General features: G+C 40.5%; 1 protein-coding gene across 2 annotated transcripts; it reads left to right on the top strand.

Moving 5' to 3' along the window:
- The first annotated feature begins 38,736 nt into the window (after window positions 1–38,736).
- CCDC198 (coiled-coil domain containing 198) lies at window positions 38,737–68,191 on the top strand. 2 transcript variants are annotated; one of them, XM_060293628.1, is made up of 6 exons: window positions 38,737–38,959; window positions 41,330–41,412; window positions 60,013–60,099; window positions 61,244–61,342; window positions 62,121–62,280; window positions 67,962–68,191. In XM_060293628.1, exons 1-6 carry the CDS (start codon window positions 38,737–38,739, stop codon window positions 68,189–68,191), a joined length of 882 nt encoding a protein of 293 aa, XP_060149611.1. The 2 variants fall into 2 exon arrangements, with proteins under 2 accessions (XP_060149611.1, XP_030710962.1); XM_030855102.2 differs by having other exon boundaries at window positions 61,241–61,342.
- Window positions 68,192–72,089: the final 3,898 nt, after the last annotated feature.

Genomic DNA, 72,089 nt, shown 5'->3' with positions numbered 1-72,089 from the left:
ATAAGCAACAAGGATTTACTGTGTAACACAAGGAATAATATTCAATATCTTGTAATACCTATAATGGAAAATTATATGTATATGTGTGTGCGTATATATACGTGTGTGTGTGTCTATATATATGTATCTGAATCACTTTGTGGTACACATGAAATTAACACAATACTATAAATTGACTAAAAATTTTTTTAAAGATTTATCCATTTATTAAGCAAATGCATTTTTTTAACATCTTTATTGGAGTATAATTGCTTTACAATGGTGTGTTAGTTTCTGGTTTATAACAAAGTGAATCAGCTATATGTATACATATATCCCCATATCCCCTCCCTCCTGCATCTCCCTCCCACCCTCCCTATCCCACCCCTCTAGGTTGTCACAAAGCACCGAGCTGATGTCCCCATGCTATGCGGTTGCTTCCCACCAGCTATCTCTTTTACATTTGGTAGTGTATATATGTCCATGCCACTCTCTCACTTTGTCCCAGTTTACCCTTCCCCCTCCCTGTGTCCTCAAGTCCATTCTCTATGTCTGCATCTTTATTCCTGTCCTGCCCCTAGGTTCTTCAGAACCTTTTTTTTTTCTTTTTAGATTCCATATATATATGTGTTAGCATACGGTATTTATTTCTCTCTTTCTGACTTACTTCACTCTGTATGACAGACTCTAGGTCCATCCACCTCACTACAAATAACTCAATTTCATTTCTTTTTATGGCTGAGTAATATTCCATTGTATATATGTGCCATATCTTCTTTATCCATTCATCTGTCGATGGACACTTAGGTTGCTTCCATGTCCTGGCTATTGTAAACAGAGCTGCAATGAACATTGTGGTACATGACTCTTTTTGAATTATGGTTTTTGCAGGGTATATGCCCAGAAGTGGGATTGCTGGGTCATATGGTAGCTCTAGTTTTAGTTTCTTAAGGAACCTCCATACTGTTCTCCATAGTGGCTGTACCAATTTACATTCCCACCAGCAGTGCAAGAGGGTTCCCTTTTCTCCACACCCTCTCCATAAGCAAGTACTTACTGATATATTTTTACAGTACTTGGGATTGCACCTCTTACTGAATTGGCAAGAATTAGTATCACTGTGAGGGAGAGAGATTAAGGATACTGGCTAAAAAAAATTTTTTTTTAAATGTCAATGGTCTTAACAATGTTCTGTTTTTCCTAAAGTGTATGGCTGAGGTGTAGCCCAGGCTGGCATGGAGGACAGAGGTGTTCTGGATCTCTTTACAGACACCCAACCTGGTTTTGTACTAGAGCCAGGGAGTTGTGAACAGCTCAGACCACAGACAAAATTCTGTTTCAGATATGACATTTTATTTAGCCTCTTCAGTAAGAGTTCTGACTAGAGGAATGAAAAGATGAGAAAGGAAAGAATCATTCATTTGGATGATAGAAAAGAGGTCTGGGCTCCTTATCGTAATTCAGATCAATGTCCAGAATCACAAAATCTCAGTTGGAAAACTCTTCATGGAACTTTCATTCCAGCCCTGTCCAATGCCCAAATGTCCTCTGTGCTGTCCCAAGCGAGTGGCCATCCAGCCTTCACCTGAGCACACAGGGGAAACAAGACTCTTGTTATTGTGGGAGTTCCTCCCTGTAAGGAGCTGACATGTGCCTTTCTGAAACTACCACCTGATGATTCTAACTCTGTTTCCCACTGCCACACAAGGAAGTCAAATTTCTCTTACACAGAGGCAGGTCATACTCCTCCTGGATTTTTCCTTTAAGCTAAATAGTCATATCCCTGAGGACACCCCACTTCAATTTATAAAAATCTTTTTTTTTTAGTTAATTAACACATCTATCACCTCACATATTTACTTTTTCGGTGAGAACATTTAAATTCTACGCTCATAGCAAATTTCAATTATACAATACAGTGTTATCAGTTACAGTCACCATGTTATACGTTAGATCCTCAGACCTTATTCATCTTATAACTAAAAGTTTATACACTTTTATCAACCTCTCCCTATTTCCCCCACTCCCAAGGCAACCACTTTTCTACTCTCTGTTTCTATGAGTTTCCCTTTTTTTTCTACATTCCACACATAAGTGATATCATGCAGTATTTTCTTTGTCTGCTCTATCTTACACCATACTAAAAAATCAAGCCAAATGGATTAAAGACATGAATATAAGACCTGAAACTGTAAACCTCTTAGAAGGAAATATAGGGGCCAAGCTCCTTGACATTGGTCTTGGCAGTGAGTTTTTGGATGTGACACCAAAGCAAAGGCAGCAAGAGCAGAACAAACATGTGAAACTATATCAAACTAAAAGGCTTCTGCTCAGCAAAAGAAACCATTAACAAAATTAAAAGACAACTTAGGGAACAGAAGAAAATATTTGCAAACCAAATATCTGATAAGAGGTCCCTATTTAAAATATATAAGGAATTTATGCAACTCAACAGCAAAAAAAAAAAAAAAAATAGCCCAATTTAAAAATGGGCAAAGGACCCGAATAGACATTTTTCGAAAGATGATATACAAATGGCCAACAGGTACATGAAAAGGTGCTCAACATCACTAATCATCAGGGAAATGAAAATCAACACTACAGTGAGATATCATCTTACACCTGTTAGAATGGCTATTCTCAAAAAGACAAGAGATAGCAAATGCCGCAGGGGATGTGGAGAAAAGTAAACCCTTGTACTCTGTCGGTGGGAATGTAAATTGGTACTGTTACTTTGGAAAACAGCATGGAAGCTCTTTAAAAACTTACAAATAGAAATACCATATGATCCAGAAATCCCACTTCTGAGTATTTACCCAAAGGAAATAAAACCATTATCTCGAAGAGATATCTGAACTCTATGCTCAATGCACAAGAGCCAAGGTATAGAAACAACCTAAGTGCCTGTCAATGGATGAATGAATCAAGAAAATGTTTTATTATATATTTACAATAATACAACACAAAAACATAGAAATTCTGTTGTTGCAACAACATGGGTATGCCTGGGTAGTGGTATGCTAAGTGATATAAAAATCCTTTTTAATGTGAGGTGCCCCAACCTGAACCTGATACTCATTTTATAGTTCACCAGCTTACAGTGTAGTGATAGTATCACTTCCCTTTTCATTGCCACTCTATTTCCCCTACTCTTTAATTTCATGTGTACTATTCACTTTCTTGTATTAATTACCCTCTCCAAGTCTCAATTTCCATACCTATACTATGAGAACAATAGTACCGATCCTCAAAGAATTGCCATGAGCATCGTCACATAATGCTTAGCACATAGGAAGTACTCAACAAAAGTAAGCTATTATTATTGGCATTAAAAGTTTAGGACAAGGGGCTTCCCTGGTGGCGCAGTGGTTGAGAGTCCACCTGCCGATGCAGGGGACACGGGTTCGTGCCCTGGTCTGGGAAGATCCCACATGCCGCGGAGCGGCTGGGCCCGTGAGCCATGGCCTCTGAGCCTGCGCGTCCGGAGCCTGTGCTCCACAATGGGAGAGGCCACAACAGTGAGAGGCCCGCGTACCGCAAAAAAAAAAAAAAAAGTTGTTAAAAAAAATGTTTAGGACAAAAATGGTGATGTTTCCCTTTCTAACAGAACCCCCAGCCTCCAAATATACCCAATTTGAAGAAGGAGACTGAAATCTCAGTAATGGTAATGCGAGAAGCTTCCAAGATAGAAGGTAACACCTTTGATGAGTATATTAGTTAACTAATGATGCATGATAGATTACTGCAAAATTTAATGGCTTAAAACAACACTCATTTATCACATCGTAGTCTTGGAGTGTTAGGAATTCAGGTGTGGCTTGTAGGGGAACTGCCACAAGCTCACTTGCCTAGTTGTTGGCAGGACTAAGTCCCTGCTGGTTGTTGGACAGAGATATCATCTCCTTGTCACAGACCTGATCCTCTCCTAGGGCAGCTCACAACATGGCAGTGGGCTTTTCCCAGAACAAGTGAGCAAAATGGAAGCCACAGCCTTTTTGTAACCTAATCTCAGAAAAGATAGCCCATCACTTCCGCTGTTTTCTATTTGTTAGAAATGAATTCATAAGTACAGCCCACACTCAAGGCAAGGGTTGGAGGGATTGCACAAAGGCATGAAAAGAAGGAGGCCAGGATCACCAGGGACCATCGTGGGCTGCCTACCACAGTGAGGTTATGCCATCTTGTAAAGAAGAGGCTGGAAAAGAGAAGCACATGCGCGCACACACATACACACTAGCTGTCTATTCCCAGACTCACAGCTTTGAGTGATGGGAGAGGGAGGGGCGTCATTGATCAGGCACTATAGAATGCAGAGAGAGAAAGGATCTTAGACCTTATCTAAGTCAGCCCCCTCACTGTATGCTCAAGAAGACCAAAACCCAGAGGAGAGAAGTAGCCTGCCCAAGATTGCATATTAACTTGTGGTAGATCTCTGGCTTGAACCCAGGCTGACTCCTGGTCCAATGCTCTTTTCACTAGACTTAACTTTCCATTTCATCCTGGGCAAGAGCATTAGTTTTCACAAAAGCAATAACGTTTGTTCTCTCTTCCCAAATCAGTGTATCCCATATGCCGCTGAATTTCAAGGCCAGTGCCTATAAAAAATGGCAAATTGGTAAGCAAATATCTTTGGATGTTTCCCCTCTAACCACTGTTTTTCTATTGTCTTTGTTCTTAGTTGGATGAGCAAGTAGAACAAGATTCTGCTTTTACAGATAAACCAGGAAAGTTTCATGTCCAGAATGTAAATAAAGCACCATTTCCCTCGAACAGCACACCACGTATAAAACTAAAATGCAGAAAATCTGAAAATTAGGCTAGAGCCCAGAACATCATTTTTAAAGTACCCATTTGCACAGTAGTAATTTATAAAAGCCTTGCAGTTTGTGAAATGAATGTTTTTCTTTGAGGTGAACGCCTTGATTCATGAAAACTTCCCATTTAATTTCATCATCAGCTATCTTTTAACCCAGGTGCATGGGTTAAAAACTTCCCATTTAATTTCATCATCAGCTATCTTTTATTTATTTAATAATTTAATAAATTTATTAAATTTATAAATTTAATTATTTAATTAATAAAAATTTAATTTATTTAATTTTATTTAATTTAATTAAATAAATAAATTTAATTTATTTATTAAGTTTCATCATCAGCTATCTTTTCACCCAGGTGCATGGTTAACTGAAGGATCAGTTATCAAATAATAGTTGACTGGCCAAAAAGTCGCTCTTAAATTTGGCTGATGAAGCATAACCGTTGCATTCTTTCCGCTGTGTGTCAAGTTCAACACAAATTAGCCATGATATTGCTGGATATCATGCAGCGGGTTTAATAAGTCATAAGAATGGCTGATATCCACGAATCCAACTTGCTGCAGTTGATGGTGGGGCTAGAAAGAAGCAAGATGACTTGATGTCAGAAGCAGTGATGAAATCGGAATCTTCTACATCTATGGATGTTTTTACTCTGACACACGACTTTTCTTTTTCTACTGTAACCTTGCCATCATGCTGTTTACTGTAAAGGGAGGGGTGGTTTAAATTAGAACAAAATAATCTTCCTGTCAGCCAGTAAAGCATGTACACACAGTTCAGCCAGTTTTTACTTCTGGTCCAGTGAAGAATTCCTAACCTTGTCAAGTCCATGAGTGACATCTCTCATCTGTTCAGTATGTCTCCAGGTACTCTTTCCTTCGTACTGGGTCTTGGTCCAATCTCTTGAGCAGAACCTCCCAGCAAACCTCCCACCAGAAGATTCCCTCATGAAAAATTAACATGAAAAATGGTCTGGAGCTGGTGAAAACCCACTTGGCCCCTGGTGAAACTTTACTATAGAGACCATCCAACAAGAGGATACTTCCGTGACCCAGATCACACAGGCCTCCCTAGAGAACAACTATCGCTGAAGTGAAGTTCATACACAAAAGTTACACACCACAGGAATAAGGAGGTATCAACTCAGCAAATGGGAGAATTTACAATTGAGAACTCAAAGTAAGGAAATCATTTTTGAAAGGCTCCCAAATCAAAATTTTCGAAATGTTCAGAGTGTAAATCAAGGAACAGAACAGAACCAGAAGGCGGGAACAGGACAAATTGAAAAAGTGCACTTTGGGGCTTCCCTGGTGGCGCAGTGGTTGAGGGTCCGCCTGCCGATGCAGGGGACACGGGTTCGTGCCCCAGTCCGGGAGGATCCCACATGCTGCAGAGCGGCTGGGCCCATGAGCCATGGCCGCTGAGCCTGCGCGTCCAGAGCCTGTGCTCCGCAACGGGAGAGGCCGCAACGCTGAGAGGCCCGCGTACCGCAAAAATTAAAAAAAAAAAAAGAGTGCACTTTGAAATCAGGAGACACGTTGAACAACAGGGCTCAGCCGAAGAAGTAGAACCAGCAGGAGATAATATATTCAGAGACTTATTACAAGGAATTGGCTTATATAATTGTAGGGGCTGGCTAAGCAAGTTCAACATCCATAGGAAGGGCAGTTAGGGTGGGAGTGAAACGGAGCAAGACCCTAAGGTTCTTCCCCACTGCCACCCCCATGCCCTGAGCCTGCCTTTTGTCTGTGGAAAAAATTTGGCCAAAGAATAGGTTTAATCAGAGAAGTGAGAAAATGCAGAAACAGAGGAAAACAGTCAAAGGAGACCAAATAATAATAGTTTAGTCATTAAGCACAGTCAAGGACCTTTAGTTCCTCCTTAAGGGCTATAGATAATACTCTGAGCCATATCCTGTGAGCTGTCTTATAGATACTGAAACCCAGGCTAAGTGGAAGAAGTTAACTACATGATGACCAGGCTGTAGCCATGACATAAGCTGCCACAATTCCAAGAACTGGACTCAAAGAAATGGAAACAAACAGACCCTGGAACTGAAGATTAACAGTACCTAAAACAATCGAGATGACAGTAGTCATACCACCGAGGACCGATTTCAAGATGAGTGTCAGAGCTGACTGTATTGTTTCTGCATGTAGCCCCCTCCCTCTGTCTATAAAAGCTCTTGCCCCCTGATTGTCAGTGGGGAGTCGGCTTTTGGACAGGCATCTGCCCTCCTCCCCCACTCCACCCCACCCCTCTGGTTGCCGGCATCCATAATAAAGCAAACTTTCCTTTCCGCCAACCTGGGCTCTTTATGGGCTTTTGAGCAGCGAGCAGCCAGACCTGGGTTCGGTAACAGCAAGATCAAGAGAAGACTGGAACCCATGGGCATAGGCCAAAGCGGTTGTCCACGGGTAGAATTTTCTCCCTCTCCCTCTTCCTACCTCTCTTTCTCCTTCCCCTTCCTCCCCTGCTCCCTTCACGCCCTCTCTCTCTGAAACCTCAGCCCCACTTTTAAGGCTTCCCAACCTTCTACCTCAATCCCACACTCTCAATATCCATTTCTACACATAGTCTCCAGATTTCTGTCCATATAAATTGGAAAAAATCATGCAGTTCTTTATGTGTGAATTGCATCTCTTCATCGGAGTAGGATGGAGATAATAATTAACTTCCACTTGTAAAATACGTACTAAAATGTTGGAACATTCAAGTGAGGGGCCCTGAACTTCAGCTTTGTTCACATCACAGAAAGTCAACCTCTCTATCTCAGGAAAAAATAACAAGATTATAAGAGTGGCTGCCTCTTTGGAGGGGAACACAGGACCAGGAATTAAATTTAAGGAGGGCAACCACTAAAAATATGAAAGTATGCATAACTTTCAAACCAGGAAGGAGAAAGGGAGAGAAAGAATGAAGAAAATGCAATCGATTCAATCCTGTTTAAGTAGAGAAGAGAATGACTCAGCATAGGTCACTCATTGATTCATGCATTTGCTCACTCAGCAGAAGTTTATTAAGTATCGGTTAGATGCCAGGCACTATGTCCCTGTTCACATTGAGAGCAGAATATTCAGGAAATGCCTTTAGCCCTAGTCCAGGAAAGCTTAGAAATAATTATCTCCTAGTTTATTTCTCTCGGTCTATTTTATAATCTGCTAAGTGAACAATATTTTCAATAGTTGAGCTATTCTATAAACTCACAGGCTCTTCTGACTCTCTCATTCCCCCAAACTTCCATTTGTTCCAAGATTTGGCTTTGTAACATAAAAATAGGCCACAGGGACCCACACTCAATAGCTACCATGAGGCAATACACTTCTTCAACTCAAGCAAGTATTTAGGGACTGAGCTGAGGGAGCGTCTAGATGATCCCATAGAATCCCAGGAACATGCTGGCCTAACGTGAAGAATAGCAAATACTCTTCCTTCCTTTTACTCCAGGCCAACAGCACATGCTGTATTGGAAAGTGTACTCGAAGGAAAACCAGTGGCCCAGGCTGTAGGCCTTTTTCTAACACCCAAAGTATTGATTACCCCATCTATGAACGCTACCATGGGATCGTTGATAAAAATGAAAAAAGATAATAAATTAGAAAGCAGAGGTTGGATGTTTTTTTGTTTTGCTTTGGTTAGAGAAATCAATCATCTCAATTCTTGGGCCTCGTTTCCCTTACTTGTAAATCAGGGGTGTTGGACTAGATCAAGGATGCCTCAGGGGCCTGGCAGGTAATAGAAACAAGTGAAAAGGGGGCAGCCTTGGTGTAAAACAGTAGACTTTGTTGGGGCACATGGCACAATTGGGGAATGCAAACCTATGCAAAGAACACAAATCAAAAACAAAAACACCCTGTGACAGTCGGAGTGTGGTCTCCAGATGGCACTCTCTCTAATAATCCATAAAAGGAACAGCCTTGAGTCTGTACATGCAACGTATTCAAGTTGCAAATGAAGAGGACTCTCCACTAAATACCTTCCCCCCCACCCTGAAAAGTCAAGTAGCTTAAGTATAAGCATTTGGAGACCAAATAAGAGCAGGGTAGAGGGTAAGAGGTGGGGAAAAGGTACAGGGAAGATGAGGAAATAAAGCGAGAATAAGGATGGTGACAGTTTAAAACAGACAACTGGTAACAATTAATCCATTCTACCAATGCACCCCTAGAGGCCCACAGTTTTGTTAGGAATTGACGTGTACTCTAAGGAGATCCCAGATCGATAGAACACACTCAGGGATCCTGAGTCTTCTGGTCTGATGCTATTTTCCTAGATCACCAGTTCTTCCATAGTTGGTTTCCTTCTCCTTTTGCAGATTATTTCCAAGGATGGCATGCTGTGTACTCTTTTGCAAAGGGGCTTTGCCACTACTCCCATCAAGAGGTGGAGAAGTCAGGTTCCCTTCTCCTTGAATCTGGAATGGGCCTGACTTGTGTTGACCAAAAGAATATGGCAGAAGTGATGCCATATGACTTCCAAGCTAAGGTCTTGCAACTCATATTTTCACCTTCTTCAAAGCCTTGAACTGTCTTGAAAACAAGTCAGAGCTATCATGCCGGACAGATAAGTTGAGTTGAGCTCCAGCCAATAGCCAGAACCTAGGCCCCAGTATGCAAATGAGGCCATCTTGGACACTCTATCCCCAACTAAGTGCCCAGCTGAATACGGCCACATGAATGACCCCAGAGCGAGCAGAAGAACTGCGCAATTGAGCCCAACCAACTCACGGGGTTGTGGGAAACACTAAATCCTTGTTATTTTAAGCCGTTACTCTTAGGTTACATAGCACTAGATAACTGAAACAAAAACACAACATTATGGTCATCCAGACACCACAAGGACTCTTAGACCAAATCTTTGACTTTACAAGTCAAGCCCTGATGGGACAGACAGAACTGGAGCTTTTTTTTTTAGAAGGTCTGTCTTCCGTGGCACCTGCATGGTTTTCCCTAATAGAATGAGATTTCCTTGAGAATTCAAAAGCTGTGAAATAACACAAACATCAAGTTCGAGCCCCTTATTTAATAGAATCTAAGGCCAGAGAGGTTAAGAAGCTGGCTCAGGGTCACACAGCCCTCTAGTGGCCAAGGTGGGACTTGAATTGAAGGCTCCTGAGTTTTAATCGACTGCTCTTTCCAATAAAATATGCTGCCTCCTGACATTCCACCGAAAGATTTCCATCACATCAGAATTACTGATATAAACAAACTCCCAGGCAAAATAGTAATCTCAGAAAAGAATGGTTGACAAATATTTTGCAGTCCCGTAGGCAAAATGTAGTATGAAAATACAGGCTTTGGGGTCAGGATATCTGGGTCTAAGTCCTGAATCCTCCATATATTTCCTGCGTGACCTCTTTAAGCCTATTTCTCACCTGTGAAGTGCTCCCATGAAAAGTGCTTTACAGCTGTTTCCTTAGACTCCCAGGAGAATTTTCTGAGAGTTAACTTTGGAGCTGAAATTTGCCTCCACTGTGAAAATCCAACTATAGAGTACTCAGAAGCAAGCTTGAGCCTGACCACCTTGCCCAGAAACCTGAGGACTGACTGTGCTGGGAGAGGGGGACAGTCAACGAGGCCTGAGTCAGCTCCATAGCCCAGCCCACACTGGTGAGTTCATGAGGCAGTGTTGGCCCCTAATCACCCTGAGTAACAGGGGTAGACAAGATCTGAAGCATGACTCTAGGCTGTGGGGAAACAATTTCCAAGGCTTCAGAGCACACGCTGCCTCTAGATCTTGCAAGCACACGCAGAATACCTATCACGCCCTTGGGTCCCTGGGTGTAAGGAAGTGTGCTTCCCATGACTTGCGTTCTGAAACCATGACTGAGCTTGCCCTGGTCCCTGGCACTGAGAAACATCAATATCTCCAGGAAAGAGTGTTTGATGTGCACCCTGACAATCGCCCTTTCTTTCCGAGGCGGAATAATATCCCAATCCTGTTGGGGGTGGGAGATAAGACCTGTTAATTTCTCCAAAGAAAATATGTGAGGTCGACTTGCAGATCAGCACCCTGCCTGACCTCAGTCTATTTTCTGCAGCCGTTCTTATCTAGATTCCCCAACTGCGCACATTCTCTCTGCCCCAGCAACCCAAAACGCTTTTTTGTCAAGTGAGATATGGTTTCACTTTGCTGACTCCGCTCGAGATTTGCCCCATGGAAAATGTAAATTTGCAAATCAGGATCAGAAGCAGTGACTCTGCCCCGATGCTGTGTGCGTGTGAGAGAGGCGGCAGAAGGAGGAGATGTGCCAGGAATACATGAGGCTGAAAACTTAGCTTGAGAGTGTGTCACAGCCCAGAATCAAAGGGGGAGGCCTGGGGAGGCACTGGGAGTGGCTCCCACTACAACTGCTGTGAGGGCACCGATGCTCAATTTTCAGGAAACACAAGGTTTATCGCCAGAACAGAGAGAAAGGACTCATGTCATAGGAAGGTGGGGCTCGTGTTGGGGAGCAGGGAAAGATAAGGTATGTCAGGCAAGGCTGGGCAAGACTGTGGGAGACCAAGGCCAGATGCAGAGACACCCAATGTGGGGGGATTCGGATCCCAGGCTTGTCAGTCTCCCTTTCAATAGCCCCTTCCCTTCATCTTCCAACCTCCTAGAACAACTGAATTGTTTAGTTTGTAGTCTTCCCTTATTAGAATGCAAGCTCCACAAGGCATGCATTTTCTGCCTGTTTTCTTCACATATGTATCTCCAGCTCCTGGAACAGCAGGTGAGTCAGAAACATTTGTTGAATGAACAAGTGGATTCAATAACATGTAGCAGGTTGAAGTGGGAAAAGAAAACAATGTCTTTTTGTCTAATCATAGAGTCTTTAATTTTGCTGTGGAAACAAACTGAAGAGCAACAAAATACCATCTCTTCTAATGGCTGGATTTGGAATGCAAGACTGTTTGGGGATGATGGATATAACTTTCTGTGAAAACTGGAAAGCTATTGTCTTGGGAGACGCTCCCACCTCCAGACCTTCACTTCTGCATCTCCCTCCACAATTACGTAAGGTCAAATCCCTGTAATAAATCCCTGTCCCGCCATTCTCACAGGGACTCTATTCTCCTCCCTGAAACTTGACTTCAAAAGTTATTGACACCAGAAAGGTTTCCAGGAAAGCAGAAGGGTGAGGATAGGAATCTGCAACTGGTTCTCTGACTGGCTAGATTTAAAGACATTAATGGCCATGTTTCCACTGGCAAAAGTTACACATGGCATACGGTGACCAAAAAGTTCCCTCAGGTACTGTCTGTAGTCACCTAGAGTCAAGACCCTACAGAAGTTAAAGGCTTTGGATGACCAAGTAGTCCCATATTTTAGTGGAAATATGGTACAAACTATGGGGTTGTTTGCTTGCTTCTAAGTGAGCTGGAGAGCTTAAAGGAAAAAACGGATGTGCTTAGGGCTTTGCATTTCCAGCTAAAGGTCTGCAGAAGTTATCAGAAATCTCCTATGACTACCATATGACCCAGCAATCCCACTACTGGGCATATACCCTGAGAAAACCATAATTCAAAAAGAGTCATGTACCAAAATGTTCACTGCAGCTCTATTTACAATAGCCCAGAGATGGAAACAACCTAAGTGTCCATCATCGGATGAATGGATAAAGAAGATGTGGCACATATGTACAATGGAATATTACTCAGCCATAAAAAGAAACGAAATTGAGCTCTTTGTAATGAGGTGGATAGACCTAGAGTCTGTCATACAGAGTGAAGTAAGTCAGAAAGAGAAAGACAAATACCGTATGCTAACACATATATATGGAATTTAAGAAAAAAAATGTCATGAAGAACCTAGGGGTAAGACAGGAATAAAGACACAGACCTACTAGAGAATGGACTTGAGGATATGGGGAGGGGGAAGGGTGAGCTGTGACAGGGCGAGAGAGTGGCATGGACATATATACACTAACAAACGTAAGGTAGATAGCTAGTGGGAAGCAGCCGCATGGCACAGGGAGATCAGCTCGGTGCTTTGTGACCGCCTGGAGGGGTGGGATAGGGAGGGTGGGAGGGAGGGAGATGCAAGAGGGAAGAGATATGGGAACATATGTATATGTATAACTGATTCACTTTGTTATAAAGCAGAAACTAACACACCATTGTAAAGCAATTATATCCCAATAAAGATGTTAAAAAAAAAAAAAGAAAAGAAATCTCCTATGACCACTCTGAAAGAAACCATACCTCCATGGACTCAGGGTTGAGATTTCTGAAAGCCAAGCCTAGAGTCTAATTCTGCAGGTACGGTGCCTTCCTACAAGACACAGTATATGTAACAAACCCAAGGTAAATATATAGTGCTATCTCATAGCCAGAGTGCTCATGTCTGGAAAGCAAGAGATAGAACTGGGATTGGCTCTTCTCACTATTAGACTTAATAACCCACATAAGGAGTCCTGGCTCTTTATGTTGATGCTGCAACCTTGAGCTTAATGTTCTGTAAGACATCCTGTCCAAGGGAGAAATGGTTCCACCAGTAAACACAGTCAATGTTCCATTAAATTGGAAGCTGGGATTGCCCTCTAGTCAATTTGGGTTCTTTGTGCCAACGAACCAGTAGTCAGCTCTGAGAGGCTGATTTTTATTGACTCTGTCAGCTGCTCTTCCTTACCATCTTCCAGTTGAGTTTGGCCAATGGGAGGCACTGGCAGAGGATTCAAAGGATGGGAGGAGAGAATTTGAAGTATCTACTCACTTGACTCACTCCCTGCTGGGCCATGGGCTGACAGTGGCTGTATTCCTCTACCAAAAACCACAGCTTTGTCCCTTTGCCCAAGGGCTAGTATTGGCTTCCTGCTGTTGTTAGATCCTGAGTGCTTAACCCTACTCAGACCTCTATAAATAGTCCCTCCAGTCACTCCTTTTGAATATGTGGGCCATCCTGCCAGCTCCCTGACTGATACAAGAAAGTTGCGATCTGAATCTCATTCTGATCACCTTATTTACACTTCTCATTAGCTCTCATAATTGTTAAGTTAATTGCCTTGGTCTGAGTACATAGTCATAGTATCTTCATTTGCTGAGCAAAAGAAAAGCTTTTTTTTAAAAAAAAAAAGTAACAGAACAGTTAGGCAAAGATTTCTCAGAATACAAAAAGCAAAAACCATAAACAAATTTGAAAGATTAGACTTCATCAGAGGTTAAAAACTGTTGCTTTTCAAAAGATACTCTTAAGAAAATGGAAAGGCAAATCTAGACTGGGAGAAGATATTTACAAAACATATATCTGATAAAAAAGACTTTTCTCCAGAATACATAAAGAACACTTAGAACTCAAGAAAAAGAAAATTTTCTTAGAGAAAATTTTTAAAAATTTAATGGGCAAATAAAGATTTTAAATGGGCAAAAGATAAGATACTTCAACAATGAGGATAGATGGATGTAAAATAAGCAAATGGACATCCAAATTAAAATTACAAGGAGATACCACTACATACTCACTAGAACAGTCAAAATTTAAATGGCTGAAAATACCAGATGTTGGCAAGAATGTGGAACAGCTGTAGCTGTCATCTATTGTTTTGGGGAATGTGAAATGGTGCAACCACTTTGGAAAACAAGTTGGCAGTTTCTTAAAAAGTTAAATATACATTCAACATATGACTCAGCAATTTTACTTTTATGCATTTACCCAAGAGAAATGAAACTTGGGTCCACTCAAAGCTTGTACACAAATGTTCACAGCAACTCTACGCATAATAGCCAACAACTGGAAACAACCCAAAACAATTGATCAACAGGTGAAGGGATAAACAAATTGTGGTATATTCATACAATGGAATGTCACATAACATCAAGAAGGAATAAACTGCACATAAACAACATGGATGGATCTCAAAATCGTTACACTGAGTTACAGAAGGTGGACACAAAAGAACATGTACTGGGGGCTTCCCTGGTGGCGCAGTGGTTGAGAGTCCGCCTGCCGATGCAGGGGATGCGGGTTCGTGCCCCGGTCCGGGAAGATCCCGCATGCCGCGGAGCGGCTGGGCCCGTGAGCCATGGCCGCTGAGCTCTCGCGTCCAGAGCCTGTGCTCCACAAAGGGAGAGGCCACAACAGTGAGAGGCCCGTGTACCGCAAAAAAAAAGCAGATCAGCAGTTGCCTGAGGCTAAGGGTGTGGGGAATGGAGAGAAGAATGACTGGGATGGGGCACAAGGGAACTCTTTGGAAAGGCAGAAATATTCTGCACACTTACTGAGGCAGTAGTTACACAGGTGTATAAATCTGTCTAAACTTGTTGAAATGTACACCTAAAGTTTATGGATTTTATTGTTTGTAAACTGTTCTTCAGTAAAGCTGATCAGAAAAAAAAGGAAAAAAAAAAAGCAGCAGCACAAATTGTTGTGATCCCAGCATGCTCAAACACTTCTCTTCACAAATCATTTGTGGATTGCAATCACAGCTGTTCTGCGGTAGCCTCTGGAACTGGATTACAGCCAGCAAACATGCTCCCAGATGCTGGAACATCAGTCACGCTGGAGAGGTCATATTTCAGGTCTTTGGGGGATTTGATATATTCACTGACCTTAAACAGACCACTACCACCTACAATGGAATACTGCATTCTACAGATAAAGAACTGGAGACTGATCTATTATCTTACTCTCTTATACAGTTTAACATCAATACTTTTTCTCCTGTTATCAGACAAAATACAAGGCTATAGGAAAGCTATGCAAGATAAAGATTACAAATGAGGAAGTGTACCCAGATACAAGGTGGCTGATTACCTCCAAGACAAGTGATGCCAAAGAGACAATCTCCAAATTCCAGTAAAAACAGCTATAACTCAAGCTCTGTGGCTAACCGAGATTCACCAATGCACACAAGAAAAAACTTAGCAGTTCTCGAGACAAATCTGTTCCAAGGAACAAATCTGTTCCTTGCTACACTCAGCAAACAAGCATCATCCAGAGTCAACAATTTGTCTTTGACTAAATAGGTTTTATTCTTTAGTTATTACCATTTTGTCCTCTCAAGGGTGAAGTGATGAAGCAAAAATCTTTGCTAAATAGACCATAAAGTTTGCCGCTAGTTCAAGGATTAGACACATCAACAACCTAGACACCATTACCTGGGTTTTTGTTTTTTTTTTTTTTTTTTTAACTTACATGAGATCTGGCCTGGGGCCAAGAAAATGTTATTAAATTGGCACAGCATCAGGCCATGGGAGGATGGCATTTAAGAGAAGAGGGTTGGCAGAGAGGTTGATTAAATGCTTAGTGTAGGCTTACTTCCCTAGAATCCAAATACCTGAAAATTCACATAACAGAATTTTTTGCTGTATTATTCAAAGATATCTGATGTTCATACTACAAAGGCAAAGGTATTTCGAGAGAGCAAAGTGATGTCTGAATCAAAGGAAAGCTTAGATTTGGTATAATTTAACATTGAGTATATTTATTGTGCTCTAATTCTTTGAAAAAAAATCATGTTTTATGATAGTAACTCTCCACAAACCAGAATATTCAATTGATTAATCTAGGAGCTCCTTACAAGCAGGAACTATATAACTCTTATTTCATCCCTATACCTAGCACAGTGACAAGCACAAAATGTTCATTCAGTGAATTTTAATTGAAATAAAATGAAAACATGCAATATGGTTCAATCTTTTTAAAAAAGAAAAGAACTCCATATATGTTCATATATTCATATAAACATGGAAGAAATATGGCAAGATACATGCCAAACTTCTAAGAAAAACTACCTCACGGATTTCAGGTAATAGGGAGAGAATTTAACATTTCCTTTAAAACGTAGCACAGTAGTCAAGATCATAGGCTTAGTAGTCAGACTAGGTTCAAATCCCAACCCTACCACTTTTTATGTGTGTCACTGGGCAAGTTCTTAACCTCTGTGTGCCTTGTTCCCTCAACTGTGAGTGGAGATCATAAGGCTTCCAACCTCACAGGGTTGGGATGAAGATTACCTCAATCTTCAGATAATATTAATACACTTCAGAGTGCTTCATACTTAACAACTACTTGATTAAGTTAGCTATCATTAGTATTTTGTTTGATACTTACAGTGATCAAGGAGTACTTTGGAAATAAAGGAAAAATATTTCACAGCAAAAGTAATTTTAAAGGAACCAAAGTATAATACAAGAAGAAGAAGGAAGAAGAGGAGGAAGGAAGCAACGGAGGCAAATGGGGAGGAGGAGAAATACAGCCATTGGTTTCATCCTGAAGAAATTTTGCCTTGAGCCCTCCGACTTGCTCCAAGGATGGGCTGGTTGCTCCACACTTCCCGCATAGCTATCATCTTGGACTTTGCTTTCACCTTCATCTTTAGGATTTCTTTTGTCTATCACTTATGTCCAATCACATTTTCCTGGGTCCCAAGTTTTCACTTCTCTTCATACTTTCTCATTTTGGTAAGTCATATTTACCATTACCCTCTTAAGAAGGGGTGCATGGCAGTTAAGTTTTTTGAGATACAGCATGCCTGAAAAGGTCTTTATTATGCACTCATGCTAAATTATGTTTGCGTGGTTAGGTGTAAAATTCTACAATGGAAATAATATTCCTTCAGAATTTTAAGACATTGCTCCATTGTCTTTTAGCTTCCCGCAGTCCTATAGAGAAGTTTGATACCATTTTATTTGTATTCTTTGTTTCAAACCTGAGTTTTCTATCTGAAGGCTTTTAGGATCTTCTCTTTGTCCCATGTGCTCTGAAAGTTCACAGTGGTTGGACTTGGTGCTTTCATCCCTTGTGTTAGGCACTCAGTGGACCTTTTGGTCTGGCAACTCATGCCCTTCAATTCTGGGAGATTTTCATAAATTACTTCTTTGATAACTTCCTCCTTCCTCCTCTCTGTTTTTGCTACTCTTTCTTTGGAATGTTGTTTGTTTCTGTTGTTGTTCTCCATTGTTGCCTATTTTCCATCTCCTTACCTTTTTCCTTTATACTTTGCAGAAATTTAAACCTTATTTTCCAAACTTTCTTTACAGTTTAAAAAAATATCTTCTATAATACTTTGAATTTCTAAGAGCTCTTTTTTGTTCTCTGTATGTTCTTTTTTACATGGCAACTGTAGCTTGCTTCACAGATGTAAAATTTTCTCCTAGATCATTGAGAATATTAATAGAAGGTAGTTGTTTTTTCTCCAGTTTTCTTCTCCCTGTACCTTCTGTTTCCTCCATTAATATTTTTGTTTTAGGTTCTTTCATATTAAAGGGTTTCCTCAAACGCCTGGCAATCCTTCTATGTCTGTTCATATTTAAAAGTGGGAGGGTGGAAGAGTAAGAAGTGGAGATCACCTTCTTCCCCACAGATACACCAGAAATACATCTACACGTGGAACAACTCCCACAGAACACCTACTGAACGATGGCAGAAGACCTCAGACTTCCCAAAAGTCATGTGGATGAAAGGCTCTTGGTGCTGCAGCCAGGAGTCAGTGCTGTGCCTCTGAGGTGGGAGAGCCAACTTCAGGACACTGGGCCACAAGAGACCTCCCAGCTCCACATAATATCAAATGGCGAAAATCTCCCAGAGATCTCCATCTCAACACCAGCAGCCAGCTTCACTCAATGACCAGCACGCTACAGTGCTGGACATCCTATGCCAAACAACTAACAAGACAGGAACACAAACCAACCCACTAGCAGAGAGGCTGCCTAAAATTATAATAAGTCCACAGACACCCCACAACACACCACCAGACGTGGACCTGCCCACCAGAAAGACAAGATCCAGCCTCATCCACCAGAACACAGGCACTAGTCCCCTCCACCAGGAAGCCTACACAACCCACTGAACCAACCTTAGCCACTGGGGACAGACACCAAAAACAACGAGAACTACGAGCCTGCAGCCTGCAAAAAGGACACCCCAAACACGGTAAGTTAAGCAAAATGAGAAGACAGAAAAAAACACAGCAGATGAAGGAGCAAGATAAAAACCCACCAGACCTAAAAAATGAAGAGGAATTAGGCAGTCTACCTGAAAAACAATTCAGAATAATGATAGTAAAGATGATCCAAAAGCTTGGAAATAGAATAGACAAAATGCAAGAAACATTTAACAAGGACCTAGAAGAGCTAAAGATGAAACAAACAATGATGAACAACACAATAAATGAAATTAAAAATACTCTAGATGGCATCAATAGCAGAATAACTGAGGCAGAAGAACGGATAAGTGACCTGGAAGATAAAATAGTGGAAATAACTACTGCAGAGCAGAATAAAGAAAAAGCAATGAAAAGAACTGAGGACAGTCTCAGAGACCTCTGGGACAACACTAAACGCACCAACATTAGAATTATAGGGGTTCGCAAAGAAGAAGAGAAAAAGAAAGGGACTGAGAAAATATTTGAAGAGATTATAGTTGAAAACTTCCCTCATATGGAAAAGGAAATGGTTAATCAAGTCCAGGAAGCACAGAGAGTCCCATACAGGATAAATCCAAGGAGAAATACACCAAGACAAATACCAATCAAACTGTCAAAAATTAAATAAAAAGAAAACATATTAAAAGCAGCAAGGGAAAAACAACAAATAACACACAAGGTAATCCCCATAAGGTTAACAGCTGATCTTTCAGCAGAAACTCTGCAAGCCAGAAGGGACTGGCAGGACATATTTAAAGTGAAGGAGAAAAACCTGCAACCAAGATTACTCTACCCAGCAAGTATCTCATTCAGATTTGATGGAGAAATTAAAACCTTTACAGACAAGCAAAAGCTGAGAGAGTTCAGCACCACCAAACCAGCTTAACAACACTGCTAAAGGAACTTCCCTAGGCAAGAAACACAAGAGAAGGAAAAGACCTACAATAACATACCCAAAATAATTAAGAAAATGGCAATAGGAACATACATATCGATAATTACCTTAAATGTAAATGGACTAAATCCTCCCACCAAAAGACACAGATTGGCTGAATGGATACAAAAACAAGACCCATATATTTGCTGTCTACAAGAGACCCACTTCAGACCCAGAGACACATACAGACTGAAAGTAAGGGGATGGAAAAAGATACTTCATGCAAATGGAAACCAAAAGAAAGCTGGAGTAGCAATTCTCATATCAGACAAAATAGACTTTAAAATAAAGACTACTACAAGAGGCAAAGAAGGACACTACATAATGATCAAGGGATCGATCCAAGAAGAAGATATAACAATTGTAAATATTTATGCACCCAACATAGGAGCACCTCAATACATAAGGCAAATACTAACAGCCATAAAAGGGGAAATCAACAGTAACACATTCATAGTAGGGGACTTTAACACCCCACTTTCACCAATGCACAGATCATCCAAAATGAAAATAAATAAGGAAACACAAGATTTAAATGATACATTAAACAAGATGGACTTAATTGATATTTATAGGACATTCCACCCAAAAACAACAGAATACACATTTTTCTCAAGTGCTCATGGAACATTCTCCAGGATAGATCATATCTTGGGTCACAAATCAAGCCTTGGTAAATTTAAGAAAAGTGAAATTGTATCAAGTATCTTTTCCGACCACAAAGCTATGAGATGAGATATCAATTATAGGAAAAGATCTGTAAAAAATACAAACACATGGAGACTAAACAATACACTACTTAATAACGAAGTGATCACTGAAGAAATCAAAGAGGAAATTAAAAAATACCTAGAGACAAATGACAATGGAGACATGATGACCCAAAATCTATGGGATGCAGCAAAGGCAGTTCTAAGAGGGAAGTTTATAGCAATACAATTCTACCTTAAGAAACAGGAAACATCTCGAATAAACAACCTAAACTTGCACCTAAAGCAATTAGAGAAAGAAGAACAAAAAAACCCCAAAGTTAGCAGAAGGAAAGAAATCATAAAAATCAGATCAGAAATAAATGAAAAAGAAATGAAGGAAAAAATAGCCAAGATCAATAAAACTAAAAGCTGGTTCTTTGAGAAGATAAACAAAATTGATAAACCATTAGGCAGACTCATCAAGAAAAAAAGGGAGAAGACTCAAATCAATAGAATTAGAAATGAAAAAGGAGAAGTAACAACTGACACTGCAGAAATACAAAAGATCATGAGAGATTACTACAAGCAACTCTATGCCAATAAAATGGACAACTTGGAAGAAATGGACAAATTGTTAGAAATGCACAACCTTCCAAGACTGAATCAGGAAGAAATAGAAAATATGAACAGACCACTCACAAGGACTGAAATTGAAACTGTGATTAAAAATCGTCCAACAAACAAAAGCCCAGGACCAGATGGCTTCACAGGAGAATTCTATGAAACATTTAGAGAAGAGCTAACACCTATCCTTCTCAAACTCTTCCAAAATATAGCAGAGGGAGGAACACTCCAAAACTCATTCTACGAGGCCACCATCACCCTGATACCAAAACCAGACAAGGATGTCACAAAGAAAGAAAACTGCATGCCATTATCACTGATGAACATAGATGCAAAAATCCTCAACAAAATACTAGCAAACAGAACCCAAAAGCACATTAAACAGATCATACACCATGATCAAGTGGGGTTTATTCCAGGAATGCAAGGATTCTTCAATATACGCAAATCAATCAACGTATACACCATATTAACAAATTGAAGGAGAAAAACCATATGATCATCTCAATAGATGCAGAGAAAGCTTTCAACAAAATTCAACACTGATTTATGGTAAAAACCCTGCAGAAAGTAAGCATAGAGGGAACTTTCCTCAACATAATAAAGGCCGTATATGACAAACCCACAGCCAACATCATCCTCAATGGTGAAAAACTGAAAGCATTTCCACTAAGATCAGGAACAAGACAACGTTGCCCACTCTCACCACTCTTATTCAACACAGCTTTGGAAGTTTTAGCCACAGCAATCAGAGAAGAAAAGGAAATAAAACAATCCAAATTGGAAAAGAAGCAGTAAAGCTGTCACTGTTTGCAGACGACATGATCCTATACATAGAGAATCCTAAAGATGCTACCAGAAAACTACTAGAGCTAATCAATGAATTTGGTAAAGTGGCAGGATACAAAATTAATGCACAGAAATCTCTGGCATTCCTATACACTAAGGATGAAAAATCTGAAAGTGAAATCAAGAAAACACTCCCATTTACCATTGCAACAAAAAGAATAAAATATCTAGGAATAAACCTACCTAAGGAGACAAAAGACCTGTATGCAGAAAATTATAAGACACTGATGAAAGAAATTAAAGATGATACAAATAGATGAAGAGATATACCATGTTCTTGGATTAGAAGAATCAACATTGTGAAAATGACTCTACTACCCAAAGCAATCTACAGATTCAATGCAATCCCTATCAAACTACCACTGGCATTTTTCACAGAACTAGAACAAAAATTTTCACAATTTGTATGGAAACACAAAAGACCCCGAATAGCCAAAGAAATCTTGAGAACGAAAAATGGAGCTGGAGGAATCCAGATCCCTGACTTCAGACTATACTACAAAGCTACAGTAATCAAGACAGTATGGTACTGGCACAAAAACAGAAATATAGATCAATGGAACAGGATAGAAAGCCCAGAGGTAAACCCACGCACATATGGTCACCTTATCTTTGATAAAGGAGGCAGGAATGTACAGTGGAGAAAGGACAGCCTCTTCAATAAGTGGTGCTGGGAAAACTGGACAGCTACATGTAAAAGTATGCAATTATATCACTCCCAGCACCATACACAAAAATAAGCTCAAAATGGATTAATGACCTAAATGTAAGGCCAGAAACTATCAAACTCTTAGAGGAAAACATAGGCAGAACACTCTATGACATAAATCACAGCAAGATCCTTTTTGACCCACCTCCTCGAGAAATGGAAATAAAAACAAAAATAAACAAATGGGACCTAATGAAACTTCAAAGCTTTTGCACAGCAAAGGAAGCCATAAACAAGACCAAAAGACAACCCTCAGAATGGGAGAAAATATTTGCAAATGAAGCAACTGACAAAGGGTTAATCTCCAAAATTTATAAGCAGCTCATGGAGCTCAATAACAAAAAAACAAACAACTCAATCCAAAAATGGACAGAAGACCTAAATAGACATATCTCCAAAGAAGATATACAGACTGCCAACAAACACATGAAAGAATGCTCAACATCATTAATCATTAGAGAAATGCAAATCAAAACTACAATGAGATATCATCTCACACCAGTCAGGATGGCCATCATCAACAATCTAGAAACAATAAATGCTGCAGAGAGTGTGGAGAAAAGGGAACCCTCTTGCACTGTTGGTGAGAATGTAAATTGGTACAGCCACTATGGAGAACAGTATGGAGGTTCCTTAAAAAACTATGAATAGGGACTTCCCTGGGTGGTGCAGTGGTTGAGAGTCCGCCTGCCGATGCAGGGGACACGGGTTCGTGCCCCGGTCCGGGAAGATCCCACATGCCGCGGAGTGGCTGGGCCTGTGAGCCAAGGCCGCTGAGCCTGCGCGTCTGGAGCCTGTGCTCCGCAACAGGAGAGGCCACGACAGTGAGAGGCCCGCGTACCACATAAAAGAAAAAAGAGTCATGTACCAAAATGTTCATTGCAGCTCTATTTACAATAGCCCGGAGATGGAAGCAACCTAAGTGTCCATCATCGGATGAATGGATAAAGAAGATGTGGCACATATATACAATGGAATATTACTCAGCCATAAAAAGAAACGAAATTGAGCTCTTTGTAATGAGGTGGATAGACCTAGAGTCTGTCATACAGAGTGAAGTAAGTCAGAAAGAGAAAGACAAATACCGTATGCTAACACATATATATGGAATTTAAGAAAAAAAATGTCATGAAGAACCTAGGGGTAAGACAGGAATAAAGACACAGACCTACTAGAGAATGGACTTGAGGATATGGGGAGGGGGAAGGGTAAGCTGTGACAAAGTGAGAGAGCGGCATGGACATATATACACTACCAAAGGTAAAATAGATAGCTAGTGGGAAGCAGCCACATAGCACAGGGAGATCAGCTCGGTGCTTTGTGACCGCCTGGAGGGGTGGGATAGGGAGGGTGGGAGGGAGGGAGACGCAAGAGGGAAGAGATATGGGAACATATGTGTATGTATAACTGATTCACTTTGTTATAAAGCAGAAACTAACACACCATTGTAAAACCATTATACTCCAATAAAGATGTAAAAAATAAATAAACAAAAGATAATAAAAGTGGGGCACTAAAAAGTTGATTAGATGTGCCTGTTTATTGTGGGGTTTCCTGGAAGATGATATGGCCAGACCATGTCACTGGGGACTCACTGGTGTTAGTATCTCTAGGTCTTTTCTCTTGAGCCGGCTAGAGTTTCCAGAAAGGTACCCTCCATTTCCTGCCTCAAAGGGGGCTAGCAGGTAAAGAGAACCAACACTCTCAGCACTCAGCATACAAACTTTTAGTTGATACAGCACCAGCCTACGACAGTTACTGGTGCTCCCAGGCCAGAAATCCATTGTTGCAAAGAAAAAATCTCTAGTCTTTTTTGGGACGGGGATGATCAGGAAAGACAACTAGGGTTCTAACTGCCTTAAAAAGACTTACAAATTTTCCTTCTCTTTAATCCTGCCTTCACCCACACTTTTTGATGTACCTTGTGCTTCCAAATTTCTGGGCCATTGAGTTGCTTGGAGATAAAAAAAAAATTTAGACGCTCTTAGGATCTCTTTTGCTCTTGGCTCATAGTTTAGCTTTTTCAGGGATGTGCTAAATAAGTTATCATTTATCATGTACTGTCCAACTTGTAGTTTTTTCCTTTTCCTGTCTTGCATGGGGTTTTACCTTTTAAAACATACCTTGGCTGCAATTTTAGTGGCATTTTGGAAAAGAGATCAATGCATGTACCCAATCCACTTTTCATTCAGAAGTCACCCACAACGTTATTTTCAAAGGAAAAACTTCAGCAGGATTCCGTGTTGGATTGTCTATAAGAGGTGAAGAAATAAAGAAATCAGATATAGGTCCAAGATTTCTAGTCTGGGTGATCAAGGAAATGTGATATCGTTTACAGAGACAGAGAAAACTGGAAAGGGAACAGATGGGGTAAAATTGTAGCAGATGATTCTGTTGGGTTTAGACATATTGAAATTGAAGTGATGGGAAACATTCAAATGGAGATGTTATGCAGACAATTGGAAATGCACTCATGGAGCATGGGGAAGGGTGAAGGCTGGATATTTATGCTTGGGAATAAACTGTATTTAAGTCTGTTAAGGTAAGTAAGAGTAGGAAAATATTGAAGAAGTAAGTGCTTAGAAAGAATAGCAGAACGAAGACCTAGCCTTGAAGGATATCAAACAACAGGGAAAAGAAAAAGAAAGGAAGTTTCTCACTGGGGAAAAAAAGAGATATGGTTAGAAATAGAAAATCATCAGTATTGTGGGGTAATGTGAAACCCAATAACACTGTGCAAGCTTGGACAGCCACCAGGCCGGGAAGTGGCAGAGTCCAGACGGAACTTCAGGATAGCGTAGGAGGCCAAAAAAGGGGTCTTTAAGGTATTAATATTATAACTAAAGCTGAAGAATATGGACTCTAATGGGTCCTGTAGCACTAGTACCCTAGACTAAGGGAAAAGGACAGATGAGAGCAGAATCCCACAAGTCGGTCAGCGTAGAAGCCAAGAACTGATGAGTTCATCCAGGCCAGTGTGCTGGGGAGGAGAGGAGAGCAGTAACTGGTGAAGGTTCCAACAGATAGGTGCTGAGTGTCTCAGAGATACAGGTACAGTGTTCAGAGACTCAGGCATAGAGGAAATCAGGGCAAGTCGCTGAGACAGAGAAGGAAACACAAAAGCAGGAGCTCAGACAATGAGTTACCATGGTCAGAGGTGGGGCAGCGGCAGAGTCAGCTTAGGTGAATCTTAAACTGCTGAAGTAGGATCTCTGAATAGCCTCCCTGCTAGGAACATGCCTTAATCCTCGATTTGAGCTGAGCTGAGCTAAAAGATGACAGCTAAAATAAAGACAACTAATTATTAAAATTTAATATCCTATAACCCAGTAAATCCATCTTGGCATTTACCCTAGAAAAATACTCACACCTCTGTCCAAAGAAGCATATTCAAGGATGATCATTAAAACATTGTTTGCAATAGCCAAGACACAGAAGCAACCTAAGTGTCCACTGACAGATGAATAGATAAAGAAGAGGTGGTCCCGTGCTGTGGGAAAACTAAGCCCACATGCCACAACTACTGAGCTCGCACGCTTCAATGAGAGAGCCCCTGCACCACAACTACAGAGCCCACGAACCCTGGAGCCTGTGTGCCACAACTAGTGAGAGAAAACCACACGCCACAACTAGCAAGAAGCCTGCGCCGCAACAAAGATCCCGCGTGCTGCAACTAAGACCCGACACAGCCAAAAATAATAAAGAAAGAAAGAAAGAAGAGGTGGCCTATATATACAATGGAATATTACTCAGCCATAAAAAGGAATGAAGTAATGCCATTTGCAGCAACATGAGTGGACCTAGAGATTATCATACTAAGTGAAGTAAGCCAACAAAGACAAATATTATATGATATCACTTATATGTGGAATCTAAAACAAAAAAAGATACAAATGCACTTATTTCCAAAACAGAAGGAGACTCACAGTCAGAGAAAACAAACCTATGGTTACCAAAGGGAAAAGGTGGGGGAGGGATAAATTAGGAGGTTGGGATTAACATATATGCACTACTATATATAAAATAGATAACCAACAAGGACTTACTGTATAGCACAAGGAACTACTCTACTCAGTATTTTGTAATAACCTATAAGGGAAAAGAATCTGAAAAAGAAAAAAAATATATATATATATCTGAATCACTGTGCCGTATACCTGAAACTAACATGACATTGTAAATCCCCTACACTTCAATTTTTTAAATTAATTAATTACTTAAAGGGAACTGGATCTAAATTAGGGGACAAAAACAACATTGTTTGCAATCAAAGAACATGTCCATCAATAAAGGCATAATTAAATATGTGTATCCATCCTGAAATAATACACAGCAATCAAAACTAATGAGGTAGTTCCTAGTGACTGACATGGGACAATCTCAATACATAATGTTGAGTTGCAGGGGAAAAAAAGTGGCACAATATAATGAAATATCTGAAATTGTTCATGTTCTTGAGAGAGAGAAAGAGGTCTGACAAATGTAGAGGGTCCTTCAGGGATGACACGTGCCACTGTAGATCATTACATGTTGACATAGTCCATATGCAGAGATGCTGAGTGAGGGAAGAAATAAGAAAAGGCGAATGGGTTTGGGTAGAAGGAAGTCATCACCAACCTTCATGACAGCACTACAAGTTGAGCAGTAGAGGTGAGAAAAAGACTGCAGAGGGAGGGAGATGATGGGTGATTTGTGGGAGTGGTCTCTACACCTTCTAACTTTAAGGACAGGAGAGGAATACTGAAGCTGGCACAGACAGAAAGGTACAATGAAGAATTTTTAGACTAAGGGCAATCTGGGCATATTTGAAGTTGCAAGGGGAAAGCCCTTGGAAAGAGAGAAACTGCAGATGTTGTCGAGAGCACAGGACCAGAGGGCAGTGGGTTTGTCAAATGTTAGGGTCTGAAAGGAACCTCAGAGCCGCCTTGCCCCCTTATTTTATAGTTGAGGAAACTGGGTCTAGGGAGGTGTCGTGGGTAAGATCATGGTTTGGAATCCAAAGTCTATCTCTTAGTAGCTTAGAAATTGCTTTGAGCCACCAATTCCTTATCTTTGAAGTAGAAATAAAAGCTGCCTATTTCATAGAGTTGTAAAGCTTTATTTCCATCATCATCATCATTATTACTGTTATTATTACTTAACACATAAAGATTTACCATGCCTGTCACTCTTCTAGTGCTTCACACGTATTAACCTTAATAACACTGTGAAATAAGTAGCATTTTTATTCCCTTTTTACAACACAGAACTGAGGCATGAAGAGACATTAACTTACACAGCTAGAAAGTGATAGAACCAGGATTCAAAGCAGGCAGCTGGCTTCTCAGTATAAGCTCTCAATTACTCACCTCCTGCCTCTCAATCAGGTCATGTGACAAGAAGAACCGGCTGCTGTTCCCACAGAGGAAGCCAGGACCCAAATGACTCAGAATGAGAAATTCTCAAGCATAGGGGCCTCATGGCCCATAGGTCAAACCCTGTCTCAAGGGATATTCCAAGCTCTTTTGTTCTACTGGAATGGGCTGAGTCAAGTGTTGCTTAATACAGGGGGATCATGATTCACCATTTGGTAGTCTTTCCAGGTGTGTGGAGATTTTTTACTCAGTTTGATAGTTGTCACAATTGATTTTATATCTTCCATTATGGTACCTCATCATGAGTGTTCAAACACATGACAGAGTAGCTGCAGACCATGCTGGCTTCCAGCAGGCCGGTCCACCAACTCAGTGGCAGCTGGAAATCATCTCCATTGAAAGTGGCATGGACATATATACACTACCAAATGTAAAATAACTAGCTAGTGGGAAGCAGCCAGAGATCAACTCCGTGCTTTGTGTCCACCTAGAAGGGTGGGATAGGGAGGGTGGGAGGGAGACGCAAGAGAGAGGAGATATGGGGATATATGTATACGTATAGCTGATTCACTTTGTTATACAGCAGAAACACAACAACGTTGTAAAGCAATTATATTCCGATAAAGACGTTAAAAAAATAAAATAAAATAAAATAAAATAAAGGCTGCAAAGTGTACTGGAACACTCCTTCCCCTTCTAAGCGAGGAAGGCTCTCCCTCGACATAATGGGTGTCCTCATCAGCAGACTTGGTGAAAGGGCCAGAGATGGGAGGAAAGGTTGCAGCTGAGACCTGGATGCAGCACAGACCACACATGGGAAGGGAGTGGTCCTTCAGCTTTCTGGGTAGGGGGCATGCCCCAGTCCTTATGGTACATTCCCTCCAACACGCATCTTGGCTTTTAAAAAGCAGCTTCTGCATCCAAGACTTTCTTCAAATGGAGGGGCTCAAAATGCTTCACTGGAGTCTTCACGATGCACGTGACAATAGGGACAATTATAGATCAATAGATGCAAGACCCAAACTGGTCACTGCTGTCTACTTTGTGCCTATAATAAAGCTCATTAGGAGCTTAATGAGAATTTAAGGATTTTTTTTCTTTATGTTAATTTGAAGACCTAGCACCAATTACAAACCCAGAATTCCTTCCCCAGAGCCTAGTGCAGAAGAGAGGGAAAGTCCGGTAATATATCCATTCTTCCAATAAACACTTACACGGGCCTGTTATATAGAAGGTTCTGGATTAAGTATGTAGACGGCAGAGGTGAGAGATGGTACAAAGATGAGGGTAGGGTAGAGTTGCTCCTCTTCATGGATTTATGATTTATTACACAATAGGAGACAGATAGAGCTAGGGTTCTAGACTAGTCACAGTGCTTGAATTCATACCCCAGTGAATCCACGCCACGGGACTCTGGATGAGTGACTTGGTCTCTCCAGGCTTCCATTTCCTCACAGGTAAAACAGGGACAGTGATGGGACCATCGTTGTCAGGTTGTTGTAAGAAATCAAATAATGCATAAAAGAAGTTTTGTAGAAAACAGAAATAGAGTTACAGATGTAGAAAATAAACTTATAGTTAGTGGGGGGTAAGTAGGGGAGGGATAAATTGGAAGATCAGGATTGACATATACACACTACTATATATAAAAGAGATAACTAATAAGGACCTACTGTACAGCACTCAATACTCTGCAATGGCCTATATGGGAAAAGAAGCTAAAAAAGAGTGGAGATATATATATATATGTATAACTGATTCACTTTGCTGTACACCTGAAACTAACACAACATTGTGAATCAACTATACACCAATGAAAATTAAAAAACAAAAAAGAAATTTAAAAAAGAAGTTTTGTAGAGTCTCTAGTACATAATTGAAGCTCATTATATGCTAGTTATTATTATTGTAAATAACAAAAAGCAGATAAGAATCACATTAATCATGATATCCATAAAGATGAAATTCAGGGTTTTGAATAGGAATATACTTTGAAGGGTTTGGTCCCCCCTACAAGATTAGAAGTTTCAGAAAACATTTGACAAGAACGAAAGCTATAAGTCCTCCCAAAATAAGGATCACCCATCCCTTCAACGCTACCTAAAGTGCAGCCCGTCTCTAGATTGCTACATGTGCTAACCCCACTGTGTCTTGCAGCTGGCCACTCTCTGTTCTGGATCTGACTTTGTGGGCTTGTTTCCTAGGGCCCTGTCCCTCCAAATGCAAAAGCAGTCCTCCTGGATCTTAATCTTCTAAACACCAACTTCCCTGTTCCCCTGCCCACACGGCTGCCTATGCCAGTTTTCCACTGTTCACACTGCATCCTCATTTAGCCTTAAAATCTTATTTTCTTCCTTAAAAACTTGCTTCTTTCATGCAAACTCTTTTCCTGCCCTCCACGAACAAAATAAGATCAGAAATGTGACCAAAAGTCTCGACAACTACTCTCCTCTCTTAAGGATCTTTCCACGTGCCTTTTGCTGACCTGGCAAGATTTTGGGGGTGAGGGAAAGTTTGTTAGGAGTCCCTTCCAGGTGGGGTAGCCCAGCACTCACATGCTCCAAACTCATGTGCTTGCCCTTTAGGGCAAACCACATTATTACTGATTGCATCTCACTTTTTCAGAGCGGAGGGGTCCCGTGAACTTTTTCCCTGGACCCAGATATCAAGCGATAGTGTGGGAAAATGAGAGGCCCTGCCAGAGGGGACCGCCTCAGGGGCCCCAGGGGGGCAGCGGCAGCAACTCAGCCTTGGGCTCTCCCTGTAGAGTTCCAGCCCCCCAGGACACATCTGGTTGTAGGGCAGCTCACCAGGCCAGGCAGAGTGTTAATGAGAGCCGAGTGTGTGGGAGTGTCATCAAATCACTGGGTGCTTTGGGGTTTATTCTGGTGCTCAATCAGATCTGATTGCATCAATAGGCCCATTTAACATAATTGGAAGTGGAAGCTGACAGTTTCTTGGCTTGTTCGGGACCTGTGGTGGCTGGCATGAGAGACAGAGAGGGGCCCAGTATCATCTGGAATGAATCTGGGCAAGTGCAGGAAAGGGTGGGGGGGCTGCCCCTACTACTCGGCAGGCCCTGGAATGACGGCAAGAGGCACGCTGGTATCCTTGGCCCCAAGCCAGCCCCTCCTGTCCTACCTCCTGGGGCTCAACCTCTGCAGCCCTCGAGGGTCTCATTGTTATCTCCACCTGAAACCTGAAAAGATCAGGTCTAGAGAAGAGAAGAGGGGACAGCGTGCCTCTTCTCCATTTCTTTTCAAACAAAGGCCAAGGCTGTCTGAAGTCTGAGACTCCTCTGTCGGTTCAGGCTGACACCTTGGTGGGATCAGATTTGGCATCACCGTATCTAATTTGAAATTTTGGGGTTGAGATAGTTCTATTATATTATGGTTAAGAGCACAGGCATTGAAAGTATCACCCACAGATGACTCACTGATTGTAAGCGGGGGAAGCATCTTTGCAACGGAGGGATCCACTGTCGCATCCTGAACCCACTGATTAACCTTAGCTCCCAGCCTCCCTGTGGATGCAGTATGCTGTGTACCGAACCAGCTAGAATCAGGGTCACTAAATGATAGAACCTGCGTCTAACGAGCCTTTAGACCTAACTCCCGGTTTACAGAAAATCCGGGGACTGGAGGGACAAGTTAAATGACACCAGGAAGAAACAATCAGACCCAGAATATGCACACGCCACAGGACAACTAATTTTTTTCAGCAAGTTAGTGGCATGTAAAAGGCGGGGAGATTCCTTTAGATGAAGAGAGTTGACATTTTAGAGATATAACAACCAGGAAACAAACGAAAACAACAACAACAAAAACAGAACAATACAAAGGGCTGTGGAGTCAGACCAGCAGGGCTTACTTACATCTGGTCTTTGCCACGTATAGGCATGTGGCCTCAGACAAGTTACTGAACTTCTCTGAGCCCTATTTCCTTACCTGCGAAAAGGGAATAATGCATTCTACTTCACAGGGCTGCTGTGAAGATTAACTGAGAAAATGCACTAAAGCCTTTAGCATGGTGCATGGGCGTACTGAGTACTCCAAAGCAGCAGCTATTAGTATCAGAGCAGAGATCCACGGATGAACTGAACTGATCCTGTGGCGTCTGCGCTGCCTGCCCGATGCTACTGGGCCTCCCTACTTACCGCTTAGCAGCTGCTTTACTTAATGATGCCTGACCCACCCTACTGGAAGTATCACCTCCCAAACACAAAGCCCCCTCATATACTACCTGTTCCTGAGCTGAGGCTGGAAAAGGTGCCAGAGGGCTGCTCGTGCAGGAATATACAAGAGCCTGTGGAGCAGACGGTGCCCCACCCCAGTTCCTGGGCCTTTACCATGTCAGGGCATGCTGCCAGCACTCATCACTCTGTCCCAGGGCTTACTTTCTTTCTTTCCTTCTTTTTTTTCTTTTCCCACCTAGGGCTTTCTGTGACTGCTAGAACTCGCCCTGACCTGAGGCGTATGGCCAGCTGGAAGTGCCAGGGAATGAACAACCCGCCCTGCCCTCCCCTCAGCAGTTCTCCATCAGAGACAGACAGGAGTGGAGGTATAGATATCCCAGCTCCCTTGCCTCTCTGCTGGGATATCTCTGAAGTATGTGTTCAACACTGTTTCCCAGAAATCCACAGCAGGGCTAAGGTGTACTCAGCGCCGTGGAACAAGCTAAATTATACAGCCCCTCTTCTTAGCTTTTTTCCCTCCCTGAATTAGCTCCCCACACACCACCTGTGAGTTCTAGGACCACTTCCAAATAAACCGCTTATGCTGGAAGCTTTGTCCGAGGGAACCCAAACTAAGACACCACATAAATGAGTTTGGATTTTACCCTAAGGGCAGCAGGAAGCTGTTGAAATACTCGCTGAACTGCAAATATTCGTATGGTTCTAGAGATCCAAGCTCTGCCCCAGTCCTTGAATTTTCACTACCAGTGCTAGATGTTTTATCCAGTAAGACTAACAAGGGCTGTGTCCCATTCATGTGAGATACTCCCCACGTAGCGCCCGTCACAGTGGACTGCCCCCATCTTCTCCTCCTCAACAGCATCCTCCCCATTCTGCTTTGCAACAGGAGCAACAGGCACGGAAGCTGGAGAGAACCCGGGGATGTTGTTACGCAGAGCTTATGCACTGTAGACACCATGGCTGCAAAGAGGCACATAGAAATTAACTGCTGCCTTCCGCTTGGAGATGTCTGAAGTTTAAGAGAAAAGTCCTGCAGAAGACATCATGCCAGTTGTAGCAAGAAACATCTGGAAGGGATGCAGGTCTGAGGAAGTATCTGGCTGCCCGGGGACCTACCTTCCCCGGGATAACAGAGAGAGCCCTGGGAAGACCCGTGGGAAACTGCACTGCTCTAATAAAGAGAATCCTAAGCCCGCTGTCCTGCTTCGACAGCAGTGCCCACAGGCATGCTGATGAGACCAGAATAAGCCATAAGCAATACGATCAGGCAGCTGGCCAGCGTCCTGTCAAGGCTTTGTATACAGCTCTTGGAACTACTTCAGAAAGAGTTTGGGTACAAGTGGGTATTATGATGGAAGATCCTTGCAAAAATCTTTCCAGTGGAACCTAAGATCATCCCCCCAACACTTCTGGGTAATAATTTTTCCCTTCTCGTGAGAAGCAGATGGAATAAACAGACTAAGTTTATTGTTCCATTATTCTATTGTTGTAAAGCAAGACACTCCATGATCTGTATCTCGGCTACAAACTGGTAGCAAGGAAGTAAATTTAAGATTAGGAAATCCTTTGCCTCTATCCCTTTGTTTAGCAATCATGCCAATTTGTTTTCTGTTTATATTTTCAAAAAAGAAAGAAAGAAAAGAAAAGAGAGGCCGAAACATGCCTTACAAGAGTCCCTAAAGAGATCATAGAGTTAAGACTGGGTGGCATCATGGACATATAATTTCTGTCCCAAGGAAAGTAATAAAGGAGGTCAAGCTGGTCACTGGACTGCATTGGCAGGGGCTCAGCCCCAGGTAACAGGAAGCCCTCTGTCCCCACTGCACCACCCAGTGACCTAAGCCAGATCGGGGATCCTGGGACACCTGGACAGGTAAAGAGTCTGTCCAGAGAAGTGAGGGTGCCCCTCAGGATTGCTGGGTATCACATTTATTAAAAGTAACAAAAGGGGGAATGAGGGAAAGGGAAATCTTTAGGGAAGGTCTCTTTATTTTGTGTCCCCTAAATTTCATCTCATTGCAGTTTACAAAAAAAATCAAGGTACAGAGTTTCCCAGGACAGGGAGACATCCCTGATTTGGGCATACCCCAGAGTAAATGCACCTTAAAACACATGGCTGACAACTGAGATTTCTGAGCTGGGACACTACTCTGGCCGGCTAGCATTTAGTTTGATGACACCAGCTGAAGTGACACTTGGGACCACTTTGGTCCACCCGGAACTTCGGGACATCTGTTTCACCACGCTCCTCTCTACCCTGTTATGCACCTTGAAAGACAGAAAGAATCCCACGTCTTCACCTCTGGCTCCACAATTTAAATTTCTCAAAAAAAGAGCAACTCTATAATTTGTTTTTAGTAGACATCTGCAAGAGTAGGATTTTGCCTTAAGGGGGGAAAAAAATGCATGTTAATCGATTTAGGCCTATATCCTGAGTGACTATCTGGTTTAGACCAGATAGAGACCATGTATTAAAGGTTAAATTTCAATGTAAATTCTTGAGACAAACATCTATGGATTAACAGTTAAAATGTAATCTTATTTCAAAGAAGGTAGAAGAGAAAAAAGATTTTCTAAAGATGTCTTAAAAAGGATTATTATAACCAAAAGCTGATATTCTCCCAATGAGAGAGAAATATACAAAAATTCTTTGACCTAAGTTAAATCCACTAGCATTTTAAGAAACTCATACACTGGCTATCTTCAGAGCAGCAGGTATGTGATGGTTTGGTTTTAGCATTTAATTCAGTGATGCACTTGCAGATTGCATTTAAAGTGTAGAGATATAAATTTGATTCAACTGATCTCATTTAACAGTTTATACAAGAAGCCTCAATTCACATTTTTTCCACGTGCTTTGCTTTAGCATTTCCAAACCAAATAGGTCTGGTTGGACTGTCACCCTCACACCAAATGTATGGATAAATATAGAGGGAAATAATCACTGGGAGGAAAACTAAGGTTTGGATCATACATCAGCTCTGCTTAGTCGGCATCCAAACACATAATTCACATGGCTGAAAAGCCTCTTGTGATTGCTTATTCATTACGGATCAATTGCAGAAAAGACTATAACTTTATTAAATGCATCATTTAGGAATCCTGTAAACATTTAGGATTTAAATCCCACTTACTGAATGGCCAACGCATAGTAATTAACCCATGTGTGAAATTAAATCCAACCCTAAGGAATATTTATATACACGTTGTTTTTAATCCTGTCGGAAACCTTTCCAAGAAAATACTACGCTGAAGGATCAAAAGGCAATTGAACCAACCTGACTCCAGACCACCACCATCCTATTCCAGGGAATATCACCTTCGCATTCACCATCTGCTTAACATAAAACATCCAAATGGATATGCCCATAGCCCATTAAAAAAAGAAATGCATTTGTCCAACATTAGGTTGTATAAATCTTAAAATTTACTACAGATTACTATAAACAGCCACTGAGCATCCGTGTGGTTTTCTATTTGTCTGTAGCTGCTTAGAGCCTATTGCTACTGCAGTCACCGCTTGCTGCTTGATTCACACAGTACCTGGTGAGCTCCCTGTGGGAAATCTACCTTTCTTCATGGCAGCCTCTTAATCTCCAAGAGGTAGGGGGACAAGAGAGTGTGGATGACCCTGGGAAGTCCATCAAAACTATGGCAAGACTATCAAATCACAATCCTGTGAACAAGGTAGGTCATGTCTCCACACAAGAAAAACATGCTCTAGTCTTGCTGCCTCTGAGGAGATACTGTCGTGTGAATTGGGCTGGAAAAGGTTGTAAGGAAACTTAGAGGGCACCTAACCTGCTCTCTGTTGCCCAACTCAGCCCTCTGTATTCCCATGCAAAATTTTCTCTTATTAGAGAACAGAAAAATCCACCTATCTCCTATGAACGTGCATTGAGTTTCTATAGAATTTAAATTCACTAAACAAGATTACTTAACAGTTTTACTCAAGTTAAGACTGAACCAAGAACAAAAGCAGAGATTTCTGGCTGCAGAAAGCAGCTTTGTGTTATAGCATTTGCCTCTCCTTCCTGTCTTTAGATCTAAAGGCTGAAGAGGAGGTAAGGGACAGGGTTAGTAAGTTCATGGGAACTGTGTGGTCAGGTTGCCTACGGAGCCGCCCGAAGCTGGGGCTTCCATACCTCACATGTGGAAATGGCACCCCTGGCTATGGGTCCCTGCCCCTCTCCATCTCCTCCGGCACCTCACCACCTGCTCTGTTCTCTGTGCCCTCTGTTTTAATAAAGTTCTCTCCAGGCATTGTCTTCAGCTTTAGAAAAGTTTAATCCCTTCTCTGCCTCATCTTAATAGATTTATATACTTATATTCTGATTTCATATTCAAGAATTCTGAGTATTACAAATAACATATTTAATCATCTTTACACACCATCTTGCATATTCATAACCAGTCTTGAACTGGGGAAGAATCATTATAAAGTATCACTGATAGTCTGAGGAGTGGGCAATGTTTTGTGATTGAGAGCTTTTTAATGTTTTCCAACTCTTGTGGTTAAGAAATTGTATCTTAGGGCTTCCCTGGTGGCGCAGTGGTTGAGAGTCCACCTGCCGATGCAGGGGACACGGGTTCGTGCCCCGGTCCGGGAAGATCCCACATGCCGCGGAGCGGCTGGGCCCGTGAGCCATGGCCACTGACCCTGCGAGTCCGGAGCCTGTGCTCCACAACGGGAGAGGCCACAACAGTGAGAGGCCCACGTACCGCAAAAAAAAAAAAAAAAAAGAAAAAGAAATTGTATCTTATATATAACTCCATAGGTGAGATTAACTTCTCCTTTTCCTCTTTTAATGAAATTGAAATTATTTTTCTCTATCACTCTTAAAAACCCCCTTTAGCACATGATGACTTTTTAAATATTAGATCTTAAGCATTGTTTGTTTTCCCAGTTAAATAGGCCCAATTAATTTACCCTTCCCTCACTGGTCTTTTCCATACTTAGGTATAAACTCCTTTAGACAGGAATATGTCTATTTTAATGGATTATGACCAATGGGTGATAAGGACTACCCTATTACATGTAGCAGTACTTCCTCAGGAGGACAAGTGTAGTGGCTAATGTTTACTTCAAGCTTGCTGTACGTCAGGTACTATTCTAAGAGCTATAAGTGGAATTAATTCATTCCTCATTAAGTATTTTTACTAACCCCATTTTACAGATGAGAAAATTCAGGCATGGAATGGTTAAGTAATCTGCACAAGTTTCAAAGCTTGGAAGTGTCTAGTGATCAATGGAAACAAATGTGGCATAAATCTTCATTTCTTTCATCGTTTCCTCAACAACTAACCAACTTCCTCTACAGAGGCTCATATTCTCTACAGATACGTGTCTTGAAATTAAATAATAATAAGGCAAAAAATGAGAACTGAATCTTTCTCACTGGTCCAGATCCATGAAGTCCACAGTTTCCAGTATAATTTCTAGTTCATTGGTCAGTTTGCAATACTTTCGCCTGCCCCTAGAAATACTTAAACTAATTGTATCCAAAAATAAACCTGACTAGATATTGTTCAAGTATTTTAATCTTTATAATTAAACTAGTCTCTAGTTACCAGAGGTAGTTTTGTTTGCAGATACTATTTATATATGATTATTTCTTACAAGTCTTTCTGCCACAGAGAAAATTGTGTGTAAAATGCAAAGGGAATAAGTAGGAGAAAATTAAACTCAGGCTTCTTTTTAGAAGACCTCTATTGGCTTACAAGAATTTCCAAACCCATATTAGCATCTTAGAAAATGAATTTTACAGAAGTGAAAAATAAATTTCTTTGAACTTCTCTCTATCCCTGTATGGATATGATGAAAACATAAGCAATCTGTGGTCATGAACAATTAGAACTTGAAAGTGAGTTCTGTTTCTAAGTATCAATATGAAGAATAAAATAAAAATCACCCATAATCCCAACATTCAGAAATCATTGCTCAACATTTCAGCACATTGCTTTTCAGTCTTTTTTTTTTTCAATTTTTTTAAACATAGTAAATAGGCTATCTTTGAATAGGCTATCTTTGAGTTTTACTTGAACTATTTATTCAAGAATTTTGTCCCCTCATCCCCAGGAAAAAAGTGCTATTGTCTCCCTGCCCTCCTGTAATGTATTCATCTCCTTCAAAGGCAATTCAAATTATTGACAGAAAAATTATTTTAGCTACTCTGCTGTTTCCTATTTGGAAGATAAATTCTTCAATTAAGATTAAAGATTAACAAAGCCCTAGATGATTAGTTCCTGTTATTTCCAAAGGTGACTTAGCTCTTCTCAGTTGGTAATTCTTACAGATGATGTTTGAAGGTACACACAATTTAAGGGTCCAATTTAAGACCAATGAAAGGGTCAAATTTAAGACCTCTGAACCCCTGCTCTCCATCTCTGTTAATGGCCTTCCTGGTGTTAGAGATTTGTTTAATGATCAATAGTGGTTTCTCTTCCTACCACTGAGTCTTTCAGAAAGTAGGCATAACCAAGTCAATGTTTAACTGGATTCTTTGGGTCTGAAATGGCAAAGTAGGAGTTGAAGGGCAGTCTCCATGGAAACCAGCCTCCCAGGAAGTGGCCAAAGTGTTAGTGTGTAGTGAAATAAAGCTACACAGATGTTATGAAGGAAACGACTGCTTTAGAGCTGGGTTAACTTCGGAAATCCCTTGATTAAAACAAGCTATATTAAAGACCCCAAACTACTAACCTCATGGTTTTACACTGACTGTCTTTAATGTGAAATGGGCCTGAGCCACTCTAAGGCTCACCCAAAGGTGACCAAGGTAGCACCTTTGCAAAACAAAGAGGAAGAGACTCCCTCAGCCGGCCCTGTGGACTTTGTATTCACTGAGAATCCAGAAGAAAAGAGCTCATATTCGTTTGCAAGACTGGAGGAACGGAATAAAGCTTTGGAAGGGCAGTTGCCACCTCTAAGAGAGACCTGGTATGGAAGATATTCTGCAGGTAAATGTAAAACCCAGCGTGAGATTTGTGGATTTGGGCCGAGGAGTGCTATTGATAGATTTACCTGACTGTCTATCTCTATAATCTCTGAAAGTTTCTAAATTACTGAAATATAAGAGAACATCCTTCAAAGGGTGACAATGTTTGTCAGTTGTAAGTATTCTGGGCACATTAGAATAGGTGTGTAAACTGTGTACTAAGGGCTTTTCACCATTCCACATGAGAAGGAAAAAATCATTTTGTGTCAGCTTGGTTTATAGTGCTTTGGATGTTTATACCTAGCTTTGCCAGGCAATTAAAATTCTATAGATAAAGATGTGATAATTAGGACAATCATATGTTTCAGTTAGATTCTAAATTTAAATCATTCTCTTCAGTACTGTTTCTTGCATCAGGCTTTGTTGTTTTGCAAGCAGTACTTTAGGAGTGAATCCATTGTGATGTGAATTTGGAAACCACCCCAAACTGAATTGATTTATTGCAGTACAGATGAGCGGATGGGGCACCCTCTCCCCAGCCCCTTATTCTTCATGGTCATACGCAAAACTAAGAGAATTTTTCCTATTATGATTGGAAGCTCTGAGCCAGATGTGGCTATAAATTCTCCTGGGATATTTCATAAGACATAGAATGTTTTATGACAACCATGATGATACTTAAACAGATGATACTTAAACTGAAGTTCTAACTTGGGAAGAGATATATGCATATATATATATGTATATATTTTATATATATATACACACACACACATATATATGCATGTTGTTTTTTCTTTTCTTCACATTCTGGATGATTAACACAAATAAGTTCCCATTATTGGCCATAAAGCCATATATTCCCTTTTAGCACCTAGTAGCTCTTACCTAGAATGATTTTCATGGCTACTTTCTACAGAACTGACAACCTTTGACTGGTTCTATATGGCCTTTTTTTTTTTTTTTTTTTAAATGTTTTCAACTTCCTAAGCATGCGAGTAGGAATATTCCTCTTAGTTCATTGAATAATTCCTTTTTTACCCAAACCTTCCATCTAGAGTTTTAAGATTTTGGTAACTGACAGGTAAAAGCTGATTCTAACATGTTAAGAGTCCCAACTGGGAAATGTTCTTATTTTTGAAATTGCAAAATCTCATTAAAAATAAATAACAACGGATGGTAAGCATTCTGAACACTATTTTCAAGGGGCTGATATTCTAACCCCAGCTCCACCAAATACCAAATAGTATGACTTTGGGCAAGTTACTTCATCAATTTTCTTCACCTACAAATCAGGGGTAAAAGTAACACAGCCTATGCCATTTCAGCAGTATCAAATTAAATAACGGGGTGATATTACTCAAATCATGGCATAAAAATAAGTAGTCACATTGCTGAAAAAAATTTTGCTGGAAATACTTACATTTTTAAATGCAACATGTTTTTGGTCTTGCTCAATATACTGGCATCTCTCGAAAGAAAATAAGGACATAGAGAAGTTCTTAAGGTGATCATTCAAATGTCTTAAGGATAGAAACACATAATTACCCATGGATTTTTCCATTTAAAATGCAAAGTGGCACTATAGGATAGTCTACACAACAATCTAGAAATCAGAATGTTTCCAGATTGTTAAGAGGAAAGGACAAGAATGTCATTCATGTAGCATTGGTCACGGTGGTAGTCCCAAGGGCCCAGGATAATCAAACTGAAAAATGAAATCTATATGGATCTCTTGAGCTTCTCTGTTTCCTAATGAGGCTTAACTCTGTAGCCCTGGGTTATTTTATCAGGAAAGAATACTGATATGTTGTATTATAGTAGCAACTTGTGGGAATTCATTTCTCTAGATGGGGGGACTATTTAATTGGGAACATTCAATGCTAAACGTTGCATACTCCTATTACACACTCAAGCTCCATTTCTTTATCATCTCTCTGTCTAATACCTATCCACCTATTTATATATTTTATCTGAAAAGAGAACTTATTTTCATTTCTTACAGCTATATGTTTTCGGATTTCCTATTTGAGGGAGATTTCATGAAATTAAAACAAATCAATAAGTTTCTATTTTCCAAGCTAAATTCTATGTCTGAATAACACTTGCACTCAATACGTTGTTAATTGTGCAGCTCTTCTTCTAAATATTAGTCTGGGGAGGAAATGATGAAAGCAGAAATTAAGTCCTGCATCTAGGCTAATATTTTATCATTTGCAGTTATGTAGGGCCCCTGCTTTATGTGTTTCATTTCCACATTCAACCTATCGGTTAGACATATAGAACTGAAGATACAAAATTGTGTTAACAAAGTCTAATAACTAATGACCAGTCTAATTTAATAGTAAATTGCTTTTAATAGTTTGTTTTTGTTTCTCTCCAACCCTTCAAGGACCGAGGGCCATGTATTTTGACATCCCACTGGAACAGGGAGAAACAAGTATTATTAAAAGGCATCCACCCCGAAGACTTCAAGTAAGACGCATTTAAAAGGCTTCATAAGGAATTTCTTGGATTTAATGGTAACATCCCTTTTTAACTATAATCATAGAAGAGGGATATTGACAATGACTAAGCTAATGAGAATGACAGTGTTGTTAAAGAGAATGTTGTCAACGCAAAAGCCATATTTCTTTAGGATTTCCTTTTGTAATGATTTCACTTTTAAGACCACCACCAAAAGAAAGAAGTATAGTACTAAAGACATAAACATAATGGAGCACAGAGGACCTGAATCTTGCACTTATTAGTTGGATGACTGTAAGGAAATCACTGTAATAAATAACAACAGTAACAACCACTACTACTATTCAATTACCACCTATTACAAGTCTGATACACTCTAAGCAACAATGATCTACATCATTCATTTAATCCTCATACCCCTCTATGAGAAAGGAAGTATTATCTTTGTTTCATACATGTGCTTCAGAAATTAAGTGACTTGCCCAAGGACAACAGAGGCCACATTATCAACCAGGCCTCCAAAGCCTGTGCTCTTAACCATCAGCATAGATGATCTCAACAACCCTTCTATCCCTAACTTTTCATTGTTCTGAATGTTAACTGGTTGTCTAAATTGAGGACATTGGATTTCAAGGCAGCAAAGCAAGAGCTTTAAGGTAAAATACATTCACCTTAATAAACATTTAATGAATTCCCTGTAGAGAACTATAAATTTTAAGAACTCTCATCCTAGAAGGGGAAAGAGATCTGAGTGGGTCCTTAAAACTGAGCATCAGCTAAAAGGAAGGTCTGGGGCTCTCTTGTGAGCAGGATCTACCACTGACATTTGGAAAAGGGAATTGGAACTAAACCCCACCTGCTACACAACTCACCCAGGTGTCCGGACTAATCCCGGGGGTATTTGAGCTCCTTTGTTGGGGATTATTTCTTTTAACGTTAGTTTTTTACCTGTCTTCTCCAGAAGCTCACAATCATTATTTGAAGTGATTATATCTTTTGGTCACACAGAAAAAGTATCTTTTCCCAAAATATTAGAAACCTCAAAATATTGCTTAGTTACTGGAAAATAAAGTGTAATTCTATCAAATTGATATCTAATTTTTAAATTTTTGAGCATATCTCTAGCTAAAGTGGCAATTTTAAAAACTTACGTTTTATTCCTAAATCAAAGGTATCCTTTCAAAGGAGCTCATTTAATATATATTCCTGTGAAGACTCTAAGCCGAATAACTCAAATAGAAGATATCACTATAACTAGTGAAAAATATTTGTGTACCAACCTATAGTTCACAAAGTACTTTTTAATATCTATCAACCCTAAATAAGCTAGAGTCAGGCTTTGATTCTCTCAAGTCAATCAGACTCAAAAAGAGAAATTTGGTATTTCAGAGTCAAAGACTACATTCCCCACATCCCAGCCAACCACCTTAAAAATGAAGAATCAAGATGAATTATTTGAGCATAAAAACAACATCTCATTCAGTGTTACGTATTTAGTCACTAACACTTAATATGTATCCCTCGAAAGTTTATGAATAAAGGAATGAATGAACAGATGAATGAATGAGACCCATTATCCCTGGTGGGAAAAAAAAAATCAAAGTGAGCTCCCTGCTATTTCAGACCTGTAACATAACTGTATTAAAAGTCAAATGGACTAGCCAAAGCAACCCATGCGATAAATTATAAGGATATAGGAGTGTTTTAAGGAACTCAAAAGCTGGGAGGCATCTAGACTTCAGGGAAGAGCTATGTCCTGGAACCTGAAAGGCAGAAGAACTCTCTCTGTGCATTTGCTTTAATCTCTTCTTGCAGGTCAACTTTCTCTAGTCCTCAAGACGGCTTGGTGAAATATGGCCACCTTGAATTTGCATCTTATAATTCCAGCCAAACAGACTAGTCTGGCCCTCTTGGGTCTGATTCAAAATTCCTGGGAGAAAAGATGCTATTGACTCAGTTTAGCTCATGATTCTAGCTCTGTTCCAATGAGCTATGACCAGAGAATATGCTCATGCAGTAGAAATGTGGGCAGGGGAGCCCTCCCCACTGCCACCAAATGCCACTCCCCGCCAACTGCCACTCCCTATAGATTCTAGAGGCAGCTCCCAGAGAAGAGTGAAATCACTGTGAACTTGGCAGACACTCCCAAAGATATAAACTATAATTATCTTCACAAATGAGGCTCAGCACATTTTCTACCAAAAATGGGCTTTTGAGAGAATAATAACCTCTGGGTTCCCATGACATGCTAATTAATAGCCTAACCTTTGACAAAGAAAATTCTAAAAGTATTTTTAATTATTAAACCAAATCTAATTGCACCCTAAATAATTTGAGTTTCATATTTGGCGTACTCCACTTCCTGAACATCTACTCCTCAAGTAAACAGCAGGTCCTGAACTAAGGTTCTCCAACTCGAGCGGCTAAGATCTGAGAAGCTCTGCCAGGGAACACTGAATCAAATGTACTCGCCCCATGTTGAAGAGTTGACCATCGCCGTCCCTTCCAGGTGATTCACCTTCTCATCCAACCATCTCAGGTCCAGCCTAAGGTGGAGATGGTCCCCCACTCCCACCGCACCCCACGTATAGAGTTTCCTCAGGTGATCTCCTTGGATGACTCCCTCATCTCCAAAGATTTTCTTAAAGCTCACTTTCCCTATAAGGCTTATATGACAGCCTATTGACAACTGTAGCCCTTACTCTGGCACTCCTGATCCCTAGACCCTTCACTGTCTTTTCCCTGGGGCGCTTATTTCCATCTAACACACCAAGCAATTTGCTTACGTGTTAAGTTCATTGTGTGTTTTTCTTTTTTTTTTACTACCTGCACACTCCACCTCAATGCTAGAATATAATCTTCACAGGTGCAGGGATTTTTGTCTGTCATCTTCACTAATATCCAAGTGTCTAGAACAGTAGCTGGCACATAAAGGGTGATCACTAAGTATGTGTTAATCAGTGTTGAAAGAATGAATGGAGAGAAGAGAAAGATGAGCATAAAGACGGCTGGTGAGGGATGAGGAGAGTGACTCAGACCTGAATGATTTCATTATACTCTTTGAGGTATTAGACAATTTGTCACAAACTTATTCTCTTTCCTTACTTATTCTAATCCTTTGCCCATTTTCTATGATCTCTTTCTTTATGATCTGTGACAGTTCTTTATATATTTTAGATGTAGTCCTTCGTTAGTTATATGTGTTGCAAGTATCTTCAATCTATGGTTTGCCTTTTCATTTTGTTGTGTATATGTGTGTGTACACAAAGACTTTAATGTTGTCAGATTTCTCAATCTTAATCTTTATGTTTTGTATCTCATATTTTGTCAAGGAAAATTTTTAATTCCCTAAGTTCATAAAGATATCCTTATTTATTTCTAAAATTTGTAATCTTTAACTTTTCACGTTTAGGTCCTCATCCATCTTAAGTTCATTTGTATGCAGGTGTGAAATTGGAAGCTAATTTTACGTTTTTTCCATTTGATTATTTTATTGCCCCAGAACTGTTTATGGAATCATCCATTGTGACCACTGATTTGAAATGTTACTTCTGTCATGTATCCATTATCCAGATCTTAATGAGTCTGCTTCTGAGCTCTCTCTTCTGTTGCACTGGCCTACTTGTGTATCCACAGGAATTCCGTCCTGTCCTAATTACCTTTAAGCTAAGTACCTTTAAGCTAAGTACCTAAGTACCTTTAAGCCAAGTCTTAATATCTAGTTTGACAAGTCCCTTCACCTTATTCTTCTTCAAAATTGTCTTTGCTATTTACAGTCCTTTGCTCTTCCATGTAAAGTTTGGATCTTCTTGTCAAGTTCCACAAAAAAACCTTGTCAGCATTCTGATTGGAATGCATTCATAGATTTGGGGGAAATTAACAAGTTTACAATACTGAGTCTTTTAAACCATGAACATGATGTAAATCTCCATTTAGCCACATTTTCTTTTAGATCTTTCAATAATGTTTCATAATTTCTCCACAGGGGCCTTGTGTGGTATATTTTTAGGTTTGTTTCTTGATACCTGTATCAGTCAGGGTTCAACCAGAGAAACAGAACCTATAGAAGGAGACATATATTAAGAGACATTGCAAGGAATTGGTTACATGACAGTGGAGGTGGACTGGCAAGGCAAGTTTGAAATCATAGGACAGGCCGTCAGGAAGGGCAGAGTGGAACTGTAGGGCATGAGGTGAAGCTGCTGTCCACAAGAAGAATTTCCTCTTCTTCTGGAAAACCTCAGCTTTGCTCTTAAGGCCCTTCAATTGATTGAATCATGCCCACCCAGATTATCTAAAATAATCTCTCTTAAAGTCAACTGATTATTGGCTTTAATCACATCTACAAAAGAATTTCACAGCAACACCTAGGTTAGTGCTTGAATAACTGGACACTGTAGCCTAGCCAAGTTGACACATACAACTGGCCATCAAAATATCTCATTTCGTTTTTACATCCTACAATGAATGAGGTATTTTTCCTATTTAATTTTCTAAATGATCATTATTGGTGAATAAGAAAGCTAATAATTTTTGTGGGGACTTCCCTGGTGGCACTGTGGTTAAGAATCGCCTGCCAATGCAGGGGACATGGGTTCGATCCCTGGTCTGGGAAGATCTCACGTGCCGCGGAGCAACTAAGCCTGTGTGCCGCAACTACTGAGCCTGCGCTCTAGAGCCTGCGAGCCATAACTACTGAACCCACGTGTCACAACTACTGAAGCCCGTATGCCTAGAGCCTGTGCTTCACAACAAGAGAAGCCACCACAATAAGAAGCCTGCACACCTCAACGAAGAGTAGCCCCCACTCGCCACAACTGGAGAAAGGCTGCGCACAGCAACAAAGACCCAACACAGCCAAAAAGAAAAAAGAAAAAAAAAGAAAGCTAATAATTTTTGTGTATTAAATTTTGTGTTCTACAACTTGATTGAAATACCTTGGTAATTCTAATTGTCTATAGATTCTTCCTGACTTTCTATGTAGACAATATCTTCTGTAAACAGAAATAATTTCTTCTCTTTCTTCCCAATTGTTCCTTGTACTGGTTTTCTTGACTTCTGCATTGACTAAAACTTCCCTTGCAATTTTGAACACAAGCAGTAATAATGGACATCCTTGCCTTATCTGTGACATTAACGGGACTGGTTCTAAAGCGAAATACATTCGCAATAGGATTTTGACAGATGCTCGTCAGAGTCCCAAAAGGAAACAGATGGTACATTCGAATTAGGACAATTCAGGGGAGTTTTCTTTACAGGTAATTGTACCGAGGTTTGGATGAAGGGAACCAGAGGGGGTATTGCAATAACCACTAGCGGCAGTAAGAAGTAGCTATATCTAGGCCAAGGGACTTCTAGAACCTGGAAGGGAAGAGTGAGGTAGAGGGAGCTGCTCTGAGGGAAACAGTGGGACACAGCCAACCCAACATGCCTTGCAGGGAGGAGATAGAAGAAGAAATATCCTGACCTCATTCTCTTTCTCCTCTCAGATTTCCTACCAGGATTCTTTAGCGGTTGAACCCAATAGGAAGCCAGAAGGCAGGAGAAACTGCTTACTCGTTATAGGCAGAGAACAGGGTAGAGAAATGTGATAAGTGGATCTGGAGAAACAAATGGAAGATATCTGTCACAATGCTGTTTACTAAATTATGGGCATTTCTCTCATTTCTCTTATTCCTGGTAGGCTAAGAGTTCTTCCCAGGACTGAGTGTTAAATTTTATTGATGTTTTTCCTCCATCTAGTAAATAATCTATTAAAATGATCTTATGGATTTTCTTTTTAACCGGTTGACCTAATATATCACACTAATAGATTTTATGATGTGAACCATGCTTGCATTCCTGATATAAATCCTACTGGGTCATGAGATACATATATAAATACACTGCTGAATTTTATATGCTTAGGATTTTTGTACCTACTGATATTTTCATAAGTGGAGTTGTTCTATAATTTCCCTATGCTGTCTTTTTCCAGTTTTTTTTCTCGTGGTCATACTAGTTTTATAAGAGGAGTTGATTACCTTTCCATTTTTTCTGTTCTCTAAAACATTTGATTTAGCATAGTTCTTATCTGTTCCTTAAAAATCTAATAAAACAGGCCTGTGAAACCATCTTTGACCACCTGGAATTTTGGGGAAAGAGAAATTTTCCTGCTTACTTAATTAGTAAAAGAATGGTTCTTAGTTGATTTAGATATCTTATAGGTATCTTATTTCTTCCCGATGCAATTATGTTAACTTATATTTCCCAGAAAATTATTCATTTACCTAAGCTTTTAAGTTGATTGTTATAAAGTATAAAGTCTTAGCTTCTTATTCAACTTTTTGATAATGCCTGTAAAACAAATCTTCCGGCTTACGTTTTGATGCAGCTCTTGGACTGGGGAAAGAGGTGAGAACAACTCAGCCCCCGAGTTTAAACTCAGGCCCCTGTGAGCCTGCCTCTACTTTCCCTTCTTATATGGAGCATTTTTGAGGTCTCCTTTAGCCTACAGAAATAACTCACAGCCATCAGGAGCCCTAAATACCTTATGAATCAGCTTCCCCCAAGTTTTCTGTTCCATTTTCTGATCCAGAGAGATATTTTTCTTGTATTAAAGCCTGACCACATCTTATTTGGTTTATGTTTTATTTTTCATTGCTGGTTATTTGAATCAAAGAATGTTACTGAAATGTGAACTCACTGCAATGCCTTGGCCTTATAGTTTCTTGCTCCAATCTGTCTTGGACACCTTTACCTTCTTCCCAGAAACTTAAAAGACACATTCTTAAGTCATGATACCAAACAAACTTTACAGTTCTTCGAATTGCTCCTACCCACCTTTCTCTTCCTGTTAGTAAACATAACCAACCATCTCAGGTTAGTGGTTGTCACCAGGCTCTGTGCCTTACGCTTGATTTAATCTCCTTTCCTGAATCTCCTAGCTGACACGCCAACTGATTATCCTGACCATTTGTTTTCTTTGAGAAGCCAAATAATCCAGAAATCTTTAGACAAATAATCATTTTTTATACCATGAAATAAAAACAGGCATCCTTCTACCAATTCTCCAGTAACTCCTCCCATTGTATTCTCTCCGAAGATGATGAAGTGAGGCATCTGGCTTCCCTGGCAGGGAAAAGAAACATTGATATGAACCCAGAATTCTGAGGCAATTTCATTTGACTGGTTTGTTTGGAGATGCCAATTTTCCAACACTTTTCTGCAGTGCTTCTCAGGGCAAGTGCAGACGATTTAACCAGGGGATCCTATTTGCAATGTTAGCTACTGCCATCTAGTGCCGTTTGTGGAGGAATGGCATTCTTTAGGTTCTCATCAAAGGCCAGAAATGAAAGTCATTGCCTGGAGAGAGTACTTAAAGATACTTACTACTTAACCATTATCAGAACTGAAAATGAGGCTGAGAATAGAATCATATATATTCATACTTTCAAAGAAAAAGCTGGCTCTAGAACTTATGGATAGACTATTTTAAATAGCTGAAAATATTTAAATAGCAGGCTTCTTCAGACTCAATTTTTCAATAATGCTCCACAAACAAATCCTCCCTGGTCTATTTTGATGTAGCTCCTTTACTGAGTGGAGGGAGTCTGGAGGCCAGTGGACACCACCCTAGGAAATCTTCAGAATCCTCTGGAGAGTTTTGAAAAATACATATTCCAAAGAAACAACTGATAAGCTCGACTCCATTAAAATTAAGAACTTCTGTTCTGTGATAGACAATGTCAAGAGAATACGAAGAGAAGAAGATATACAGATGGCAAGTAACCACATGAAATGATATTCAACATCATATGTCATTAGGGAATTGCAATTAAAACAACAATGAAATACTACTACACACCTATTAGAATGGCCAAAGTCCAGAGCACTGACAACACCAAATGCTGACACGGATGTGGAACATCAGAAACTCTCATACATTGCTGGTAGGAACGTAAAGTAGTACAGGCACTTTAGAAGACAGTTTGGCAGTTTCTTACAAAACTACACATATTCTTACCAGACAATCTAGCAATCACTTTTCTTCGTTATCTACCCAAATGAACTGAAAACTCACATCCACACAAAAATCTACACACCAATGTTTATAGCAGCTTTATTCATAATGCCAAAACTTGGAAGCAACCAATATGTCCTTTAGTAGGTGAATGGATAAATAAACTGTGGCATATCCAGACAATGGAATATTACTCAGCAATAAAAAGAATTGAGCTATCAAGCCATGAAAACACATGGAGGAAACACAAATGCATATTGCTAAGTGAAAGAAACCAATCTGAAAAGACTACATAGTATATGATTCCAACTTGATGACATTCTGGAAAACATAAAACTGTGTAGACAGTAAAAATATTAGTGGTTGCCAGGTGTTTGTGGGGAGAGAAAATTGAGTAGGCAGAGCACAGAGGGTTTGGGGGACTGTGAAACTGTCTATATGATGCTACAATGGTGGGTATATGTCATTATACAATTGTCCAAACGCAGAGAATGTATAACATCAAGAGTAAGCCTTAATGTAAACTATGGACTTTGAGCAATAATGATGCATCAATGTAGGCTCAATGATTGTAACGAATGTAGCGCTCTAGTGAGGGATGTTGATAGTAGGGAGGTTGTGCGTGTACGAAGATGGGGGTATGAGAACTCTGTACTTTCTGCTCAATTCTGCTGTGAACCTAAATCTCTCTAAAAAATAAATTGTGGGCTTCCCTGGTGGCGCAGTGGTTGAGAGTCCACCTGCCGATGCAGGGGACACGGGTTCGTGCCCCTGTCCGGGAAGATCCCACATGCCGTGGAGCGGCTGGGCCCGTGAGCCATGGCCGCTGAGCCTGCGCGTCCGGAGCCTGTGCTCCGCAACGGGAGAGGCCACAACAGTGAGAGGCCCGCGTACCACAAAAAATAAATAAATAAATAAAATAAAATAAAAAAATAAATTGTATTAATCAAATATATACATGTAAATATATATAAAAATTTATAATACATATAAAGATATATAATACATATAAATACATACATGTGTATATGTTTTAACATCTTTATTGGAGTATAATTGCTTTACAATGGTGTGTTAGTTTCTGCTTTATAACAAAGTGAATCAGCTATACATATACATATGTCCGCATATCTCTTCCCTCTTGCCCCTCCCTCCTTCCCACTCTCCCTATCCCACCCCTCTAGGTGGTCACAAAGCACCGAGCTAATCTCCCTGTGCTATGTGGCTGCTTCCCACTAGCTATCTATTTTACGTTTGGTAGTGTATATATGTCCATGCCACTCTCTCACTTTGTCCCAGCTTACTATTCCCAACCCCTGTATCCTCCAGTCCATTCTCTAGTAGGTCTGCGTCTTTATTCCCGTCTTGCCCCTAGGTACTTCTGACCATATTCTTTTTTTTTTTTTTTTAGATTCCGTATATATGTGTTAGCATATGGTATTTGTTTTTCTCTTTCTGACTTAATTCACTCTGTATGACAGTCTCTAGGTCCATCCAACTCACTACAAATAAATCAGTTTTGTTACTATTTATGGCTGAGTAATATTCCATTGTATATATGTGCCACATCTTCTTTATCCGTTCATCTGTTAATGGACACTGAGGTTGCTTCCATGTCCTGGCTATTGTAAATAGAGCTGCAATGAACATTTTGGTACATGACTCTATTTGAATTATGGTTTTCTCAGGGTATATGCCCAGTAGTGGGATTGCTGGGTCATATGGTAGTTCTATTTGTAGTTTTTTAAGGAACCTCCATACTGTTCTCCATAGTGGCTGTATCAATTTACATTCCCACCAACAGCACAAGAGGGTTGCCCTTTCTTCACATCCTCTCCAACATTTATTGTTTGTACATTTTTTGATGCTGGCCATTCTGACTGGTGTGAGATAATACCTCACTGTAGCTTTGATTTACATTTCCCTAATGATTAGTCATGTTGAGCATCCTTTCATGTGTTTGTTGGCAATCTGTATATTTTCTTTAGAGAAATGCCTGTTTAGGTCTTCTGCCCATTTTTGGATTGGGTTACTTGTGTTTTTGATATTGAGCTCCATGAGCTGCTTGTATATTTTGGAGATTAATCCTTTGTCCAGTGCTTCATTTGCAAATATTTTCTCCCATTCTGAGGGTTGTCTCTTGGTCTTGTTTATGGTTTCCTTTGCTGTGCAAAAGCTTTGAAGTTTCATTAGGTCCCATTTGTTTATTTTTGTTTTTATTTCCATTTCTCTAGGAGGTGGGTCAAAAAGGATCTTGCTGTGATTTATGTCATAGGGTGTTCTATCTATGTTTTCCTCTGAGAGTTTTATAGTGTCTGGCCTTACATTTAGGTCTTAAATCCATTTTGAGTTATTTTTATGTATGGTGTTAGGGAATGTTCTAATCTCATTCTTTTACATGTAGCTGTCCAGTTTTCCCTGCACCACTTATTGAAGAGGCTGTCTTTTCCCCATTGTATATCCTTGCTTCCTTTATCAAATATAAGGTGACCATAACGTGCATGGGTTTATCTCTGGGCTTTCTATCCTGTTCCTTTGATCTATATTTCTGCTTTTGTGCCAGTACCATACTGTCTTGATTACTGTAGCTTTGTAGTATACTCTGAAGTCAGGGAGCCTGATTCCTCCAGCTCTGTTTATCTTTCTCAAGATTGCTTTGGCTATTCGGGGTCTTTTGTGTTTCCATACAAATTTTAAAATTTTTTGTTCTAGTTCTGTGAAAAATGCCAGTGGTAGTTTCATACGGATTGCATTGAATCTGTAGATTGCTTTGGGTAGTAGAGCCATTTTCACAATGTTGATTCTTCCAATCCAAGAACATGGCATATCTCTCCATTTGTTTAATATCATCTTTAATTTCTTTCAGCAGTGTCTTATAGTTTTCTGCATATAGGTCTTTTGTCTCCTTAGGTAGCTTTATTCCTAGGTATTTTATTCTTTTTGTTGCAATGGTAAATGGGAGTGTTTCCTTAATTTCTCTTTCAGATTTTTTATCATTAGTGTATAGGAATACAAGAGATTTCTGTGCATTAATTTTGTATCCTGCAACTTTACCAAATTCATTGATTAGCTCTAGTAGTTTTCTGGTAACATCTTTAGGATTCTCTATGTATAGTATCATGTCATCTGCAAACAGTGACAGCCTTACTTATTCTTTTCTGATTTGGATTCCTTTTATTTCTTTTTCTTCTCTGATTGCTGTGGCTAAAACTTCCAAAACTGTGAATAATAGTGGTGAGAGTGGGCAACCTTGTCTTCTTCCCGATCTTAGTGGAAATGGTTTCCGTTTTTCACCATTGAGGATGATGTTGGCTGTGGGTTTGTCATATATGGCCTTTATAATGTTGAGGTAGGTTCACTCTATGCCTACTTTCTGGAGGGTTTTTATCATAAATGGGTGTTGAATTTTGTCAAAAGCTTTTTCTGCATCTATTGAGATGATCATTCATAGGGTTTTTCTCCTTCAATTTGTTAATCTGGTGTATCACATTGATTAATTTCCGTATATTGAAGAATCCTTGCATTTCTGGGGTAAACTCCACTTGATCATGGTGTATGATCCTTTTAACATGCTGTTGGATTCTGTTTCCTAGTATTTTGTTGAGGATTTTTGCATCTATGTTCATCAGTGATATTGGCCTGTAGTTTTCTTTTTTTTTGTGACACATTTGTTTGATTTTGATATCAGGGTGATGGTGGTCTCGTAGAATGAGTTTGGGAGTGTTCCTCCCTCTGCTATATTTTGGAAGAGTTTGAGAGGATAGGTGTTAGCTCTTCTCTAAATGTTTGATAAAATTCGCCTGTGAAGCCATCTTGTCCTGGACTTTTGTTTGTTGGAAGATTTTTAATCACAGTTTCAATTTCAGTGCTTGTGACTGGTGTGTTTATATTTTCTATTTCTTCCTGGTACAGTCTCAGAAGGTTGTGCCTTTCTAAGAATTTGTCCATTTCTTCCAGGTTGTCCATTTTATTGGCATAGGGTTGCTTGTAGTAATCTCTCATGATCCTTTCTATTTCTGCAGTGTCAGTTGTTACTTCTTTCTCATTTCTAATTCTGTTGATTTGAGTCTTCTCCCTTTTTTCCCTTATGAGTCTTGCTAATGGTTTATCAATTTTGTTTATCTTCTCCAAGAACCAGTTTTTAGTTTTATTGATCTTTGCTATTGTTTCCTTCATTTCTTTTTCATTTATTTCTGATCTGATCTTTATGATTTCTTTCCTTCTGCTAATTTTGGGGTTGTTTTGTTTTTCCTTCTCTAATTGCTTAAGTGTAAGTTTAGGTTGTTTATTTGAGATTATTCTTGTTTCTAGAGGTAGACTGTATTGCTATAAACTTCCCTCGTAGAACTGCTTTTGCTGAATCTCATAGGTTTTGAGTTGTCATGTTTTCATTGTCATTTGTTTCTAGGTATTTTTTGATTTCCTCAGTCATCTCTTGGTTATTTAGTAGCATATTTTTAGCCTCCATGTGTTTGTATTTTTTACAGTTTTTTTTAAATTACGTAAGTTATTTATTTCTGGCGGCATTGGGTCTTCATTGCTGCACGTGGGCTTTTCTCTAGTTGCGGTGGGCGGGCACTACTGTTTGTTGCAGTGCATGGGCTTCTCATTGTGATGGCTTCTCTTGTTGTGGAGCATGGGTTCTAGGTGTGTGGGCTTCAGTAGTTGTGGCTCGAAGGCTCTAGAGCACAGGCTCAGTAGTTGTGGTGCACGGGCTTAGTTGTGCCACAGCATGTGGGGTTTTCCCCGATCAGTGCTTGAACCCGCATCCCCTTCATTGGCAGGCAGATTCTCAACCACTGTGCCACCAGGGAAGCCCGTTTTTTACAGTTTTTTTCTATAATTGATATCTAGTCTCATAGCATTGTGGTCGGAAAAGATCCTTGATATGATGTCAGTTTTCTTAACTTTACCAAGGCTTGATTTGTGACCCAAGATATGATCGACCCTGGAGAATGTTCCATGAGCACTTGAGAACAAAGTGTATTCTGTTGTTTTTGGATGGAATATCCTATAAATATCAATTAAGTCCACCTTGTTTAATGTATCATTTAAAGCTTGTGTTTCCTTATTTATTTTCATTTTGGATGACCTGTCCATTGGTGAAAGTGGGGTGTTAAAAATCCCCTACTATGATTGTGTTACTGTCGATTTCCCCTTTTATGGCTGTTAGCATTTGCCTTATGTATTGAGGTGCTCCTATGTTGGGTACATAAATATTCACAATTGATTTATCTTCTTCTTGGATTGATCCCTTGATCATTATGTAGTGTCCTTGTCTCTTGTAATAGTCTTTATTTTAAAGTCTATTTTGTCTGATATGAGAATTGCTACTCCAGCTTTCTTTAGATTTCCATTTGCATGAAGTACCTTTTTCCATCCCCTCACTTTCAGTCTGTATGTGTCCCTAGGTCTGAAGTGGGTCTCTTGTAGACAGCATATATATGGATCTGGTTTTTGTATACATTCAGCCAGTCTGTGTCTTTTGGTTGGGGCATTTAATCATTTACATTCAAGGTTATTATCAATACATATGTTCCTATTACCATTTTCTTAATTGTTTTGGGTTTGTTTTTGTGGGTCCTTTTCTTCCCTTGTGCTTCCTGCCTAGAGAAGTTCCTTTAGGATTTGTTGTAAAGCTGGTTTGGTGGTGCAGAATTCTCTTAGCTTTTGCTTGTCTGTACGGTTTTAATTTCTCCATTGAATCTGAATGAGATCCTTGCTGGGTAGAGTAATCTTGGTTGTAGGTTTTTCCCTTTCATCACTCTAAATATATCCTGCCACTCCCTCCTGGCTTGCAGAGTTTCTGCTGAAAGATCAGCTGTTAACCTTATGGGGATTTCCTTGTATGTTATTTGTTGCTTTTCCCTTGCTGCTTTTAATATTTTTTCTTTGTATTTAATTTGTGAAAGTTTGATTAATATGTGTGTGGGCATGTTTCTCCTTGGATTTATCCTGTATGGGACTCTCTGTGCTTCCTGGACTTGATTGACCACTTCTTTTCCCATATTAGGTAAGTTTTCAACTATAATCTCTTCAAATATTTTCTCAGTCCCTTTCTTTTTCTCTTCTTCTTCTGGGACCCCTATAATTCAAATGTTGGTGCATTTAATGTTGTCCCAGAGGTCTCTGCGACTGTCCTCAACTCTTTTCATTCTTTTTTCTTTATTCTGCTCTGCGGTAGTTATTTCCACTAGTTTATCTTCCAGGTCACTTACCCATTTTTCTGCCTCAGTTATTCTGCTATTGATTCCTTCTAGAGAATTTTAAATTTCATTTATTGTGTTGTTCATCATTGTTTGTTTGCTCTTTAGTTCTTCTAGGTCCTTGTTTCTTGTATTTTCTCCATTGTGTTTCCAAGAATTTGGAACATCTTTACTATCATTACTCAGAATTCCTTTTCAGGTAGACTGTCTATTTCCTCTTCATTTGTTTGTTCTGGTGGGTTTTTACCTTGCTCCTTCATCTGCTGCATGTTTCTCTGTCTTCTCATTTTGCTTAACGAACTGTGTTTGGGGTCTCCCTTTCGCAGGCTGCATGTTCTTAATCCTGTTGTTATTGGTGTCTGCCCCCAGTGGGTAAGGTTGGTTCAGTGGCTTGTGCAGGCTTCCTGGTGGACTGATGCCTTTTTTCTGATGGATGAGGCTGGATTTTGTCTTTCTGGTGGGCAGGACCACGACTAGTGGTGTGTTTTGGGTTGTCTGTGAACTTTGTATGATTTTAGGCAGCCTCTCTGCTAATGGGTGGGTTGTGTTCCTGTCTTGCTAGTTGTTTGGCATGGGGTGTCCAACACTGTAGCTTGCTGGTCATTGAGTGGAGCTGGGTCTTAGCGTTGAGACTGAGATAGTTCTCTAGGATAGCTCTCGCTGATTGACATTACATGGAGCAAGGAGGTCTCTGGTGGTCCAGTGTCCTGAACTTGGCTCTCCCACCTCAGAGGCTCAGGCCTGACAGCCAGCTGGAGCACCAAGATCCTGTCAGCCACACGGCTGCTAGTGTTGGAGGGTCTCCTGCAGAGGTGGGGGCTGGCTGTGGCTCACTGCAGGGACAAGGACACTGGCAGCAGAAGTTCTGGGAGGTACTCCTTGGCATGACCCCTCCCGGAGTCCACCATTAGCTTCAAGAAAGAGACTGTAGCTTCCAGTGCTGGATCACCTCAGGCCAAACAACCCTGTATTTTATATATATACATATATATTCCCTCCTGCTGGGACATATCCCAGACCTATTGAATCTCAATCCCCAATGAATAGCCTAGGATTTTTTTTTTTAATTCCAGGAGATTCTAACAATAAACCAGGTTTAGAAACAAGTATGGAGAAAGGAACATGGGATTTGGAAGTGGACAGACCTGAGTATGAATCCCAGAATCAGCACTTTCTAGCTCTGCAAACTTGCACAACTCATTAACCCGTGAAACAGAGAATCACCATAATTATACACAGGGTTCATGTGGGGATTGAATGACATATTGTGAGTGTGGCATGATGGATGGCAGTGGCTGCAAAGGCATATGGGCCTAATCACCAGAAAGAACCAAATCTTGAACCAAGTCCAGGGGACGGCACAAGCACTTCCTTCTTCTCTCCTCACCCTGAAATCCCCCTCAGTCATTGCTGAGTCTTCCTCCCATAGGTTCCTGCATATTCCTTCCCCTTGGTCTCCCTCCCCCTTCCTTTTCTTCTCCATTCCTTCAGGGTTCTGACTTGATCAGTAGCTGCTTCCTGTGCCAGCAGGTGTCATTTACCCTGCATCTTTAGGTTCTGCAGAGTTGAGAGACAGGACAACAAACAAACCTCTTTCTAGCTAGTATTAATTACCTCTCATTACCTCATTGCTAAGTTATTATGTTAAAAAAAAAATCCCTCACTTCCGTGAGACCGGGACAGAGAACCACTTCCTTCCACAAATGCAAATGGCCTGGCACATCTAACACAGAGATGAGTTCTTCCCGCTTTGTCTCTCCTTCCCATCTCCACATCCTTTGCCTTTCTTCCCTTCCTTGACAGGTCAGCTTTGGGCTGCTCTACCAGAAAGGGCTGCTGGCTGTTCTCCCTAGAACAGCTCAGGCCCAGCCCAGGGACCAGGAAATTGTTCTACAGGGAAGGAGCAGGAGGCCCCAGTCATGCTCCCCCTTATGAGTGCTGGATGCTCGGCCACCATTTTCCATGGTCTCTCCCTCTCTTTTCACTCTGGTCACCTTGAAGAACAAACTGGCTTCCAGGCCTACCCCTTGATAAGGCAACCAATCAGACGACAATGGAAAATACTTTCAAAATATATTAGGATTTGCTTGTAGTGCTGGACTAAGGTGGGTGTGGCGCTGACACTGGTTTCTGTGGCATGGTGTCCTCCTGGTTTTCCTCCCACTTCTGAAGCAATCATTCCTCCATCTCCTTGGCCAGCCCATCCCCAACCACCAACTCTCAGGATGGGGCATCCTTGATTCTGCTCTCCTCACTCTGGACCTCATTCATCCTATGGTTTCAGTTATTCTCTACCCAAGGATGATTCCCAAGCATGCATCTTCAGCACAGATCTCCCCTCTATATTCCACCCAAATGTGGCCCTCTTCCAGGATTCCCCATCTCAGCAAATGACAGCACTATTCATCCCTTGTATCTGGGTGTCATTTGGACATGTCACTCTCCTTCGATAACAATCACGAATCTTGCTTGGTCTGTTCTAAACATTTGTAGAGCCCATCAATTTCCCCCCCATGAGCCCATCATCTTCGTCTTCCTAAGTGCTCACCCACACCCATAATTGCTCTTCTTCAGTATAGTTCCCACACTGCAGCTCGAGTGATCATTTTTTTAAGCAAATGTAGCATGTCCCTACTCAGCTTAACATGTGTCGATGGCTGCCTGCTCCTCTTAAGAAGACAACGTCTTCATGATGCCCCATCAGGCCCTTGATGAGCTGGCCCCTGCCTACCTCTCCAGTCCCATGTGAGCCACTCTTCCTCTCACTCTCAACTGCAGCCAACTGACTTCTTACAGTTCCTTCCAGAGATCATGCTCTCTCCTGCCTTGGGGCTATTGCCCATGTGATTCCCTCTGCCTGGAACTCCTCAATCCCCTGAAAACTCCCAACCTTCCAACTGCTGCTAAAAAATTACTTCCTCAGGAAACTTTCTTGGACTGCCTCCTGACCCCTCTGTCCCTTGAATTAGTTTTCCAGGGCTGTGGTAACAGAGTATAACAACTGTGTGGCTTAAAACAATAGAAATGTATTGTCTCACAGTTCTAGAAGCTACAAGTCCAAAATCAAGGTGTTGGCAGGGGTGGTTCCTTCTGGGGGCTACGTGGAAGAATCTGTCCCATGCCTGTCTCTTAGCTGGTGGTTTGTTGACAATCTTTGGCATTCCTGGACATGTGAAAGCATCGCCCAATTGCTGCCTTTATCTTCACGTGGTATTCTCCCTGTGTGCATGTCTGCATCCAAACTTCTCCTTTTTATAACGATACCAGACATATTGGATTGAGGGTCCACCCTATTCCAGTATGACCTCATCTTAACTAATTATATCTGCAAGGACCCTATTTCCCAATAAGGTCGCACTCTGAGGTACTGGGGGGAGGTGGTTTAGGGCTTCAACATATGAATTTGGGGGGAACATAATCCAATTCATAAAACCCCTCATTCCCAAGGTGGAGTCCTCCAGTTATATCTTGTCATAGTCCTACCCTGCAGACTTTTTCTTCAAAGCCCCAATCACAGTTTGTAATTATTCATCAAATAATCACACAAGCAAAAGTGTACTTGTTTCCCCATAGATCGTAAGCCCCAAGAGGGACCATGCCCATTTTTGTTGAGCATTGCAACCCAATGCCTGGCCGGTAGCAGTCATTCAATAAGTCACCACTGAGTGAACAAATAAATTCAGGTCCCTGATTGCATGTCAATGTGAAGAGACCAGCCCTTGTCTCCCAAGCCTGCTCAGTCACTTCCTAGTGCTCCAGATTAAGTCATCTAAGACAGGTAGAGCTGGCGGCAAATCACTAGTTCATCACCTGCTGCCTAGTCTCAGTGACCGCTGGAAACTTCAGCATCACCTCCCCGATAAAGCCAAGGCCCTGCTGGAAAAATCCATGTCTAAGATTTGTTAGCACAGTGCATTTTCATTGTCAATATGCCTCATAAGCACCAGTGATTATTACTGAGGAGGCTGAGGGAGCTTCTCTGGAGAGCTTAAAATAGGTTACTTCCCTAAGGACCAGAATAGTTTAGCTGGGTGGTTAAGGGATAAATAAAGTAAAGGAGCTTCCTGGCGCCTCTTTCATCTCTAATATTCTAAGACACTTGTTGCTTGATAACTGTGGACATAGTCCCTCAATGCAGACAGAAAATGATTCTTAATCCTTTAACTCTCTGACCAATATTTAGATCAATGAGTCACTGGCAACAGTGCAAGAGAACACTGAAGAACCCAGATAGGTCAAAAAGCCTTTCACACAGATACAGCTGTAATCCTGTAGAAACTGCCTTCCCTGTGTGCTCTCATGAATACGTGCAGAGTGTTAAGATAGTTTAATATCTGGCTTTTATGTTTCATCATCTCATGGCATGAGGAATGCTGAATACTCTAAATGTTGGACTTCCAGAAGCTTGAACCCATTGACCTGCCACAAGTAATTACTTCTGAAAGGCTCCTGAGCCAGGAAGAAGCTGGGAAGACTCCCAAAGCCAAGGTGAGTGGCAGCAAAACCTGGAGTGGGTGGGGAACTGGGGGGCTGGCCATCCTTTTCCTGTACTCCCCACACAGAAGACCTCAAAGGCAAAGAGAGCTATTAATTCATTCAGTGCTAGAACTTTCCAAAGCTATCCATTCTCTTCTGGGCCTGCTTCCAACTGGTGATTACTCTTGCCTCTCAGGTGAACTCTGAGCCCTTCTCTGCTGCCTGGTGAAAACAGGGAGATGTAGATGAGAGAGAGGAATTTTACTTGGAAATTGGTGATTCTAGAAGTGTTCAAATTTGTGAACACTTTCCTCCCCTGATTCATTTCAGAGTCATCTAGATGCTGCCATCCACAGATGACTGAGTCGATAAAAGATGTCCAGGTACTTTTAGATCCCCAAGGCCATGTTTGTGATACTGACAGTGCCCATAGAGATGGGCCCCTCCCTGAGGCTCACATAGCCACCACAGTTCATGTCCACAGGGAAACAGAACAGGGGATCACTGAACACATTTGGCTACATGTCCCTTCCCCTTCCTGGCCACAGCAAGTGATGAATGAGGGTATTTTCACCCCTGGCTGCCCTCATTAACTGTTCACATTGTCTCACTGGAGTTTATGATACACCAGGGAAGATCACCCAAGTCACAAATAATCAATTTTAAATCCTTCCTAAACGGCAGTGTACCAGGGCTTATAGTGGAATATGGGAGTAAACCCTACAGAAATAGGTTGGCCCCCCTCTAGTTTCATAGCCAGACAATTACTCAATGACAGAAGAAGCAGGGAGAGAGAAGCAGGTCTCATCAAACAAGAACACATTTCTGGGAAGATAGTTAAAGCAGCTGTTGACATGGAAAGTGATATCTTGTCAAAATGAGATATGGAAACATATTTCCATTCAAGGTTTGCAAAACTCTACAGGAACCTTAAAAATGATATGATACACATGGCAAATTGCCACTTCATTCACTGATAGCTTCACTAAGAACTGGTCCGGAAGCTGCAACGGTCCACCTCTGACGACACAAGAGATCTCTATGGATTATGACTGATGATTAAGATCTCACTCTGTTCCAAAAAGGATTTCAAGTTGTGATTGCAGAGTCAGTAACTAATTACCCCACCCTAACGAGTGCGTATCTTTCATAGCAGGAACTGGAAAAGAAGATGCAAACTCTAATGTATCCTTCTGGGAAAAGACAATATTTACATAAGATGCAAATGCTGGAAATGAACCGTAAAAGACAAGAGGTAAACATGAGAAGAAGAGGGTCATATTTACCAAATGTACTCTACATAATCACTGCCCTGGCACATGAATATAGTTAAGCATTCATCTCTAGTCTTTACCTAGCATTTTAAATTTAGTCATTGGAGCCAAAGTTTCAACTACTGGGATTGAGAAGAAGCAGGAAGATCCCTTCTGCTACCAACTCTCTTGAGTCTTTCCTCTGTTTTCCATCCTCTCAAGGATGTATCCATGTCTCAAGTCTCCCTTTTTTTAACTGTTGCTTCTATGACATTCTGGCTCCAGCAGGAAAATGAGGTTAATTTTTCTTGGTTTAGTAAAAAGGAAGAGGGTGGTGAATTGGTCTGTGTTTTGATACCTAGGCATCTCTCTATAATTTAAGCCACAGAATCATTTTATAAGCAAGATCTCTTATAACAAACCCCTTTACAGTAATGTCTCCTGTAAATGTCATAACCCAAATTCCTCAGTCTAGTGAATAAGCCTGAAGTCCCTGTCTTCTGCAATTCCAAATATATCAGCTAGCCTATGGTGAAATGGTTTTACAAAGGTCCTCACTGTTTTGAGATTATAGGCATGCTCCCCTTTCTCCTAACAAACCTGCACGTGAAGAAAGTTTCCATACCTTCTAACAGGAAAAAAGAGAACCGTGCTCTATTTAGGGGACTATAGATGTCTACAGATAAGCACACAATTTGCAAAGTAGCTGATCTCTTGACCTACTCTGGTGAAAGCAGCTTGAGGGGAGAATACTAACTGTTTATAGCTGATCAATTTCAGGCCCAAGTGGAACTGAAGACAAGTCTTCACAAGGAGGCAAGAACTAATAAGCAGAAACAGAAGGACCATAAAGTCAAGAAAATCCTTCAAAGCATCCCAAGAAATGACGACGGTGACTTTCTAACCTTGTTGCCTGATGAAACCTTGAACAGAAGTCCAGGTGAGGCACACAATTTTTTTAGTAAAATATTTCAAGCATTTTAAAAACTTCATCAGATAAACTTCTGATGTGGAGTGGGGAAGGTGAAATGCAAATCTGACCATATCACTCTCCTGCTGGAAAAAAAAAAAAATCCTTCAGTGAGTCTCCTTGAGCCTGAGGACAAGGTATAACTCCTTGCCCTGATACTCTAAGCCTTCAGGATCTAGCCTCTGCCTACCTTCCTGGCTTCATCTCCTGCTATGATCACTCCCAGCCCACACACTGCAGTCAGGCCAGGTTGCTCAGGGGCCTCAGATGGCTCTGTGATTTCCAACAGACATTTTGCTCATAAACTCTGTGTTGTGTTGCCCCATCAATTAGCGTCCCATTAAGTTTTCCCTGTCTGTACTCCCCCAGAGCAAACCCGCCACTGCAAATGCATGGTATTGTTCACATACAGAGCTTACTGCTCTGTGGGCCAATCCCCCATTAGCAAGACTGACCACTTAGAGATCTACAGAAATGCTGGCCATGTCTCTGGAGGTCTTGAGCTTCTAAGATGTAAAGTTACCAGCTGAAAGAGACACTGCCCCTGCTCAGAGGAATGAGATGCTTAATCAATAAGTTAATTAAATAAGAAAAGGCTGAATAAATGAAAAATCTACTTGGAACATCTATTTAACCTATAGTCCCACGTCCCAGAATGAAATATGCTGTGTAGTCACATAGAAAAACAACTTTTACCATTTAAAAAATATTGGCAAAACCACCAAGAAAGGTGCCTCAGTTAAAATTAGACACTTAGAGTCATTGCTTGAGATCAGGCCAAAAAAAAACCCCAACATTTGGAAGATGCTCCAGATCTGGAGAGGCCAGGGGAGACTGAGGCACCTGGAGAGGGGGTTCTCCTCTGCTCTCCTGATACTTTTTAAAGCTGTTTCATTTAGTTCCAGCTAAGGTCTCGAGTGCTTACTCTAAGCCAGGCACCGTGGTCTACCCTTAACATGAATTATCGCGTTTAAGCTTCACACCTATAAGACAGGAGTTACTATTAGCCCCCATGTGACAGAGCCAGGATTCAAGGCCGGGTCTTTCTGATTCCAAAGGGTGCACTCCCACCCATCCCCTCATATAGCCTCATCAGATCTCCAGCGACTCAGAGCTGGGTCCAGGACAACCTTGGGAAAGTCAGCAAATGTAGAGGTTATGACTCCTCCAATTTCTCTCTCAAGAGAAGGCTTCCCTCTGCAAAGCCTTACAGACCTCACCACTCTGTAGGCATATGCTCAAGCAATGGGTCCTTTTTACATATTCCCAAGTAGCATCTTTGATTTCCTTCTTTGTCTTCTAAAAGCAGTTCACTTTGCTTTCTCCTAAAAATGAAACGTCGCTAAGATCATAGACTTCCATGAGCATTCTGCTAGTCGGGTTCTGGTAATTAAGGTTTCTCTGTACCCGGCTCCTCTTATTTAAGGCTCTATTTGTCCATTTTTATTCCCTCTTTTGCAAGGTAGGATGAGAGTTTCAGCTCTCTTGTGAGATAAAAATCAGTCTTTGTTTCTTGTTGCCTCTTTAAAATGAAATCACACATGCTTTACATATATTTTATAGATAGTTACATAGTAAATTATATATATCTGTGTAATACATGATAATATATAACTTACACAAAGTGAACATTGCTCTCTTAGGTATACAATTCTATGAGTTTTAACATGTTAATGTGGCCCCTACACTTTCCAGAAGCCATATGAGTCTAGTGAGTAGAAAAAGCACTGGACTTGGAATCAAAGTCCTTTATTTGAGCCCTGATGGTACATTCACTAATTGTAAGCTCCATGGGAGCTAGGATCTTTTCTTATTCCTAGAACAGTGCCTGGTACATAGCCGCTCAATAGTACCACTGTTAGAATAGAATTAGAATAATAGAAGCCCGAATAGTACCGCTAAGAGCAGCCGCTCAATAAATATTAGCTATATATTTGTTCATATAGCTTTATTCTACAGAGAGATTATAGCTAACTTCCAGTTGTCTAACCTCTTTGAACCTCAGTTTCCACATCTATAAAATGGGAATAAAGCATTGTGTCTAGAGTTTACATAAAATTCAAATGATGTGTGTAAAAGCACATATAAAATGTAAAGTATCATATGGATAGGGACAAAACTGAAGAAATATGGAACTGATGTCTTATAGTGAAAATAACTACCTGCTTCAGGGGAAGTGTCACTCCACATACATCATTTGAATGTCACCTTCACAACTCTGGTCTTATCTGGCCACTTGTACTATTATTTACTTAGTATTTTCCTTTAAGGTATCTTGCTTTCTTTTATTTTTATAATTTAGCCTTGTCTGTGAATTAACTGTGACATTATGGGTTCGATATACTGGTAATACATTTTTCTAAAACAAAATACATAACCATCAAACATTTTTAATGGTTGGTATGATCCCTGTACTACCTAAAATCACTCCCTATTTTTCCCGCACTGGCCTGTTTCTTTCCTCTCTCCCCAAATTAATTTTGAAGTAGGATACACTTTCCTCTACTCTGCTCACCCAAAACACATTTAGGTTTTAAAGGTTGTGTTTTTCTTTTTTTATTTTTTCTTTAAGTCTAGCAACCATAAAGAATCAAACAGAGATTATCAAAATGTAACAAGTAATAAGACATCTAGCTCAGAAGTTCTCAGACTTTAATGCTTAGTATACAAAACTTTGTATATAGTGCTTTGTGAGTGACTTAAGGGATTTTCAAGGATAAAACTGAACATGTGACTTTTGCCTCACATACTAAATTTAGAGTTGAAATATCGTAACACCAAGAGTGTAGTGAGAGTCAAGCTATTGCTAATATTACATTAGATCCCACCATTAACAAATGGTCTCTTCCTGTTTCAAAGCTCCTGCCTCTAGTCTGCAGAAAATCCCTGTTCTCAATCTGAGTGATGCTTCTAATAGTTCTGGGCTCATGTGTAGAGCAGAGATGATTGACACGCCCTGGCCCCAATGAATGAAGCCCTTCCCAGGTCCCAGTTACCAATACTTCCCGCCTGCCAAAATTCTCTGATGGCTCACTTGTTCATTCCTTTACTTATTTACTCTTTCAACAGATACTGAACTGAGTAGATGTGGTTCTTTCACAATAGCACACACAATGAACAAAGGAAAGTCCAATGAGAGTATAACTGAGAGACCTAATAATCTGAGGAGTTGGACAGTTTCTGTGAGGAAGTGATATTTAAGTTGAGACAGGAAGTAGCTGCATGAAGGGAGCAGGTGAGCACGTGAGCATAAGGAACAGAGTCCTGGGACATCCTAAACTGTGATTGATAAGTGTGCAAAAGCCCTTGAGTGGGAAGGAGCCTGACAGATTCCAGACACCAGATGGAGAAGAGACATTGAGATAGAGAATGATTGGAGATGGCGCTGGAGGCACAGTCAGGGCCCAGGGCACACAGGGTCTCATAAATCAAATAAAGACTTTGAACTCTATCTTAAGATCAATGGGAAGCCACTGAAAGGGCAAGTAAGTGAACTATTGGGTTTATATTTTAAATATTACTCTGTCTGAACTGTGGAGCATGGATGGGAGAGGAATGCAAGAGGATGCGGGGAGACAGGTGAGAAGTACATAGCAGTAGTGCAAGAGAGAGGTGGTGTCTGGACCAGCAGAGAAGGGTGACACAGAGGAGGGAGAGAAGGAGCCAGATATAAGTTATTTAGGAGAGAGAATTGGCAGAACCTGGTGATGAATTACACATGGGTACGTGGAGAGAGTGAGGTGGCCAGGAGGATTCTTGGGTTTCTCCTGAAGAACTAGGCAGATGATGGAACAAAGTTACAACCAAGTGCTGGACTAGGGTAACTGGGAGAAGAGGCAGGTTTAAGACAGAAAAAGAAGGTGGAGCTGACATATTGTCAGGAGACATCAAAGAGGAGGTGTCCAGTTGTACAAAAAATGTATCAGAGCTCAGGAGACAGATTAGGGCTGCAGGATAAATTAACTATAGTTTTCTGTCGGGGCTGTGTAAATAGACAATGCTAGTAAGTACAGTAACATTCAAGGGGAGAGCAGGGTAGCCCCTCAGTGAGGCAGAAAGGGAACTCGTGAGTCACAAGGCATGAATCCTCATGTTGAAATGTTTAATATTCTTTTGTAACCATATGCAACTTCAGATATCAAGGGCTTAAATAAAATATGCCTTAAGATTTGATAAACAACAATCATGAAAACAGCATCCATAAAGCTACAGCTGATTCCGCCAGACTGAGGGGAAAATCTGGACTTTGACCCAGGATGATTTTCCAAGCTTGAAAATGGTCGTTAAGATTTTGTTTTCTTAAAAGCCACCTTCCTTGCATAAAGCCTGTTGTTCTGAAGCGCATTCTAAAAGGGCACTGAGTACTACTTAAATAAAAAGCTAAAGTAAAGACATACATGCACAAAATCCCACACCAAAAAATAAATTAAATCTCTTCCAAAAAAAAAAAAAGAAGGTAAAATAAGTGCCTGACCCTTTGAGCTCCCTAGTTCTGTAGATCTGGCATCTGTGTCTCTGAAAAGCTCCATAGGTGATTCTGCTACGAAAGGCAGAGCTGATGTGAAGGTTAAGAAAAGTGTATAGTATGTGCCTAGCATGTAGTAGATGTTCAATAAGTAGCTCCAGGCAACATCACCTGTGCAATATTCTTGCCAAAACCACTTAACCTTAATTTAATCACAAGGAAACAATCAGAGAAGCCTGAATTTAGGGCCATTCTACCAAACAATTGACCTGGATGCTCTAAAATGTCAGCGTTAGGAGAAAAAGAAGATAATGAAGGTGGAGGAGGAAAAGAGCCAATGAGAGAGTTGGGGAGGGGGAGAGAAAGAGAGACAAAGGAGAAGAAGAAGGGGGAGATGGGAGGGGGAGAGGAGAGGAGAGGAGGGGAGGGGAGAGGAGAGGAGGGGAAGGCGAAGAAGAGAGGGAGAGAAGGAAGGAAGGAAGGAAGAAAGGAGAAGAGAAGAAAGAAGAAAAAGATAGGAGAGTGTTCTTGAATTAAAGGAGACTAAGAGACAAGAAAATAAAATGCAACACATATTCCTAGATTGGATCCTGGATCTAAAAAATAAAACACAAACAGACAAACAAAAAGCCGTTATAAAGGGTATTACTGGGACAACCATGGATATCTGAATACAGAACGTATATTAGAAAACAATGTTGTCTCAATGTCATATATCTTAAGTGTAATAATTGTATTGTGGTTACATAGGAAAATTGCCCTTGTTCTTAGGAGACTTGTGGTGATGTATTTTGGGAGGAAGTGACTCTGAAACTAATTCTCAAATGGTTCAGCTGAAGTGTGTGTGTGTGTGTGTGTGTGTGTGTGTGTAAATATATGTATAAAACAATACTGTGACAAAATGTTGTTGATGAGTTAGGGTATACAAGTGTGTACTGTGCCATTCTTGTGACTTTCAGAAGATTAAGAAGTTTTTTAAATAGCAAGGAAAGCATTTTTAATGCTTACAGAAACACCAGTTGAAATCCTTTATGTGTGTGTGTGTGTGTGTGTGTGTGTGTGTATATTTTTTTTTTTTAAAGAACACCAAGTAGATTATGTTGTGTTCCTAAAAACCTAAGCACTTAAACAAATACATCATTGTCAGGGGAAAAAATAAATTAAATGAACTTCTAATTCTTTGTAGAAAATACACAGAATGCAGAATTTCTGGAACATCAAGCAAGTAATGACTATTGTTCCCAGAAAATTGGCAAATTGGAAACATGGTTCCGTGAACGAGAGGCTCATGGACAGTTTCTCTGGGACAGTTCCAGCTCTGACTCAGATGAGTTGGGGAAAGACGAGAAGAAACCACGAGCACTGGTGAGGACCAGGACAGAGAGAATTCCACTTTCTGATGAGTTTTTTGATTGAGAATAATAATACTATTCACTAACCTAGATACTGAGTGCATTGAAAGCTTACTTTCGTTTAAAAATTCTCCAAGGTAGTATATGAACTATTTTGAGGACACCAATTCACTTTCTTTTCATTTTGAAATCCTAAGATTAAACAAGTGAGATATATTGTTAATTATACTACATAACTAACTGCCTCAAAACTTAGGGGCTTAAATAACAGCCACTTATTGTCCAACTTTTCTGTGGGTTGCTGGGCTCAGTTGGGTGGTTCTTCTGCTGGTGTCCTTTGAAGTTTTTCATGCTGTTGAAGCCAGATGGCAGCTAGGACTGGAGTCCTCTGGAGGCTCGACCAGGACACTGAGACAGCTGGACCTCGCCCCCTCTCTGTATCATCCCAGAGCCTCCTCATGTGGATTCCCCAAGTGCTCTCTCCTGCAGGGTAGTGAATTTGCTTTTATGTCAGCCCAGGGTTCCCCAAAGCAAACGTTCCCAGAGGAGGAAAAGCTGCCCATCCTCTTAAGTCTAATTCATGGAACGGGCCCCAAATCACTGCCCCACAACACACACTCGATTGGTTACTACAAGTCATAGGCCAGGTCACAGGTAATGAAAAAGGGGCTACACAAGGCATCAATTCCAAAGTGTGGTCTATTGGGGTCCATCTCTGAGACATGGCACCCCAGTGTTTTAAAAGCAAATTATTTCTTATAAAACAAATAGATGAGAGAGTAAATTTGATAGAAATAAAAATGACTTTTTAAAGAAAAGTCACAGTGATGCTACAGTAGACAGTAAGCTCACTTAAGTCACTTTCCTGTGAGTTAGAAACTTGTTACCTCATAACAGAGAGGCTATAGGAAAAAGGTAAAATAATGTCAAGTGTGAAACGTCACTGTGAGTTGAAACTCAAAATTAAATGAAGATCCCTTAGATTATGGTGTAGATCTTAGAACTCTTTAAAAGGAAATTTAGAAATGTTCAGTCCAAAAGTGATTATATTTACAAAATTTAATTTTTTTTACCCTTCAAGCAATCTACTTTATTCAGATTTTACCAGTTACATGTACTCGTTTGTGTGTGTATTTAGTTCTGTGTAGTTTTGTCACGTGCGTAGATTCATGTGAGCAACCCCACAATCAGATACAGAGAAGGTCAATCACAAGAATCCCTTGTGCTATCTATAGGGGCCCCCAAAGTAGATTCTTAGGCAATTTTAAGAACTTCTTTTGTATAAAATTTGGCTCCACTTTTAGCATAACCTAAAAATATTTTTAAGCCATCCAGAAGCTTCTAAGAATTTAGAGAATTTTAAAACAAAGTAAAACAAAAATATCTTTTAAGCCTTCTCTAGGAAACTTCCAAAAAGAAAACAATAGAAACACCCCCTGAATTTGACATTCAGTGCATTCAAATCAGTCACTAAGAAGATAAAAAGACTGCTGTGTCAAGGGATGAACATTCATGTTTCTTCCAAGGACAGAGACAATTAACTAGGTCATCCCGGGGCATTTTTACTCCCAGTTCTTTGCAAGCAGCATTCTTACTTTTTCTTTGGTAGGTAAAAAGCGTATTTCCTACAAAGGAATGCATAGATTGTTTGACCAGTTAGCCTGTTTGGAAAAGTAAGAGCCTTCTTTTTTTTTAATTGAAGTACAGTTGATTTACAATGTTGTGTTAGTTTCAGGTGTACAGCACAATGATTCAGTTATATATATGTGTGTGCATATATATATATATACACACATGTATGTGTATACATATGTATGTGTGTATATATATATATATTCTTTTTCTGATTTTTTTCCCTTATAGGTTATTACAAAATATTGAATATAGTTTCCTGTGCTAGACAGTAGGTCCTTGTTGGTTATCTTTTGTATATATAGTAGTATGTATAGGTTAATCCCAGCCTCCTAATCTATCCCTTCCCCAGCCCTTTCCCCCTTGGTAACCATAAATTTGTTTTCTATGTCTGTGAGTCTCTGTTTTGTAAATAAGTACATTGTATCTTTTCCAAAATAAACAAATGGGACCTAATTAAACTTAAAGCTTTTGCACAGCAAAGGAGACAACCTACAGAATGGGAGAAAATATTTGCAGATGATGTGACAACTGAGAAGGGATTAATTCAAAAAAACAACCCAATCAAAAATGGGCAGAAGATCTAAATAGACATTTTGGTAAAGAAGACAAACAGATGGCCAACAGGCACATGAAAAAATGCTCAACATCACTAATTATGAGAGATTATGGCCATTCTGACCGAGAAAGGCAAATCAAAATCTACAAACAATAAATGCTGAAGAGGGTACGGAGAAAAAGGAAATTTTCTACGCCACTGGAGGGAATGTAAATTGGTGCAGTCACTACGGAGAACAGTATGGAGGTTCCTTAAAAACTAAAATAGAGTTGCCATATGATCCTGCAATTCCACTGCTGGGCATATATCCTGAGAAAATATATTTTTAAAAGACACATGCACCCCAATGTTCACTGCAGCACTATTTACAACAGCCAAGACATGGAAGCAACCTAAATGCCCATCGACAGATGAATGGATAAAGAAGTTGTGGTATATATACACAATGGAATATATACACAATGGAATATTAAATGCCCATCGACAGATAAATGGATAATGAAGATGTGGTATATATACAATGGAATACTACTCAGCCATAAAAAAGAATGAAATTTTGCTATTTGCAGCAACATGGATAGACCTAGGGATTATCATACTGACTGAAGTAAGTCAGACAGAGAAAGACAAATATTGATATCATATGATATCACTTATATATGGAATCCAACAAAAAAAGGAAAAGTAAGATCCTTGAGAGGAGAAATGAGTTCAACCTATTCTCAACATCCTCATATTATGGTTGACCTGGAAGGTTTAAAACAAAGTGGGAGGGGCTTCCCTGGTGGCGCAGTGCATGCCCGCGTACTACAAAAAAGGAAACAAAAAAACAAAGTGGGGTGGGCAACTCCCAGCACTGAAGACAGCAGGGCCAATGAAGGTGTTCATGGCTCTGGTCTGTGACTTGAACTTGGACGACACCTCCTTCTACACGTTCACTGGTCTCTGAGCTACATGAGGGCTCGGCGTCTCCTCCCTGTAGTATCCACACCCTACACCCATCCCCCTGCTTCCTAGCATAACATCTGGCACCGAGTTTATTATTTAATGTTTGTGGAATTCATTAATTTATGTGTTAACTAGTCAATTAGCGTCAATTGCTCACTCTCACTTTCATTTCCCAAGAGTCTTAGTTGTACAAGGTTGATTATACAGTTTAAAATGAAGGGCTTCCCTGGTGGCACAGTGGTTGAGAGTCCGCCTGTCGATGCAGAGAAGATGGGTTCGTGTCCCGGTCCAGGAAGACCCCGCATGCCGCGGAGCGGCTGGGTCCGTGAGCCATGTCCGCTGAGCCTGCGCGTGAGGAGCTTGTGCTCCGCAACAGAAGGGGCCACAACGGTAAGAGGCCCGCGTACCGCAAAAAAAAAGATGGGTTTTTTTTCCCCCCCTAGATCTTGGAATTTATACATCTAAATGGATGGCACAAATTAGACATTGTCTTGGGATAGAGGAGCTAGACACGTATGTGTACCAATGAGGATGCCATAGCTCAAAATATTTCTTGAAATTCAATCAGAGTGTGTCAGCTGCAAAAGAAAGTCAATCATAATGCCTTCTCTATTTTCCTGCTCCATGTGGAACTCTCCTTCACCCGATCTTAAACTCAAGAATTTGAAATTACGATAATAATAATAACGGTGATAGTAATAACTGCTAATGTGCACTGACTGCTTATGGTGTGTCAAGCACTCTCCAAATGCTTCACGTATATAATCCACACAACAATGTTGTGGGTCACCCCTGTTTGACAGATGAGGCACAGAGAGGTCGA

Source organism: Globicephala melas, chromosome 2, assembly GCF_963455315.2.
Source record: "Globicephala melas chromosome 2, mGloMel1.2, whole genome shotgun sequence".
In the NCBI taxonomy this organism is placed as follows: Eukaryota; Metazoa; Chordata; class Mammalia; order Artiodactyla; family Delphinidae; genus Globicephala; species Globicephala melas.
The sequence above is the reverse complement of the archived record's forward strand: the minus strand, read 5'-3'. Positions and strand labels throughout refer to the sequence as shown.

Excerpts from the sequence above, each read along its gene's own strand:
- CCDC198 (XM_030855102.2), top strand. The coding sequence starts at position 38,737 with ATGGGCCTGAGCCACTCTAAGGCTCACCCAAAGGTGACCAAGGTAGCA. Across the intron at positions 41,413-60,012 it reads ATCCACCCCGAAGACTTCAA|AAGCTTGAACCCATTGACCT; the intron begins GTAAGACGCATT and ends TTGGACTTCCAG. Across the intron at positions 60,100-61,240 it reads GGAAGACTCCCAAAGCCAAG|CAGGAACTGGAAAAGAAGAT; the intron begins GTGAGTGGCAGC and ends TATCTTTCATAG.